Here is a 72,089-nt window from a genome sequence, read left to right as displayed (position 1 = left end):
TATATGGAGTACAAGCATTTTATATTTAATCATTATGACAACCTATGAGATAGGTAGTTATTATCTACACTGTAAGGTAAGGAAACTGATGCTTAGAAAAATCAAAGTAACTTATCCAAGGTCACAGAACTTGGAAATGGCAGAGCTGTCTGAATCCAAACCCTATCCTCTTAACTTTCTCATTCTTTACTGTCTGCGTTTCTCTATTCCACAAGGAAAAATGTTTTTTAACATGTTTTCATGAATCAATATGACTAATGGAAGTTAAAAGAGATTATCTTCAAATAATTTTGGGAAATATGGATTTAAAGAAAATTAAGCTAAGAGACTTCTCAAATCCTTTACTATGGTAATGTATATTGTTTACCACCAGGAAGAAAATATTATGCGTGGTATTCCCAAACTCATTTTGACCATAGAATCTTTTTTTCTGAAAATCACATGGGGCTTGTGTTCTATGAAATGCACTTTATGAATCACTACACTGGAAAATTCCTACAGTTTGGTCTAGCCTTCCATTCTACACTCTGAGTTTCAGTGTTAGTGGGCCAAAGAAGCTGACTCTGTCCCACTTCTCAGATGGCAATTGCATTTTAGTAAGCAAGCAAAAACTAAATATGTATATCAGTAGAAAGAACAAGGCCCAAAAATTCTAGGATGGGTAGGATTTACGATGTTCTTAAAATCATTGTAATTCAGTTCATGAAGTTACTTCATCTGTTTTTTTTTTCCTCAAAGAGAAGTTGCTAGCATTGTATCTAGCTTTTACAATCATCTTCTACAATCATTGTATATTTTGAGTGGCTGTTTTTCTCCCGTTTGGCTATTTTTCTTTCAAATAGAGTAGAGATGATGGCATGCCGGTACTCTTTGCAAAAAGTTCTGTACTTGTGGGTTTTTTTTGTCAGTTCATTCATATAGGTGATAATCATAGAATTCACACATATTGAGTTTACCTAAGCAAGTAAAATGGGTTGTAAGTAATAAATTTATCTTATTTAAGCTCTTTTATTTATTTTTTTTACCCTCCTAAGCTTAAGTTTCATTCACTGTATAGTTGATTGGAATCTTTTTGGAAATTTTCATTTTCTACCAAAAAAAAATCCTGATTAATTACATCATTGGGCTTTTTGGGTCTTTTTCCTCAATGGAGTAAATTTCCAAAGTCTTTATCAAGGACTCATGATTTTCCCTGATTTTTCAACTCCAATCTCCCTCTGTCATCCTCAAATTACTTTCCTCAATTCACTTTCTCATACTGTATGTTTGAGTTAAACTTAGTTATTTGTTCTTTGTCACGCAAAGACAATGACATCTAATCACTCTTAAAAAATAAATTTCCACCTTAAATTATAGCTATTTTGTATAGTGGTCATATATTCTAATAAACTAGGTTCATTTATGGTAGAAACCATACTTATTTATCTATGCAACTTCTATAACTCCTAGTAAGACTATAATAAATGTATTGGATGCTATATAAACATTTTTGCATGTATTATGCATAATATGAAAAGTCAGTAAATTTTGCATGCCTTTGTTAGATGTAGCTATTTAATGGTACCATAAAGACTCAAAGGATTAGAAAATGTTTATTTTTTATTTGTTAGAATTGGTAAATGACTCTAGTAAAACTAGAAATCTTTTAAAATTATCTCGACAACTCTTTACTATGTTGACTGTCTGATAAAAGAAATCACGTTATGCAAAAGTATTCATAATGGTGCTGGGAGGTATTCCTAGCACACAATTAAGCATTTTAATGGGTCCCATCTGCTAACCAAGGTTATTAATGGTTCTCTGATATCTTGTTTTACATTGGTACATTTTAGTTTGTCTATTAGCAATTTCACACCTACTTGAAGTTATATGTACTTGAGCTATCCAAAGCTAGACTTTAATTAAACAGAATGGCAAAAAAGAGATTTCATTGTTGCAATTTGTTAATGTTTTATGAAAAGGACTAGTTTTTTCTAATACATGAAATTCATTTCTTAAAGAATATTCCCTGGGTAGAGAAAAATAAAATGTAAACTTATGTCTTTTGAATACTTGCCAGGTAACATTCAGCCTACAATATATGCCTTTCAGAACTAATTAAGGAGCTACATTATTATCTACACAAACAGAATAAAAGCTTTGTGTAAGCATACATTCAATGTGTGGAAATTGTCTGGACCAGCTGTCAATTTCTGGACTCCCTTTTTTCCCTTGAAGACTGTTCGTAAAATGGAGATAAACATATTCCCTGCCAGCAGTATAAGTGTACCTGCAAGTGTTTAATGCATCAGAGCATTCAGGAGATTATTTTAATGGATTTTTACCAAATCATGTCTTAACAGTCAGTTGAAATACATTTAAGTTACCATTTTCACCTATGTTGAAATCCAATGGGAGACAGGACAGTTCTCTTATGAAATGATGGAGGAAGCTGATGATGAAAGGCCCCATTCAAAATAGAAAACTCATTAAAAGAAATATGAATTAAGCAAATTGCCATGGTTGCAAAAATATCCTTTCCCATACAAGTACCCTAGTCTAAGTCATGTAGATAGAAGGAAGCTGCTCCTATAAAACTCATATTTATTTCTCTTGATAACTGGTGAATTTTTGAACCACTGTACTATAATTGTGCATACAAATAGTAAATAGAAAATATTTCTTCTTTTTAAGTAGTGAAATAAAACTGCTGTTTTTTTTTTTTTTTTTTTTGGCGGTACGCAGGCCTCTCACTGTTGTGGCCTCTCCCGTTGCAGAGCACAGGCTCCGGACGCGCAGGCTCAGCAGCTCTGGCTCACGGGCCTAGCCGCTCCATGGCATATGGGATCTTCCTGGACCGGGGCACGAAACCGTGTCCTCTGCATCGACAGGTGGACTCTCAACCACTGTGCCACCAGGGAAGCCCCAAAACTGCTGGTTTTTAAACAAAGTTATTCTTAGCTTCAGGAATAATATTCTTGATTTTCCTATTTATACACCTAAAGTAAAAGTCATAGGACTTTTCAGGATACTTCCATTCATTATATCATCATATCCTTCATGCTAAAGCTCAAGTATATGTCTATTTGTCTCTGTATTATGAACAGTGACTAATTGTTCGGAGGAAGGTGCTGACACTTTAAAGAACAAAAGCAGTTACTGTAAAATGCTACTTCCTTGGCAGGCTGACTCTGGAAAAAAAAATTGAGAATAAAGTGAAATGCTATGAAGAAATGTAAGAAATGAAAGCCAATCCTCTTTAGGATTGTAAGGCTTTCAAAAATGTTTCAGAAGGTCTTGCAAATATTAACTAATGATTCTTTACTCTTTGCACAAAATAACATCATTAACATTATAATTAGTAAGATGAAGAAGTTAAGGAAGTGCTGAAATAATTGCACATGGGAGAATATCCAGGCTGCTGGCCCAGTTATAAATCAGGGCATGAAATCATCCTGCTCTTTATTGCCAACTTTGGAATTGTATATGTACATGAGTGTGTGTGTGTGTGTGTGTGTGTACTTACTAATTTTTCTTGACCAGTATAGGTAGGCAAAGGTATAATCAGAATGTACAACACCGAAATGCTTCTCAGCTAAAATGACTTAGTAGTCCTCTATCATACTGATAAATATCTATACATAGAACTTGTTCATATTTAGTTGCTTAAGAAGGAAAATATGAAGAAAATAATGGAATTATGTATACTCATTGAATCCTCAATATGTACCAGCCTCTATGCTAAATGCTTTAGGTATATTACTTCATTTAATTTATTCAGTAGTCTAGGAGGTTTTCATAATTATTTTCATTTTACACAACAGAAAATAGAGACTTGAGTCTATAATTTGTCCAAGGCCCCAGTGTCAGTGTGTAAGACACCTGAGATTCAGGCTCAGGATTGCTAGCTTCAGAGCCTCTGCCCGTTACCATAATACCTACCTGTGCTTTGCTGAAATAGGCTCCTGGTTTGTTACTTTCTTTCTTTTTAGAAATTATGCTACTTGTTAGTAAAAATTTCATTATTTCTCTCTTATCTTTAAGGTTCTAATCTGTAATATTTCCTTAATCGTAAAACAGAAAGACATAGACATTGATCTTATTCTTGCTGTCCTTATTGGGTATATTTTTTAGTTCATTTCTCCCATGCTTATTCACTTTAGGGTAGAGTTTATAGCTATTAAACTTAAATAGCACTGCACATATATTTCCTCATTTCTTTCCAAATGTGGATAAAAATGGATCTGCAGTAACTAAATTTGTTTGCTGTGTCTAGGCCCTTCTTCCATGTCAGGGTGCTTTCAGAACCTTCCAGTGGCTGACCTCACTAGCAGTTATTCACAATTCACACCAGTCATCTTTCTGGCAGGACCCAGATTTTGTTCAGGTTATTTTGTTTAGAATATTTCCTTGAATGTTCATGATCAAATTCTTAGGCTACCACATGGCCTTTGGTGGTTTCCCCTTTTCCTGTTGTGGGCTCCATTTATAGTTTCAGCTCCTGAGGCCTGTGCTGCCCGTGGAGCCACAGGGACTAGACCCCATCCCCAAAGTTTTTATGTAGGTCTCCTCCTCCAGCAGCTCTGTGCTTCCCCCACAAGGATACAAGCATGGGCTGATTATCACCATGTTGTTATTTTGCAGCCTGCAAGGTGCCAAAACTGTGCTGTCAGCTATGTTGAAATAAAAAGAATGTTTTTCTCCTAAACAGAGATACACTCTATTCTGTGAATTGTCTTATTTCTCAAAATCTTGGAATACATTTCAAAGAAAGGAGCCATGTAACCCATTCATCCTTAGCAGTCTTTCTCTAAGAGTTTGGATGTGACTCCATGGGGAACTGGAGTAAATGTGAGTAAAAACCACTATTTGGTCATCAGAGTCTGATGTCTTGTGGAAGGAGAGAGGCATTGATATTGGGAACATTTGAGTGCTTAGCTCTATTCCAGTGCTTCAACTTTCAACAGAAAGTTGTTTGTTTTCCTACAGAGAAACACCTGGTAGGCAGACTTTCCATGTCCACTACTCATATTCAGATGTGTTTGAATTTCAGTGGTGAATACCCAATAAAGATCCAGCTGAGACCCCTGTGACATCTATTGTGATCATTCATTTTGTGTCAATTTGACTCAATCATGGGATGCCCAGATAGCTGGTTAAACAATTTTTCTGGGTGTGTCTTTGAGGATGATTTTAGAAGAGATTCGTGAATTGATAGACTGAGTAAAGCAGATTGCCCTCCCCAATGTGGATGGGCATCATACAATCCATTGAGGGACTGAATAGACCACAGAAGTTGGAGGAAGAGAGGATTTGCTATCTTTGCCTGACTGTTCAAGCTGCCCTTGGGGCTCCTAATTCTCAGGTCTTCACACTCAGACTCAAATCTATACTGTCTGCTCTCCAGCTGTCAGGCCTTCGAACTACACCACCAACTTTCCAGGGCCTCCAATTTGTACACAGCACACTGAGGGACTTCTAGGCTTCTGTAATCAAGTGCTTATATATATATGTGTGTGTGTGTCTGTGTGTTTATGTGTATGTATATGTATATATATATATGTGTATGTGTATATGTGTACACAAAAGAACATACACATATATATGTATTTCATATACAGGCATTTCATTTGGCAAAAATATTACACATGTATAAATAGTAGTAAAATCTCTAATTTTCTCACTTTCTTTGATCTAGAATTCCCCACTGTATGCAATTTATTTTTTGTAGAGCAAATGAGATTTAGAAAAATATTTTGGTAACAGATGGCCTTTATCATTTTGCCTTCCATGGATAATTATATCTCTTGCTTCCAAGTTCTTAAGAGGAAACTTTACTGTGAACCCCTTCACTGCAAACAGAGAGAACTGCAAAAGGAGAAATAAAGTATTGTTATGTCTCATGGAATGTTTAGGGGAGGAGGAATAATTTGGGGTCAATGAACTTGGGGTGATAGCTTGATTTCATTCACCGGTCAGCATGTAGGGTGTGTGTACTACATTCCCTGTTACTATTTGTTTACATAATTACTTTTGTCTAGAGTCATTAATCATCTATAAATGTCCTACATTTGAAGATATGTTTTTCTATTAGTCGTTTCTTTGATTCAACCCTACTGTTTCTATTTTGTAATCATGTGACATGATGAAACAACATATGTGAAAATATATAATATGTGAAAGTACAGGATAAACAGAGTTCTAAGGAGGATATTAGCAGTGAAGTGTTTGCTACTTGCTAGGTTCTGTGTTAGGTGTTCTTCATGTGAGATCAGTCATTTCACAGAAAGCATGAGAATTAGATGGGGGTATTTTAAGAGAATGATAAGAACAAATGAACAATGAGCATTCCTAGAGTCTCCATCTCCTCTTTCCCCTCAAGGAATATTCTCTACTTCTCCCAAGTGTCATTTTAAGAGGGTTTCTGCTTAACCTACTTCTTTCTTAGTAGGTTAGAATAGTGAAAGTGAGGAGAAACTAGAAAACTCTGAGGCCAGTTAGATTTCCATTGGAAAAGGCAGAGAAATATAGTAGGCAGGAAGAAATATTAGATATTCATGATGGAGAGTGCATGTAAGACAGGCAGAGAGGGGTGCAATTTTATAAAGTTGTGTGGGTTATGAATGTAATGTCAAAATGCCATTTTGCCAGTTGCCACAGAAAAGATTAATTACTAACACAGAGATAGAAAAGACACACATGCCCTCAAGTACCCATTACTCAGCTAAAACAATCTTCAGTGTACCTACTACCTTCCCTTTCCTTAGTTATTGTGACAAAAATCTCGGATTTTTATCTCTACATGTTTCAGTATGTACATCTAAAGACTCTTTAAAAATATATTCACAATTCTCATTCTTTTTCTCTCTATATATGTGCATATATATATTCTCTCTATATCAGTACTCAGATTTTTAAATGAGATTTGTTATATATAATTTCCCATATATGTCAATTAATACTTCCTCACTTCCTAAGTACACACAAAACCTTTCCCATAGTCTCTTCCATTTGCACCATTCTGTCCCTTCTTTGTCTTATATATTATATTTTAGTTTTATGTGTGTTAAATCAATGTCATTTTTATTGTTCTTTTAGCCAGTCAATATCCCTTTTCATTTACTCAGTTGTTTACCCTGTCTAGCACTCTTCATTCCTTCTTGTTTCCTTTGGAATAATTGTACCTCACATCAAAGAACTCTAACATTTTTTGCAGGTATTATGACAATAAATTCTTTCAGGTTTTCTTTAACTAAAATATTTTAATTTTTGACTCTATTTTTTGGTAGGACAATTGTGCTAGGTATACAATCCCATGGTTTTTTTTTTTGTTTTTTTTTTTGTTTTTTTTTTTTGATGTGCTGGTGTCTAATTCTCTGCATATTTATTTTTCTTGGTTTTGCTAACTGTATTAAATCTGAGGTTTTTTAACCTGTCACAAGATTTAAAATTCTCAGTCTTTATTTCCTCAAATAGAGTTTCTTTTTTACTTTCTCTCTCTCGTCACTTTCTTGAATTCCAGGTTGGAACACATTAGACCTTTGAGCATGTCCTGCATGTTTCTTATGCACTTCTTTATTGTTTTCCTTTGAATTTCAAGTTGGTTATTTTTAACTGAAATATAGTACTACCATCTTCTGCCGTATCCAGTTTGATGTTAAACTCATTGAATGAGATCTTATTTTTAGATTCTTTATCTTACTGTTTTAGAATGACCATTCATTTCCTGTACAGTAAAAAGAAAATATATTTTCTTTAACATAGTAATTGTCTTAGTCTGTTTGATCTGCTATGATACAATGCCGTGGATTGGGTAGCTTATAAACAACAGAAATTTCTCATATTTCTGAAAACTGGAAGCCCAAGATTAGAGTGCCAGCATGGTCAGGTTCTGGTGAAAGCCCTTTTCTGAGTGGCAGACTGCTGACTTAGTGTGTTCTCACATGTGAAAGGGCTTGGGAGCTCTGTGAGGTCTCTTTTATAAGAGTACTAAAACCATCATGAGTACTCCACCCTCAAGACCTACTCACCTCCCAAAGTTCCCCCCTCTAACACTGTCACATTGGGTGTTAGGATTCTAACATGTGACTCTTGGGGGCACACAAACATTCAGACCATAGCAATAATCATATATATTATTTTGACATTGCTGTCTCCTGTTAACATCAATAACTGGATCACTCATGTTCTATTGCTATTATCTATTTTATTTATTGATTATCAATCACTTTTTCCTTCATCTATCTAGTAATTTGATTGCATATAGGATTAATATATACATTGTGATATACATTATATATCACAATATATATACATTGTGATATACATTATATATCACAATAATACATTGTGATTAATATAAAGAATCTTGATTATGTTATTATCCTTTAAACAGTGTTAAGCTATTTTTGGTAAACAGATAAATTACTAATGGATCTCCTTGATACTAATGAGGCATACTTTTAGATTTTATTAAGGTAAGCTACTCTATTTTTTCCCTTATTTTTAGGGACTAGCCCTCACACCTAGTATGCAGTTTTTATTCCTATGGTGTGTTACTCTTATGGTTTCTGAGGGTATCAACAGAAAGGCCAAGTTGTCAATTATGCCCTTTTGTCTCAGACCTAAATCCTAATGTCTCTCCAGTACAGGATTGCCTTTCAAATCTCTGCTAAGCTGGCAAACTTCACAGTGGCTCTTGTTTATTAGGACTCTCCAAGTCTCACTTAGTACTTAGGAGTTTGCCAAGCACCAAAGGTAAATTTTTTCACATATTTTTGGGGGTATTTATTCTGTGACTCCTTTCCCCCAAATCTTAGTCAGCTGGACAGCCGTGAGCTCTGATTTGTGTCCCCTGAGACTACTTGCTTTATGCTTGGGCTCTATTTTCCTTGCCATGATTTAGAAATGCCATCAGGGATAAAGCCAGCCTGAATATAGAGCTCATTTTGTAGACTTCTCTTTTCACAAAGATTGTAGCCTTGCTTTGATTGTTGTGTAATGCGTGTAAAAGTTATTTTATGTATTTTTTTCTAGCTTTTTAGTTATTCTTACTGGAGTGGTAAATCTGATACCTCTTATCTTTCATGATCAGAATCAAAAGACTCCAACTCCTTGATTTTAACATAGATTATGTGTTTAAATCCATTACAGTTATTCTTTTTGTTGCTTCTATTATTTCATCTTTGACTGGGGGACTTTAAGATGCTTTAAAATTATTTTTCTAGGTGGATTAATATTGCTTTGACTATGAGAGTCTTTTGGGTTTTTTTTTTTTACAACTTTATTAGAGTATATTTGCTTCACAATGGTGTGTTAGTTTCTGCTTTATAACAAAGTGAATCAGTTATACATATACATCTGTTCCCATATCCCTTCCCTCTTGCGAGGTTTGTTTTTAAGTCAGGCTTTACAACAGGTATAATCTCATACTAAGATGAGGAAACTAAGGTTCATAGCAGATAATTGTCTACCACAACAGAGTATATAATGGTAAAGGTAAGAATCAAATATCTGTATTCATTTTATTACAGCATCCTGTTATTATTTTACATCTAACATGCAGTTAGATGGTTGCCAGTATATTTTGAGTGTCTGCAAGTTAATTTGGAAGTGCGTAAGGAAAGTGGAGTTTCATGACTTAACATTTAAAATGAATTAATTTTTAACTAAATTGGCCATTCTATAATTCTGTAGTTACGCTAAGGTGACCAAACTGATATCTGTTTTCATTATTTTTTTTATGAGTTAATGCATTTGACCTGCTGTCTGATGAGCTTGTAGGTGGAACTTATTAATGGATATGTTAGTGGGAAGGTCATGATAATCATATGAGTCATCTTTTGGTAAACAGAGTGTAAGTTAGTGTATTTTTTCCAAGAAAGGAAGAAAAATAATAATTATTTGTTGCCAGCTTTGTATTAGAGTAGGGTCTTCATGTACACTGCTTTATATTTTAATGATTATTTGAGTGATAAATAATAACCCAACTGCTGTAGTTGAAGAAATTGATATATATATATATATATTATATATATATATAACTATATATATATTATATAATATATATAATATATATATGCAGTGGAAAATATACAAGAAAACATAAAGTATAAGGTATGCTAATGGTAATTTTCCCCAAATTATGGTATTCTTGGTGATTTTTGAATGTTATTCTTCATACTCTTCTGTATATGCTAAATTTTCGAAGCACATATTCCTTTAGTAATCAAATAGAAAGAGCCATTATATACACTTACTATACATGCATTGATTTCTGAGATTGAGATTGGCTACTGGAACCAAAACCACTATCTCTTCTTTGTATGAACACAAAAGACCACATTGCCCAGGCTTCTTTGCAGGATGGAAGTGTGGCGAAGTTCCAGTCAGTGTATTGTGAGCACAAATGCTGTTCCTCTTCTAAGCAGAGCCAGTAAAAACCTCTTCCTTTGATCTTCTATTCTCTTTTCCGTTCTGTGTACTTCATGTAGATGAGTCATCAAATTTTGATTATGCAGAACGCAGGTTCTCTGAATCTTGACTTGAGGAGAGCCATAAAGGAAGTAGATTTTTGTGAATGATAAACTATCTTATTTTAGCCATTATGCATTTTGTTGTTTTATTACAGCAGCTAGTATTACTTTAAAAACTATCTTTGCCTCAGTTTTCTCACTATAATATGGAGATGATGTTGATGATGATAACAACACAACCTCATAGGATTATTGTGAAGTAAATGTACATAATCAGTCCTCCATAAATCTTAACTACAATTATAAACATTATGTATTAATTTATATTGGCATTTGTCATCAGTATGTGTTGGGATAGTGTCTGATCTATTACTTGAAAAAAGTAGCTAGCTCCATAGAGATGAAATTTTGATGTTAACTATAACTTGTTTATTGAGGAGCTTGCAAACCTAAAACAAAGTAGTTGATTTCCTAAAATAAGGAACAATATAATGTTCACACAACTTGATTCTTCTGTACTTTTATTAAGATCTCTCTATTTTGATAAGGAATTTATTCAATAAAAATATCTAAAGTTATTGATTTAAATTCTAATTTATAATATTAAAGACATGTTTTTGTACATTTCCAAAATTATATTTTAATATCTCTCTTGTAGGAATTTTTCAGTTTTTTGTTTGTTTGGTTTTTTTTTTGTTTGTTTTTTTTAATGCGGTACGCGGGCCTCTCACTGTTGTGGTCTCTTCCGTTGCGGAGTACAGGTTCCGGACGCACAGGCTCAGCGGCCATGGCTCACGTGCCTTGCCACTCCGTGGCATGTGGGATCTTCCCAGACTGGGGCACGAACCCGTGTCCCCTGCATCGGCAGGCGGACTCTCAACCACTGCGCCACCAGGGAAGCCCTCAGAGGCTTTATTTTAGGCAGAGTAGTTTATATAAGAGAGCAGATAAAATTAATGAGCATTGTATTTGTTATTTTCCTTACCAGATTCAGATGCACAAGAGGAAACCTTGTGATTTACCAGGTGCAAATCATGAAAAGAAAGATGTCAAAACAAAAGTGAGTTCATGGAAGCAAATCTATTAATTTCTTAAAAGGTGAACTTCTAGGTTACACAATTGTGTCTCTACCATCTCTCTGTCAAATCTTCTGGAGCCATTGGCATATACTAATCATTGAGACTGGTCATATGGAGGCAAAGTTGGGGCATTTTTCTCAAAGAAGTAATAAACATTGAGCCAGTGTTTTAAAATACTTCTTCACTGGAATGAGTTTTGGAAATTTTTCTAAGAAAATGTATTTCAATATACATAGGAAAGACTATCATGTCTTTATTATCCCTTTTGACTAGGCGAAAATGTACAGAAAATAAGGTGCAAGATGGGAATTCCCTATATGGTATAACTGAAAAAAAATTCGGAGAAACCTGCTTTTAAATGCAGTTAAATAGGAAATTTGCAGAAATTTTACAGTGGGCTCAACTATAGAGATGTAAGAATGGATTAAATGAAATAGGTCTCTGCTATGTGTTAACCATGAAGCAAGAGACTCCTTGGTGTGTGATTTATTCTTCACTAAAATCTTTGACAGTCCCATGATTATAATTCACCAGAGAAAATGGCAGTGAAGAGATGAGATTTAAGGATTGTTAGAAATGACTCCTCTCTCTCTCTCTCTGTCTCTCTCTGTCTCTCTCTGTCTCTCTCTCTCTCTCTCTCACACACACACACACAGTCTTGTTCATTCATGGGAGGGCTATGGGGTCTGCAATATTTTGGTGAAGAGAATAGTGTAGCTGAATGTCAAGACAGACTTGCGTTTGAATTCTAGGTTGGCCTCTTACTAGATACAACCTTAGACATATTACCTTACCCTTTTGAGACACAATTCTTTATCTGTAGAATTTGATTTACAGCACCTAACTTGTAGTCTATTTTTATGGAGATTAAAGACTATAGTGAACAAAAAGCACTAAAGATCAATGCTGAAAAGTAATTGTCTCTTAACAAATTGAAGAAATTCCTTAAGAGTTCATTATTAGAATGATATTTTTTCCAGCTAACTAGTGATGAGAACTGTGTCCCTCTTGATCTTAATGGAAGACAGTCACCATGAAAGTTACTGTGGGTGATGTGTCTAGAGGAGAAAGAAGAAATACATAAGAAATATATGTACTATATAACTTTTGATAATTTCATAATAATTTTTTACTAATTTTGATTCAGTACTTCCCCCTCTGAAATTCTATCTTGAGGAATAATCGTAATCATAAAGAAGTTATATACAACATATGTCCCTTGCATAGTTTTTATAGTAACATTAATAACAATAACAGTAGCAAATATATATGTTTAAAAACAGGAAAATTTTTAACTATATCACAATACAGCCATTGGATAGAGCATTATGCAATCATTGAAAATGGCTAGAATTATGAGAGAAAGGATATTAATATTTACAAGTCTAGAAAATATGATTGGGAGAAAATAGAGCAAAATATAGACAATATAATTAATGGAGACATCTTTTCCTTACTTTTCTCTCCTCTCAAAAGAGCTTTTATTACTTTTAAAGAAACAAAACAAAATAAAAGATAAAGGATGATTTTTTTACAATAAATGTCCAGAGCTGTCTGTAGTCATCTGTGATGTCATAACAGCCACCAGGCTGTCTGATCTGATAATAGCTTGTATTAGTTTTCAAGCTTCAAGAACTAAAGTTCGTAAGCAGACACTGGTAAAACTAGTAGGACAGTGGCACTTGCTTTTTATGTCTTTTGTGCATTTAGGCATGAAATCATACTACAGCAGAATTCAAGATATTCATAGGTATGAATATTGATCACCTTCAAACAAATGGCCCAATAGATTTGAAAACAAAATGGAAAAGTGTTGAATTAAGGCTCAGGCTATTACTCTCTTTTCCGAACATTATTCCTTTACCATTTGTTGGCTCAGTTGAACTTAATCTTGAATTTCCCTTGAATTTTTTCTTCACATTGCACTTAGCTGATGCCACAGTTACATTCCTTCGGTGCAAGCTTGAAGCAAGCTGATGAACTAAATATTATAATGTTAATTTTCTGTAATATTGGTAAAATATATGTCACAAAATTGTCTTCTATTTGAATCATGAACTCCTTTACTTTTTAATACAATACATCAAAATAGTAAGTTACTAGGGCAAGGTAATAATGGATGTTTCACACACACCACGGTAATATTGTGTTAAGAGTGCAAAATATATGACTGAATTAATTTAGCCCTGATCTACAGATTCTCTAGCTTATGCTGCCTTTTAATTGGTACATTTCTTTTTTAAAATTCTTATTTATTTTTTATTTTTATTGAAGTATAGTTGACTAACAATGTTTCAGGTGTACAGCAAAGTGATTCAGTTACACACACACACACACACACACACACACACACACACATATATATATATATATACATACTTTTTCAGATTCTTTTCCATTATAGGTATTACAAGATATTAAACACAGTTCCTTGTGGTATATAGTAGGTCCTTGTTGTTTACCTCTTTTATATATAGTAGTGTGTATATGTTAATCCCAACCTTAAGTTTGTTTTCTATGTCTGTGAATCTATTTCTGTTTTGTAAATAAGCTAATTTGTATCTTTTTTTTTCAGATTCCTCATATAAGTGATATCATATGATATTTGTCTTTCTCTGTCTGACTTATTTCACTTAGTATGATAATGTGTCCAACCATGTAGCTGCAAATGGCATTATTTCATTATTTTTATGGCTGAGTAATATTTCATTGTAGATATATATACCACATTTCCTTTATCCATTCATCTATTGATGGACATTTAGATTGCTTCCATGCCTTGGCTACTGTAAATAGTGCTGCTATGAACATTGGGGTGCATGTATCTTTTCAAATTAGAGTTTTCATCTTTTCTGGATATATGTCCAGGAGTGATATTGCTGCATCAAATGGTAAATCTATTTTTTGTTTTTTAAGGAATCTCCATATTGTTTTCCATAGTGACTGCAGTATGGTATATTTATTTTTAATTTCATGAGCAGATAAACTCCAGTAGCCAATTTTATAGCTCAGAAGCTCTGGAAATATATAAAAGTCCGTTGGAAAAGATGAGCATATCTGCTTGGTATTTTTTTTTTTAACCAATTCACAATTCAGTTAAGAATCTCACACTCTAATGTGTTTCTCTCATTATCATGTCAAAGAAGCAGCTGAAAGACAATTTTTCATTGGCCTCTCACATTTCTGCACATCTTTGAGCAGAGGTGCTGGCCATCTTTGTTCTAGACTATGCCTTCTAGGATGTTTTTATACCTAACAGTCTTGGTAGAAAGATTGTCTCCTTTGAAGCAGAGGACTGGTTTGTTTGCTGTCCAATATAGAAAATATACCATCTCTCTCTGGGGCAAAAGTCAGGCAGGTCTGCTTGCTCCCTATTATAACACCATGGGAGTTTCTAAACTTGGTGTTCCTCAGCCACGAGCAAACCCACTGCATGTAACTTACCCCAAACATTCACTCTGTGTTGGCCTGTGGGATTTTGGGGGTGAGAGAAGGGGAGCTGATAATAACATGAAGCTTATGCTGCTTACTGTGCTGTGTCTTCTGCCAGTATCCATACAATGTGACAGTCTCACAGAGGAGGGTAAAATCCCAGGCCCATCATACTTCTTGAAAGAATAGACCTAACTTTGCTTACTATCTGTAGCAATATCTCAGAACGTATTTTTATATATCTATGCCAATTCTACATGATTTAAAAAGATCTCATTTTTTAATAGTATGTATGCATTATGTATGTGTAGATGTCTAAATATTTAAATGAAGGTTGAGATTTAGATCTCTTAGGATATACAGATTGATTCTTTGGGATGTGGCTTTTTTATTGAAGAGGAATGGATCTGATACTGAAAAAAGAAAGAGGAGCAATAGGAGACTATAAATACTGGGCCCTAGTTTCCTTACTTCTTCCCTATTCCCTCTCTGCCTCTGATATCTTTGTATTTTTAAGTGGCCTAGTTTCACTCTTCATTCATTCTACGGAGTCATTGTGATAAAGGCTGTGCAGACTCAAGGGAAAATAAAAGAATGACAGAGAGATAGAAAGGGAAAACTGAGAGACAGATTAGAGGTTGAATTTTCTCCCTTCTATCTACTCATGGCTCTTTATTCTGCTTTCTGTATGCTGCCGCTAAATTTCAATTTAAAGGTTAACTTTTTAGTAAGTTGCCATTTAGAGGAAAAGATTAAGTGAATTCTTTCAACCTAGGAACTTTCTACATTTGATGATGCTGATTGTCCTACATACAGTTTATTTCTGGTTTTACTTGGGAACCTCAGTTTGCCTAGATCTGAAATTTTCTTTACCAGTTTAGGAGAAGCAGTTTTGGGAATATAGGCTGGGATCTACATTTGGAGTGTTTTGTTGGACACAAGAAATGAAGAAGGCTTTTCTAAGCATAAAGAATATGGGAAATAAAGCTTAGAATTAGAAAAATTAGAAAAAAATTTAGATTAGAAAAAACTTGGTCAGTGGACCAGAGGAAAGTAGATAACATGACGACGACAGAAATAAAAGATTGGGATATGTACATGGAATGAATAAATGTAATACTTGGAAAATCACAGTTTGATGATTGAATTGATTTGGACAAAGTGTGTAAACAATAGTGGTAGCATAGAAGAGAGAATGCTGTTTTATTCGTAATATTAGAAACTATAGGAAGGGAGGCGACAAATTAAAGCATTAAAATTATAATTGATGACAGCATAGACTAAGAACCTGGAAATAGTTTTCAAGAATGAAATGATACATCTGAAGAGAAAGGATGTTTCTTTCTCTTCCACTGTTCTCCACAGAGTGGAAATTGTTCCAGAGTTGGGTTTATTCATATACTGCCTGTATTCGTTTCCTGTGGCAGATGTAACAAGTCACCACAAACTTAGTGGCTAAAGTAATAGAAATTGTGTCAGCAAGGCTGCACTTACCTGGAGGGCTCTAGGAGGGAATCTGTTCCTTGCCTCTTCTAGCTTCTGCTGGCTGCCAGTGTTCCCTGACTTGTGGCCACAGCACTTCAGTCTCTGCCTCCGTCTTCACACTGTCTTCTGAGTGTGTCTAATCTCCCTCTGCCTGTCTCTTATAAGGATACAGATCATGGCATTAGGACCCACCCAGGTAATCCAGCATAACTTCTTCATCTTAACATCCTTAATCTAATTACATCTGCAAAAACTTTTCCATGTAAGGTAACATTAACAAGTTCCAGGGACTGGGACTTGATATTTTGAAGCCTATCACTGAGCCCACTATCTTACCCAAGGGCGACCAGCCAAGAGGACAGCTGTTGACTGAGAACCCAGTCATTTCTCTTCCTAACAAGCTGGACTACCCAGAGCGCAATGGACCCTTTTATAATTTGCACAATGGGTATTATCAGCACTGAGGGCATTTGGAAGAATATTGCCAAAGTTGATAGACACACCAGCATTTTATAAGGTGAGGTTTAACCTAGAAGGCAATCCCAAAGAAATATTTAGACTATGAAGGGACAATGATTTCCAAGCTCTCTCTATTCATAGAAGAATAAAATGAATAATATTTAGTAAGGAAAGGCTTTTAGACAAGAGGGATTTCTTTATACAAACTATACTATTGATAAAATACTTCCTTTTGAAACATTAACCTCACTGTCTATGTCTTCTCCAAATAAGCACACTTCCTTTATTGATTTTTTTAAAGAAACAATGTTGAGGGAAAGGCCATTATGGTAAGTATCTGAAGCAATTCATCACTTCTATTAAAACAGAAGTCCCAGCTGCTAAAATGACAAGAAACAGGTTTCTACTTTCATAGGAGCTGTTGGTGGCTTCACTCAAAGAGGATTAATTTGGAGTTACCTGGCTATTCCACTAGCTGTGAATTTGCGTATCATTGAACTTCTTCGAGCTTCAGTTTTCTGTACATAATAGAAATTATGATATTGATATCACAAGGAATCTGTCAGTGAAATAGGATCATAAATGAAAACACTGCATGTGGTATCTAAAAACATAAATTTACATCCTATCCCTTTTTTTTTATGGAAATAAGACTTATGCAACAAAATCAGAAATATATGCAGAAAGACCAGTCAAGCAGGAATTCTGCAAGTAATCTAATGTAGCTCTCTTTTGCCATTTATTCAAATGTTAAAAATGCCAATTATTCCAAAGTATATTAATGGGTGTTAATATATTTTTTTTAATATCTATCTAGCAGAACTATGTCAGCTCTGTCCTAATGATTTCCTTTTTGCTTTGGGCACACAGTGTGTGATGTTGCCCTGCTTTGCCTATAGTTAGGTAGCCATCATACTGAATTATGACCAATAGAATATGGGCATAAATGATATATATGCCACTTCTAGGCCTGGCCCCTCATGAAATATTTCATTTACTGTTTATTTCCTTTTCTGGGAGATAGAAAATTCAGTAGAAGTCTTTGAGGTCCTGGAGCAGAGTTTGGCAAACTACAGAAAATGGGCCAAATCCAGTTGGCTACCTTCTTGTGTAAATAATGTTTTATTGGAATAGACCCACACTCATTCATTAATGCTGGTTTCTGGCTACAATGGCTGAGTTGAGTAGTTTGGCTGAGACCATATGACCCACAAAGCCTAAAATATTTACCATCTGGCCCTTTACATAAAAAGTTTGTTGACCCCTTCCTTAGAGGTTAATGGACCTGCAAGATAGAAGGAGCCTTGGTCCCTAAATGATTGCACAGAGTAGAACTGCTTCTATCCATCCCTTCCAGCAGCCCTGTGCTGATCCATGTTGGATTATATTGTGAGTGAGTAATATAACTTTGTCACGTTAAAATTAGGGGATTTCGTAGTTCTGCAGCTAGCATTTACTTTAACACAGAAAGTGGTACTGAAAGTGAGATGATGCTTTTACAAAACTTAAAATATGTGGCATATTTAACTATAGTCTGGTAAACTGCATAGAAACTGATATCAGAGGCTGGCAAAATAGCTATCTGTATTATATGATGGCATGATATTTGGTAAAAGCAATTCCTACAGTAACATGGAAAGTGGACCACATACCTCCTTGTATGTATAGAACCTCAGTAGTTCTATGGGAAGTGGGCAAAAAAAAAAAAGTATAAATGTGTATTGGCTACTATTTCTTGCCATTGACAAGATATTACAAGAACCAAGTGAGCTCTGAATTTGCCAATTTGCAACCAGAGGTGAAAGGAAATGGAGTCTAGAGATTCAGGGTCTTTCACTGTTATAAAGATTTCTAGACCAAAGATAATGAGGGGTATGATTTCCAAAAAGCTCTGAGCTTTGAAGACCCATAGAGTTTATGCAGTTGAACATTGACTTAGCCCTTCAGCAAATATGAGATCAGTGGTGCTACATTCACACCCTAGATAATTATTTCAGATACTTGCAAGATAGCCACCATTAAATCGAGAGAGATGGGCATGTGGGTGTGGCAACGAATCAAAGAAACAAAAGCAGATCTGAGAATGATATTAAGAGCTTTGAATATGGCTACCAGTTCAGAGAGTTGATTGGAGCCAAATAGATCAGGAGACTACTAAATTTTTGAGATAATTGTATTTTCTAGGAAATGCCTAAATATTGATGGAAAGACAAACAAAACCGACAAGAATCACACTGTAAGCTTTAAAACAATCCCCATGGGGGAAGAGAGCTAGAAAAGCCATATGTTAACAAAATATGTAGACCTGCAGGATGGTAGCAGGATAGGCAGGAAAGAACTGGGGTTTCTGAAGGACTGCACAGACCAGGGTCCCTCAAAATTGTGTTGAAATGTGATGTGATTATTTTATTAAGTCACTGAGGTACCCAGATTCATGCTACTCTGGTTAGGGTTTACTCCTACAAATACACCCTCATGAGTTCTCACTCTTGATTTCATTTTTATTTCATACTGTGTTGTGTATAGCTATACAGTAGCTTTTCCCATTTTACTGAACAGTTTGGAGATTTTCACAGACCTCTTTCTTAAAACTTGTACCTTTGGGACTTTCCTGGTGGCGCAGTGGTTAAGAATCCACCTGCCAATGCAGGGGACACGGGTTCGATCCCTGGTATGGGAAGATCCCACATGCCGCGGAGCAACTAAGCCCGCGAGCTGCAACTACTGAGCCCACATGCCACAACTACTGAAGCCCATGCGCGTAGAGCCTGTGCTCCACAACAAGAGAAGCCACCGCAATGAGAAGCCATGCACCGCAACGAAGAGTAGCCCCCGCTCGCCACAACTAGAGAAAGCCCGCGGGCAGCAACAAAGACCCAACGCAGCCAAAAATAATAAATAAATAAAATAAATAAACTTAAAAAACCAAAAAAAACCTTGTCCCTTTGTTGTTTCCTATATCTTACATTCAGTCCCATTTCTAAATACTGTATCCAAAGAACAAAATAGAACAAAACAACATATAGAAAGTTATGTTTCTTTGCATATAGTCTCTTTCAGGTCCCATTTAAAACTATTTGCTTTAGAAACACTTTTTAGACCAATTTTATGGCCTAAGAGATATTGGAACAGGATTATCTCTTTTTAATATTGGTAAATATGAATTTGTTTTAACTTCATTTCAATTGATTCTGCTTTTTCCACATTCTGTTTCCTTTTTCTTTGTCCTTTTGCTTTGTAAACAGTTTTTCTGTTCCTCTGAGCTCCTGCCTTCTTGAGGAGAAAGAGAATAAAATTCCACTAGAGCCATCTCTTATGAACACTCCAAGAATAAATCTTTTTGATAACATAGTACTCAGCCTTTCTCCAACAAATTCGCATCTTTTCATTTTTCCCCATTGTTTCTATAACTTCATAAGAGCTAAATTTTGAAAATGCGATATTTTGGTATGGAGTTTAATAATTACAAAGCATTGCTATTGAAAAACAGATTTCTTTTAACTGGTTCAAGGTGAAATTAAACATTTTATTGGGATGTAATTTTCAATCATTTTTCTCTCTTCAGCCACAAAATGTAATCTTTTGGCTGAGAAGTCTTATGATTTTTTGATCATAAGTTTAACTAGATGTAAACTAAAATGCTTCTCTCTAATACAGTTATCTGACCTCTTTATAACACTTATTACAACAGACATATTGTGAGGCTAAGTAACATGAAGGGCAAAGAGAAAAATGATTGAATTGTTTTTGAATTGTGCCCAGTGGTAGAATAAACAAGGCTGAAGAGAGTGATTTCTGAGAATTAAGCTCTTTTTTAATCCCTTATACTGAATGGATTGTATATAGGAAATGTTCATATAATTTAAGCAAAGTTATTTTGATTTGCTAAAAATAGGACCTGTAAATATTATCAGATACATAGCATATGAATGTAGTAATATTATAATACCTGTATCTAAATGACTTAATACATTTTTGAATGTGTGATTTTTAAAAACTATAATCCCATAAAAAATCTGAAAAGAACATTTGAGGTGTTCTCTCACTAGCCATTTGATGATAGAATTTATTTTGCTCTTGGAATCAATCATACATTGATTATACTGTTTGATATCCTCTGATCTAAAAAAATTTCCTGATTTTATTGTGTGCAGTTTTAAATTCTATACTATAAAATTCTATATGGCATTTTATTTATGGTTTACTTTAAAATAATACATGTTTTTGGTGGGTTGTAAAATATGAATAGATCCTTCTTCTTTGGCATACAAGTTCGTTTGCATCATGGCAGTTTACTGTTTTCTGATATAGTTGAATACACATCTGACCCAGCAATTCTGTACCTAGATACTTACACAAGTGAATTTAACACAAAAGTGCCCAGAAATATTGCATAAGCATGTTTATAACATCTTTATTCATAATAGCAAACCACTGGAAAAAAATCCAAACATCCCTTTAAGAGGAGACTGAGTGAACAAATTGTGGTTTACTCATAAAGTGGGGTACCACTCTGTTATAAAAAAAATTCACGAGAGACTTCCGGGTAAGACGGCGGAAGAGTAAGACGCGGAGATCACCTTCCTCCCCATGGATACACCAGAAATACAGCTACACGTGGAACAACTCCTACAGAACACCTACTGAACGCTGGCAGAAGACCCCAGACCTCCCAAAAGGCAAGAAACTCCCCACGTACCTGGGTAGGGCAAAGCGGAGAGATTCCCGCACAGAGGAGTGGTGCCGAGCGGCACTCACCAGCCCGAGAGGCTTGTCTGCTCGCCCGCCGGGGCGGGCGGCGCTGGAAGCTGAGGCTCGGGCTTCGGTCAGAGCGCAGGGAGAGGACTGGGGCTGGCGGCGAGAACTCAGCCTGAAGGGGGCTAATGTGCCACAGCTAGCCGGGAGGGAGTCCGGGAAAACTCTGGAGCTGCCGAAGAGGCAAGAGACTTTTTCTGCCCTCTTGGGTTCCTGGTGCGCGAGGAGAGGGGATTAAGAGCGCTGCTTAAAGGGGCTCCACAGACGGGCGCGAGTCGAGGCTGAAAGCGCGGAGCCCAGGGACGGGCGTGGGACGCTGGGGCTGCTGCTGCCGCCGCCAAGAAGCCTGTGTGCGAGCGCAAGTCACTGTTCACACCGCCCTTCCGGGAGCCTGTTCAGCCCGCCACTGCCGGGGTCCCGGGATCCAGGGGCGGCTTCCCTGGGAGAACGCACGGCGCGCCTCGGGCTAGTGCAACGTCACGCCGACCTCTGCCACTGCAGGCTCGCCCCACACTCCGTGCCCCTCCCTCCCGCCCGGCCTGAGGGAGCCAGAGTCCCCGAAGAGGCTGCTCCTTTAACCCTGTCCTGTCTGAGCGAAGAACAGACGCCCTCCGGCGACCTACACGCAGAGGCGGGGCCAAATCCAAAGCTGAGACCCAGATGCTGTGAGAACAAAGAAGAGAAAGGGAAACCTCTCCCAGCAGCCTCAGAAGCAGCGGATTAAAGCTCCACAATCAACTTGATGTACTCTGCATCTGTGGAATACATGAATAGACAACAAATCATCCCAAATTGAGGAGCCAGGAGTCAGTGCTGTGCCTCTGAGGTGGGAGAGCCAACTTCAGGACACTGGTCCACAAGAGACCTCCCAGCTCCACATAATATCGAACGGCGAAAATCTTCCAGAGATCTCCATCTCAACACCAGCACCCAGCTTCACTCAACGACCAGCAAGCTACAGTGCTGGACACCCTATGCCAAACAACTAGCAAGACAGGAACACAACGCCACCCATTAGCAGAGAGGTGGCCTAAAATCATAAAAAGTGTGCAGACACCCCAAAACACACCACCAGACGTGGACCTGCCCACCAGAAAGACAAGATCCAGCCTGATCCACCAGAACACAGGCACTAGTCCCCACCACCAGGAAGCCTACACAACCCACTAAACCAAACTTAGCCACTGGGGACAGACACCAAAACCAACGGGAACTACGAACCTGCAGCCTGCGAAAAGGAGACCCCAAACACAGTAACATAAGCAAAATGAGAAGACAGAAAAACACACAGCAGGAGAAGGAGCAAGATAAAAACCCACCAGACCTAACAAATGAAGAGGTAATAGGCAGTCTACCTGAAAAAGAATTCAGAATAATGATGGTAAAGATGATCCAAGATTCTATTTCCCAGATCCAAAATCTTGGAAATAGAATAGACAAAATGCAAGAAACAGTTAACAAGGACCTAGAAGAACTAAAGATGAATCAAGCATCGATTAAAAACACAATAAATGAAATAAAAAATACTCTAGATGGGATCAATAGCAGAATAACTGAGGCAGAAGAACGGATAAGTGAGGTGGAAGATAAAATAGTGGAAATAACTGATGCAGAGCAAAATAAAGAAAAAAGAATGAAAAGAACAGAGGACAGTCTCAGAGACCTCTGGGACAACATTAATCGCACCAACATTTGAATTATAGGGGTTCCAGAAGAAGAAGAGAAAAAGAAAGGGACTGAGAAAATATTTGAAGAGATTATAGTTGAAAACTTCCCTAATATGGGAAAGGAAATAGTTAATCAAGTCCAGGAGGCACAGAGAGTCCCATACAGAATCAATCCAAGGAGAAATACGCCAAGACACATATTAATCAAACTGTCAAAAATTAAACACAAAGAAATCATATTAAAAGCAGCAAGGCAAAAACAACAAATAACACACAAGGGAATCCCCATCAGGATAACAGCTGATCTCTCAGCAGAAACTCTACAAGCCAGAAGGGAGTGGCAGGACATAATTAAAGTGATGAAGGAGAAAAACCTGCAACCAAGATTACTCTACCCAGCAAGGATCTCATTCAGATTTGATGGAGAAATTAAAACCTTTACAGACAAGCAAAAGCTGAGAGAGTTCAGCACCACCAAACCAGCTTTACAACAAATGCTAAAGGAACTTCTCTTGGCAAGAAACACAACAGAAGGAAAAGACCTACAATAACGAACCCAAAACAATTAAGAAAATGGGAATAGGAACATACATATCGATAATTACCTTAAATGTAAATGGACTAAATGCTCCCACCAAAAGATACAGATTGGCTGAATGGATACAAAAACAAGACCCATATATATGTTGTCTACAAGAGACCCACTTCAGACCTAGAGACACATACAGACTGAAAGTAAGGGGATGGAAAAAGATATTCCATGCAAATGGAAACCAAAAGAAAGCTGGAGTAGCAATTCTCATATCGGACAAAACAGACTTTAAAATAAAGACTACTAGAAGAGACAAAGAAGGACACTACATAATGATCAAGGGATCGATCCAAGAAGAAGATATAACAATTGTAAATATTTATGCACCAAATGTGGGAGCACCTCAATACATAAGGCAAATACTAACAGCCATAAAAGGAGAAATCGACAGTAACACACTCATAGTAGGGGACTTTAACACCCCACTTTCACCAATGGACAGATCATCCAAAATGAAAATAAATAAGGAAACACAAGCTTTAAATGATACATTAAACAAGATGGACTTAATTGATATTTATAGGACATTCCATCCAAAAACAACAGAATACACATTTTTCTCAAGTGCTCATGGAACATTCTCCAGGATAGATCATATCTTGGGTCACAAATCAAGCCTTGGTAAATTTAAGAAAATTGAAATTGTATCAAGTATCTTTTCTGACCACAATGCTATGAGACTAGATATCAATTACAGGAAAAGAGCTGTAAAAAATACAAACACATGGAGGCGAAACAATACACTACTTAATAACGAAGTGATCACTGAAGAAATCAAAGAGGAAATTAAAATACCTAGAAACAAATGACAATGGAGACACGACGACCCAAAACCTATGGGATGCAGCAAAAGCAGTTCTAAAGGAGAAGTTTATAGCAATACAATCCCACCTTAAGAAACAGGAAACATCTCGAATAAACAACCTAACCTTGCACCTAAAGCAATTAGAGAAAGAAGAACTAAAACATCCCAAAGTTAGCAGAAGGAAAGAAATCATAAAAATCAGATCAGAAATAAATGAAAAAGAAATGAAGGAAACGATAGCAAAGATCAATAAAACTAAAAGCTCGTTCTTTGAGAAGATAAACAAAATTGATAAAACATTAGCCAGACTCATCAAGAAAAAAAGGGAGAAGACTCAAATCAATAGAATTAGAAATGAAAAAGGAGAAGTAACAATTGACACTGCAGAAATACAAAAGATCATGAGAGATTATTACAAGCAACTCTATGCCAATAAAATGGACAACCTGGAAGAAATGGACAAATTCTTAGAAATGCACCACCTGCCAAGACTGAATCAGGAAGAAATAGAAAATATGAACAGACCAATCACAAGCACTGAAATTGAAACTGTGATAAAAAATCTTCCAACAAACAAAAGCCCAGGACCAGATGGCTTCACAGGCGAATTCTATCAAGCATTTAGAGAAGAGCTAACACCTATCCTTCTCAAACTCTTCCAAAATATAGCAGAGGGAGGAACACTCCCAAACTCATTCTACGAGGCCACCATCACCCTGATACCAAAACCAGACAAGGATGTCACAAAGAAAGAAAACTACAGGCCAATATCACTGATGAACATAGATGCAAAAATCCTCAACAAAATACTAGCAAACAGAATCCAACAGCACATTAAAAGGCTCATACACCATGATCAAGTGGGGTTTATTCCAGGAATGCAAGGATTCTTCAATATACGCAAATCAATCAACGTGATACACCATATTAACAAATTGAAGGAGAAAAAACATATGATCATCTCAATAGATGCAGAGAAAGCTTTCGACAAAATTCAACACCCATTTATGATAAAAACCCTGCAGAAAGTAGGCATAGAGGGAACTTTCCTCAACATAATAAAGGCCATATATGAGAAACCCACAGCCAGCATCGTCCTCAATGGTGAAAAACTGAAACCATTTCCACTGAGATCAGGAACAAGACAAGGTTGCCCACTCTCACCACTCTTATTCAACATAGTTTTGGAGGTTTTAGCCACAGCAATCAGAGAAGAAAAGGAAATAAAAGGAATCCAAATCGGAAAAGAAGAAGTAAAGCTGTCACTGTTTGCAGATGACATGATACTATACATAGAGAATCCTAAAGATGCTACCAGAAAACTACTAGAGGTAATCAATGAATTTGGTAAAGTTGCAGGATACAAAATTAATGCACAGAAATCTGAGGCATTCCTTTATACTAATGATGAAAAATCTGAAAGTGAAATCAAGGAAACACTCCCATTTACCATTGCAACAAAAAGAATAAAATATCTAGGAATAAACCTACCTAAGGAGACAAAAGACCTGTATGCAGAAAATTATAAGACACTGATGAAAGAAATTAAAGATGATACAAATAGATGGAGAGATGTACCATGTTCTTGGATTGGAAGAATCAACATTGTGAAAATGACTCTACTACCCAAAGCAATCTACAGATTCAATGCAATCCCTATCAAACTACCACTGGCATTTTTCACAGAACTAGAACAAAAAAATTTCACAATTTGTATGGAAACACAAAAGACCCCGAATAGCCAAAGCAATCTTGAGAACGAAAAATGGAGCTGGAGGAATCAGGCTCCCTGACTTCAGACTATACTACAAAGCTACAGTAATCAAGACAGTATGGTACTGGCACAAAAACAGAAAGATAGATCAATGGAACAGCATAGAAAGCCCAGAGATAAACCCACGGACATATGGTCACCTTATCTTTGATAAAGGAGGCAGGAATGTACAGTGGAGAAAGGACAGTCTCTTCAATAAGTGGTGCTGGGAAAACTGGACAGGGACATGTAAAAGTATGAGATTAGATCACTCCCTAACACCATACACAAAAATAAGCTCAAAATGGATTAAAGACCTAAATGTAAGGCCAGACACTATCAAACTCTTAGAGGAAAACATAGGCATAACACTCTATGACATAAATCACAGCAAGATCCTTTTTGACCCACCTCCTAGAGAAATGGAAATAAAGACAAAAATAAACACATGGGACCTAATGAAACTTCAAAGCTTTTGCACAGCAAAGGAAACCATAAACAAGACCAAAAGTCAACCCTCAGAATGGGAGAAAATATTTGCAAATGAAGCAACTGACAAAGGATTAATCTCCAAAATTTATAAGCAGCTCATGCAGCTCAATAACAAAAAAACAAACAGCCCAATCCAAAAATGGGCAGAAGACCTAAATAGACATTTCTCCACAGAAGATATACAGACTGCCAACAAACACATGAAAGGATGCTCAACATCTTTACTCATTAGAGAAATGCAAATCAAAACTACAATGAGATATCATCTCACACCAGTCAGAATGGCCATCATCAAAAAATCTAGAAACAATAAATGCTGGAGAGGGTGTGGAAAAAAGGGAACCCTCTTGCACTGCTGGTGGGAATGTGAATTGGTACAGCCACTATGGAGAACGGTATGGAGGTTCCTTAAAAAACTACAAATAGAACTACCATATGACCCAGCAATCCCACTACTGGGCATATACCCTGAGAAAACCATAATTCAAAAAGAGACATGTACCAAAATGTTCATAGCAGCCCTATTTACAATAGCCAGGAGATGGAAACAACCTAAGTGTCCATCATCGGATGAATGGGTAAAGAAGATGTGGCCCATATATACAATGGAATATTACTCAGCCATAAAAAGATATGAAATTGAGCTATTTGTAATGAGGTGGATGGACCTAGAGTCTGTCATACAGAGTGAAGTAAATCAGAAAGAGAAAGACAAATACTGTATGCTGACACATATATATGGAGTTTAAGAAAAAAAATGTCATGAAGAACATAGGGGTAAGACAGAAATAAAGACACAGACCTACTTGAGAACGGACTTGAGGATATGGGGAGGGCGAAGGGTAAGATGTGACAAAGCGAAAGAGAGGCATGGACATATATACACTACCAAACGTAAGGTAGATAGATAGTGGGAAGCAGCCGCAGAGCACAGGGAGATCAGCTGGGTGCTTTGTGACTGCCTGGAGGGGTGGGATGGGGAGGGTGGGAGGGAGGGAGATGCATGAGGGAAGGGATATGGGAACAGATGTATATGTATGACTGATTCACTTTGTTATAAAGCAGAAACTAATAAAAAAAAATTCACTATTGATGCATGTAAAAACTTGGATATATCTCAAAAATATTATGAAATGCCTTCTTGTGAGAGTCAATTATGTACATTTCTTCCCAATTCTGCATATGGAACCTCTTGTTGGTAGCTTGAAATTAAATATTTACACCATAGAAATTAGCAAATTCTACAGATCAGGACCTCCATTCTCCTGTCACCTCCCCAAACCTGCAGGTACTTGTTATTAAGTGTTTACCAGTACACCACTACTAATGAGCAATTTTAGGACCAAGAAGTTAAGATCTAGGATTTAAACAAAAGTCTGGCAAACTTTTTTTTCTGTAAAGGGCCCATAGTGAATATTTTAATCTTTGTGGATCATACAGTCTCTGTTACAACTAGTCAACTCTGCCTTTGTAGGGAGAAAGAAACCATAGACAGTAGTGAAACAAATGTGTATGGCTCTGTTCAATAAACTGTATCTACAAAACAAGAAGCTGGCTAGATTTGGCCTGTGAGCCATGGTTTGCCGAGTCCTGATCTGAACTAAAGTGATCTAATTCTTGAACCTGCTTCCTGAACCACTTCACTAGATTGTTGCATCCTACCTGCAATACTCTAATCACTTAAGGAAGCTTTATGACTATTAATGACCAGTTTCCACCCAGAACAACGAAATCAGATCTCTTTGGGTGAGGCCAGGGCCTCAGGACATTTTTTAACTTCCTGGGTGAGACAAATGTACAGTCAGTGTTAAAGATCACTGTCCTACATTGTATTGCCTCCAAGAATGCAAGAAACTATCTTCATTATTGCTCTGATGGAAAAGTTAGGTGTAGAGCTGATTGGAGCAAAGGTGAGGGCACATTGAGAAGTGCTGCATTAAGAATTATTCACTGAAAAAAATTATGGTGCTCATTTAAATCTCCCCATATAATGCAATAGAAACATTTTATTTTCAAAATGACATAAAACTTACACATATGTTGAAATTAAAATACCAACTGTCTAGACACCTAATTATAAAATTATGGTTAAGTTTCTTAAAACTGCAATTTTCTAAGCTTGTGCTCTAACCTTAGGTTTTCTAATAGGGGAGGAAGAGCTCTTCCTAGGATATGATGTCTCACTTCTAGAGAACTCACAAACCTACCAACAGATAAATATTCGAATTCCCTGTGTGGATACAAAAAGAGCTGGACAGTTGAGTGGTCTTCATCTTCCCTCTTAATGCCTCTAGGTACCCCACACCATGTGTAACCTACAAGGGTAATCTGTCTTCTCTGTTTCTGATTTTTAATTTTAGCCCATTTTGGGGACAGTCTAGTTTTAAATCATAGTTGTGTTTTCAGATCATTATCCTTTGGGTAGTCTCATCTTTAGACTGACCATGGCCAGGACAATTACTGAGTTCCTTGTCAAGGTTCATAATCTGCAGACTTTGGTTGTTTAGATAACAGATTGTGTTGCTTGTTCTAGCAAGATCTGAAAGAGTTTTCAAATACAAAACTAGTAGTATAAGAACTTATTGTTGGTCATCTTGCTTTTCTTGTTATAAATCTAGGCAAATCAGTGCCCATTATGGTCATATGAGTGGGACTACCTCAGATTTGTATTCAGGAGAATGAAAATGTCTATTCTTTTTCAAATTCCTTTCCCATTTAGGTTGTTACATAATATTGAGCAGAATTCCCTGTACTATACAGTAGGTCCTTGTTGGTCCATTTTATTTTATTTTTATTTATTTATTTTTTTAACATCTTTATTGGAGTATAATTACTTTACAGTGTTGTGTTAGTTTCTGCTGTATAACAAAGTGAAGCAGCTATATGTATACATATATCCCCATATCCCTTCCCTCTTACGTCTCCCTCCTACCCTCCCTATCCTACCCCTCTAGGTGGTCACAAAGCACCAAGCTGATCTCCCTGTGCTATGCAACTGCTTCCCATTAACTAGCTATTTCACATTTGGTAGTGTATATATGTCCATATGTTGGTCTATTTTAAATATAGCAGTGTATACATGTCAGTGCTAAACTCCCAATCTGTCCCTTCTCCCCACCCTTCCCAAAGGTAACCACAAGTTCGTTCTCTAAGTCTGTGAGTCTGTTTCTGTGTGGGACTTCCCTGGAGGTCCAGTGGTTAAGACTCCATTGTATTTGTATAACAAATTTTCTTTATCCATTTATCCATCAAGAGGACACTTGTTTCCACCTCTTGGCTATTGTGAATAATACTGTAATGAACATGGGAGAACAAATATCTCTTTGAGATCCTGATTTCATTTCTTCTGGTTAAAGACCCAGAGTGGGATTTCTAGATTATATGCTAGTTCTATTTTTAATTTTTTGAGTAACGCACATACTGTTTTCCATAGAGGTGTATCATTTTACATTTCTACCAACAGTGCACAGGGATTTCAGTTTCTCTGCATCCTCACTAGCACTTGTAATTTTCTCTTATTTTGATAGTGGTCATCCTAACAGCTATGAGGTGATTTCTTATTATGGTTTTGATTTATATTTCCCTGATATTAGTGATGTTGAGCATCTCTTTATATACCTGTTGGCCATTTGTATATCTTCTTTGCAGAAATGTGTATTCAAGTCCTTTGCTCATTTTTAATTGGGTTATTTGATTTTTGCTATTGAGTTGTAGGTGTTTCTTACATATTTTGGGTATTACCACCTATCAGATCATATGATTTACAAATACTTTCTCCCATTGTGTAGGCTGCCTTTTCACTTTGTTGATTGTTTCCTTTGCTGTACAGAAACTTTTAATTTTGATATAGTCCCATTTATGTATTTTTGTTTTTGTTATTTGTACTTTTGGTGTCATATCAGGACATCACTGTCAATGCCAATATTATGAAACATTTCTCCTTTTTCTCAATGAGTTTTATATTTTTGGATATTATGCTCAAGTCTTTAATCAATTTTCAGTGACTTTTGTGTATGATGTAAGATAAAGGTCCTATTTCACTCTTTTGCATGTGGATATCCAGTTTTCCCAGCATCATTTGTTGAAGAAACTATCCTTTCTCCATGGTATAGTCTTGCCACACTTGTTGCAGATCTTTGACCTTAAGTGTTTGGTTTATTTCTGTGCTCTCTATTCTGTTCCATTGATCTATATATCTGTCTTTATGCCAGTCACATACTGTTTTGATTACTGTAGCTTTGAGTTATGTTTTGCAGTCAGGAAGTGTGAGGCTTTCAGCTTTGTTCTCAGAGTCTTATGTAGTTCCTCATGAATTTTAGGATTTTTGTTTTATTTCTGAAAAAATATGTATTGGGATTTTCATAGGGGTTGCACTTCTATTTACAGTTGGCTCTTGAACAACATAGGGGCACTTGACATCCTGCACAGTTGAATATCTGTGTATAACTTTACAATCAGCCCTTCATATCCATGGTTCTGAATCTGCAGATTCAACCAACCATGCATCACGCAGTACTGTAGTACTTATTTATTGAAAACAATTACATATAAGTGGATCTATGTAGATCAAACCCATATTGTTCAAGGGTAAACTATATTTGCCTCATCTTTAGTTTATTTAAGCAATATTTTATAGATGTCAGTGTTCAGATCTTTCCCTTCATTGGATAAGTTTATTCCTAAGTATTTTATTTGTTCTGATGCCATTGTAAATAGGATTGTTTTCTTAATTTTCTTTTTGTAACTTTTCTGAATTTACTAGTTCTAATATTTTCTTGTGTGGAATCTGTAGGGTTGTCTACATATAATATCATGTCATCTGCAAATAGGGAAAGTCTTACTTCTTCATTTCCAATTTTATTGTCTTTTATTTCTTTTTCTTGCCTAAATGCTCTGGATAGGACTTATAGTACTGTGTTGAATAGAAATGGCAATAGTCAGCTTCTTTGTCTTGTTCTTGGTCTTAGGGGAAAAGCTTGCAGTTTTTCACCATTAGGTATAATGTTAACTGTGCACTTATTATATATGGGTTTTATTAGGTTGAGATAATTTCCTCTATTCCTAGTTTGTTGAGTGTTTTTATCATGAAAGTGTGTTGAATTTTTTCAAATGCTTTTATACATCTTTTGAGGTAATAATGTCATTTTTATCCTTTATTCTGTTGATTTGGTGTATCACATTAATTGATATTCATATGTTGTACCATCCTTGAATTCTAAGGATAAATCCTACTAAGTCATAATGTATGATCTTTTTGATGTGCTATTAAATTAGGTTTGTTAGTATTTTGTTGAGAATTTTTCCATTTATATTCATCAGAGATATTTCTTCTTTCTTTCTTGTCTGGCTTTCTTATCCAGATAATATTGGCTTCACAAAATGAGTTTGGTCATGCTCTCTTCAATTTTTTGGATGAGCTTGAGAAGAATAGGCATTTTTCTTTAAATGTTTGGTAGAATTCACTACTGAATCTGTGTGGTCCTGGGCTGTTCTTTGTTGGGCAGCTTTTGATTACTGATTTAACCTCTTTACTAATAATTGGACTCTTCAAATTCTCTATTTCTTCATGATTCGGTCTTGGTAGGTTGTATGTTTCTAGGACTTTATGAATTTCTTCCAGGTTATTCAATTTGTTGGTGTATATTTGTTCATAGTAGTCTCTTATGAACTTTTAAATTTCTGTGGCATCAGTTGTAATATATCCTCTTTCTCTACTGATTTTATTCATTTGAGTCTTCTCTCTATTTTCCTTCACTGAGCTGAGGAATTGCCAATTCTGTTTATCTTTTCAAAAATCAATCTCTGATTTTTATTGATTTTTCAATTGTTTCTCTATTCTCTATTTCAATTACTTTTGCTCTAATCTTTATTATTTCCTTTCTTCTGCTAAATTTGGGATTGATTTATTCTTCTTTTTCTATTTGAGGTATACAGTTAGACTATTTACTTGAGATAGTTTTTCTTTTTTTTTAAATTTATTGCTAAAATATAGGCATTGATTGCTAAAGACTTTCTTCTTAGTACTGCTTTTGCTGATTCCCATAAGTTTGGGTATATTGTGTTTTCATTTTCCTTTGTTTAAATGATTGCTTTATACTTTTATATGCTCTCTTGTTGGAATAATAGTACTCATTAAATGACAAATAACCATCATTTACATAAAATATGATTTATGAAATAAAATATATACTTTGAAAATCCAAAATTTTTTCCATGGAAAAAACTACCATAGAGTCAAAAGACAACAAACTAAAAAAACCTATAATAAATAATAGAATTTAGCACAGTGTTAGATCTAAGATTAATTCACAGCAATCAATAGACTTTCTTACACAAGTGTTAGCAAGTTAGAGGACATAGTTAAGGAAAATACCAAAAGAGATTTAAAAAAATTAAAAATAGAAAATAAGCAAGATCTAAGAAAATTTTAAAAACATACTGAATAGAAGACTTGAAGAAATGGAAAGACATATGACATTTAAAAAAGAAAAAGAAACATTATTATAAAGATGACAACTTTTTTGTCCACTGGTGAATCTAACATTTTAATGGACTCACAATAAAAATGCCACTAGGATTTTAAATTTTACCTGGACAAACTGACTCCAAATTTTCTGTGAAAAATAAACAATCAAGGTTAGCCAGAAAAGCTCTGGAGGGGTAATGAAGGAGAAAAGGCTTACCAGATATTACAACATATCATAACCCGTGACAATACATGCTCTAGAGTTTTGAAATATGGAGGCACACACATCAAACTGAACAGAACATGATGTTCAGAAATAAACCCAAATATATTTAAATAAGGCAAGGCTAGGATATCAAATTAGCTAGAGAAGATGTATTGTTTTATAACTAGTGTTTAGACAAAGGAATAACTCTTTGGGAAAAAAATTGAAATCTACTTCATTTCCTACTAAAAGATTCATAATTAGTTGGTATTAGTGTCTCCAGATTTCATGGATGAAAACTTACTTTTAAATATCTGCTTAAAAGCATATATGTTTTTAAAATGAATAAACATAATTATTTTAAAAAGAAAAGTAGTGAACCAACTCATTAGTTATAAGATACACAACTGAAATTTTTATTAATTAATGATAAAAAGAATTATTATCTCTGTTCCTCCATCTTCTGACACCAATAGAATGGATAAGCTGCATAAAGTTAAGCAATGAATCTCTGTACAGCAATAAAAATAATGAACTAATGCAAGGTGCTGTCAGAAACACGGTGGAAAAGAAACCCCAAATCCTCCTCCCCACCTCAGACACACCAACTCAACAATACATGGACCAATTCACTTTGTAAGAAATCCAGAAAACAGTTAAGAATCTCTTAACCCTGGGGGTGGTGGATGTGCACAAAACCAGGCACGTCAAAGCTGTAGGAAAATTCGTGGCACTCACTTGCAGTTCTCTGTGTGGCACCATTGAGAGAAAAATCCCCACATCCTGGCTTCCCCCTAGAGAGGTAAATCAAAGGCTGAAGCATACATTCAGTGTTCAGAGGTTTTAGAGGGCTGTCTGAGAGACTTGTTTATGTATTGGCTGAATCTAAGTACTGATAAGGGCACCAGGTTAAGGGTTGCTGAGAATGAAGGGGATGATTTGAACTAGGGAACACACACTTGCTTACCATAGCCCTTCCCCCAGTGGAATGAGCAGGATAAAACCCTCAAATCCCAGCTTCACCCTGGGGAAGGGAAATAGTTGAAGCATGCATCCAGTGTTCCAGTTTTAGAGGTGGCTGCCTGATGACTGGTTTCTGTCTTGCCCAATTTGAGTGATGATCGTACCCAGCATATTCTAGAAGCGTGGAGTCGCTGAGAACAAAAAAGTGTTGGGGAGTTTGCATGAAGTCCGAAGAAACTGTAGTGCCACAAACAGACACCAGAGGGCAAGAGAAAAAGTGGCTCATCACATAACAGAACCACATCAGACTATCAGCACTTTTCTAAGCAGAAATATTGCAGGCCAGAACAGAGTTGGATAATATATACAAAGTGCTGAAAGAAGAAACCCTGCGAACCAAGAATATTATATCCAGCAAAAGTGTCATTCATAAAGGAGAAAGAAGGAAACTTTCTCAGATAAATAAAAGCTGGTAGAGTTCATCACCACTAGATCTGCTTTGCAAGAAATGCTAAAGGAAGCATTTATGTAGCACTAATTGTGTGCTAGGTGTCTCATATTTCGACACATGGTATCTCATTAAATCTTCACAAAACTATTTTAGGTAGGTATTTAACCCCCATTTTACAATTGAGGAAACTGAGCACCAGAGAGAATGAATAACTTGATCAAGTTTGTATAATCAGTAAGAGGCAGAATTTGAGTTCAAATCCAGGCAATCTAGCTCTGGAGTCTATACACTGTATCACTATTATGTATCGTAACTCAAATTTATATATCTTGTTCCTCCTAAGTAGAGAAAAATTTATACTTTATATATTACTTTGGCATAAAAATTACGAAGAATTTTTTAAAAATCAAACATTGTGAAGCCTGGATATTTGTAGGAATTAATTATATAATTGATTGTGTGATGGGTTGCATTTGTTCATGATTGAACAGATAAAATTCCTCTTTGAAACCCTAACATGCATTCAAAAGCCTTGAGGAAAGTAGGTGCTAGGGCCTGATTCTAATAGGGAATAAGTTGTGCATCGTTCATGTTCTTTTCCACATTAATTAGTTGTAATCAAATATATGATTTATTGCTATTACAACAAAGAGTTCACCTTCAAAAGAAAAGGAACTCTTTTGAATTGCTGGATCACTATGTTTTTACATTAACAGTGCCATCTTAGCACCAGGGATCACTTAATAAGGAAAATATGAATCACTTCCCAAATACGCCTCACAAGAAGTGATGCTAATGTGAAGTTCCCAGTAAGGGCGTGAAGATGCAGAGTCCGCCGGTGAAAGCCTTTTCCCATGGAGTTCTGTGGCTGATGGTTACTGCTATCACGCCTTTAAATACATATTTGGGGTGACCTTTTAAAGACAAAAATAGTTCTTTGTCATTCTTTCCCCCTTTCTTCTTTATTCTTTTGTCACACTTTCATGTTCAACTGCTTCTGTGCATCCTTTAAATCCCTAAAGAAATTGCCTCTGCACCATAGCCTACAGCAAATGCTGCTAGCAGGGGCTGAGGTAGATGTAAAAGAAAGGCACATTTTCCCCAAAGACTGTGAATGTGTGCAGCTTAAGCAGCTACAAAATTGGCTACATTCTGCATCAGGAGAATTGAAAAGAATAGGAGGAGACTTTGGTCTAAAAATAAAAATTATTTTTAAAATCCTTGAGTATTTTCAGAACAAATTGAGCAAAACTGATACCATAAATTCCTACCTTAAGTGTGTTATGCTTTTCACTATTTTGTGTCATATTCATTTTAAGATTTTTATGCCTTGTGATAAAACTATTACATTTTATCATCCTCTCTTCTCACTGTCGTCTATTTTTGTATTTCCTTTTATTCCTTATACCTTTACATGTCATTTTGTTGAATCCTGAGAACATAGAAATTGACCGAAAGTCTGTCACACAGGATTGGGGTAATACAATTTTTTTTTGCCTTTTGACAGGCAATTGTTTTCAAAGAGAAATTGTAATTTCATAATAAAATGCCTTTCAATTAAAAAAACAATAAAGTCAAATTAACATATAATCTTAATAGTTTTTTATTGCACATTACAGAGATTTAGGAAGAGAACATCTTAAAACATTTTTATTTTAGCAAATATATCTGAACAATGTGATCCAAATTTTAAAAAAAGAGGAAAATTGTTTTGGGGAATTTGTATATATATACAATTGTGACAGAAGTTTTGGGGGCCACTGTTGAGTATTAAAAATATTTTGAAATATTTTCTTGCATCTGAACTATACCTAATAGGGGTTTGAAAAACATTTTCCTCAACCTGTATATTTAAAGAATAAATCTGAGTCACTGAAAATGCAAAAGCAAATGACTTAATTATAAAATATACTTAAAATTAGTGGTAGAATTTTCATAGGAAAACAAAAAGATTAGGAACATATTCACTAGTATTTTAGTAACGTTTATTTCCAAGTAATAGAATTAATAATTCATGGTGGTTGTAATTTCCATTCTTTCTCCTTTTAATCATTTCTTTTTTACAGAGAAATTCTATTGTTTTTGCAGTAGATACATACACACACAAATACTCTCCCCTGACACATAGTCTATAATCACAAAAGTAGAGAGACCTGCAACATAGACTACCATTGCTGAATTTGAATCCCCAAAGGAGCAATTATTTAATAAATATTTACTGAGCACCTATAATGTGCTAGGCACTATTCTAAGTACTGGATATACAGCAGTGAACAAAACAGACACAATCTCTAATCTCACTGATGCAGCATTCAAGTGTGGGCTGGCAGAAAATAATACTTTACATGACAATAAGTGAAAAAAATAAAGCCAGATGAGACAAGAAAAGTGAGAAAAAGGAGATGGAGTGGACAGTGGGTGGTGCAGGATACTGTCTAGGTATGGTGGTCAAGAAGGCCTCTGGCAGAGACCCGAATGAATTAAGAAAGAACTGGGTAGCACTTCATGGGTGAGTGTGTCGATGCATGTGTACATAGGAAAAGTGTGACTAGATTTGATAGAGCAAAGGGGAATGGGAAAAAGATGACTCTGAGAAGTAGCCAAGGTCCAGATTCGATGGTGATACAGTCAGACCTTTTTAGGTTTTGAAAAGTAAGGGAAAAAAATGCTTTGTTGGAAATAGGCAGTCTGTCTTGGTGCAAGAGTAGTTGCAAGTAATAAAGTTTGGAGGCTGCTGCAAAAGCAAGGGGTATTGGTAGCTTGTAGAGGTGGCAATTGTGGAGGTGATGAGAAGTGGTGAGATTTTGGATGGATGATTATAGTGAAGAATATTCCTAGTTTGAAGACCTACAAGTAATTCCTTAGCTTAAAACATTTAAAGTTTTAGATTGCTGTTCTGATTTTCCCAGGCTCCTTGGCCTCTCTGTGGTGTCATTTGAAAGTACAAAGTGTCTGACAGGTCAAGTGGAAGAATTTAGTTGATGTGCACATATAAATACAGCTGGAATCACTCTTATTTGGAGGTATGTTTTGCAGATATAGAAAGATAAATATATACACATTAATTATTAGGGTTATAGTGACAACATTGCTCTATGGAAATATTAAAAATTATATATATGTATGTATAGTTTAAAAATCTCCATATTGCAGTATTGTCATGAAAACCATAATTACCTATATTTCATTTTTTGTTGTGTTTTTTTTAGAAGAATATGAAAGAACAACTCAAAACATTTATGTAATTGAATTTGCATATATATGCATTTTTTCTCTCTTTAGATAATTATTTTTTCTGTGTGATGACTCTGGGTCATTGTCAATAAAATAAAAGTTACCACTAAGGATTGTCTAAGATAAACACCAAGGCAGCGCTGGATTACTTATTTCCTAGTTTAGAACTTAGCTTTAGTGGCATGATGCTATTATAAAAGTTTTCATTTCATTGAAAACAAATGATTGATTGGTGAAATGTGACTGTCTCTTCTTATGGACAAATATTTGCTTGTATTATTATTGAATCATTAAATGTAGTGGATTCTTAAAATAGGGTCAACATGTTCAAAAGATAAGTTTTTAGATGGAATTTTAAAGGATGGCATCTAATTACTGTCTTAAGTGGATGACATTTTCAGTAAAGACAAGTTAATCATAGTGTAGACTAAATGAAGTTTGAAGGTCAGAGGCAATAATGTCTTTCCCATATAAGGTATAAAACATCATCATTTTCCTCCCCACCAATATTTTTAAGATTATTGCTACTTTGAGTGCACATTACTATGATGAATAACGTTATTCTTCTTTACTTCCATTTCAGAAGAAAGTACTTGTGTGACTATTTACAAGCAGAAATTAAGGTGACTCCCATGCTTGTTTGCCTTTTTCTCAAGAGAAAAATTGCCAAGGCTTTGGGTAGTTTTTTTCAGTGTCGACATTTTGCCTCCCATGATGATTATCATAGGAAATGGTGTATGTAATCTACATTCAGATTGTTTGTTCGTGTGGTTCAGAATTTGAGACTGATAATCTGGAATGCAAATCAAAATGAATGATCCTGCATCTGAAAGTTTCTTAGCATAAAAGTAAAAAGGAGTAACAATTCTGTAAGTCAGTTCTATTCTTTCATTATAAAAATGGAATGGCTACACATTTCAGAATTTATTATCTTGCATGTAGGCTAATTAATTTGTACAAATTAGAGGGAGTTTAAAAAGTTATTAAATGACATCCATGGTTAGATAGTTTCAATAGAACAGAATTTTGTTATAATGGAACAGACCTTTAGCGAGAAAGAACAGAGGGAAAGGCAAGATATTTATCAGAAAATAATCATCATGGTGAATAAGAAGACATTCTTTCTCAAACAGGGTGTTTTCACTCTGTCACTATTTTCTGCTCCCTTTTCCTTTGGCTTTTTCTCTGTAGCTATCTGTGATTAATGACTGCAGTTTGCTCTATTGTTTCAATCCTATTCGCTTCAGTTGGCACAGAAAGCTCCTTATGATTCAACCTGATTGGCTCATTTAGCATTTTTTTTCCAACCAGACTTCATTGAATACATATTCAGTCAAATATCAATTAATTAAAAATTCTGTTAAAAACTGTGCTTAGCAATTTATTGACAAGTGGCACCAGTAATTCTCTGATTGGTTCCTGGCTTTGGGGACATTTTCTCTACCAATTTCTAACGTTGGAGGGTTTTAATAGTCATTGGATGTTTTTTGATATTAAAGGGAAAATAAACTCACTTTGCCATCATAATCATTGGAATTTTCCTGGATTGTCTAAGCTTGTGTGTACGAATTACTGTTGCAATGGCAGCATCTATAATGATTTTGTACCTTTGTTTTTCTGTTTGTATCTAGTGCCTGCAATGTGCTAGGTGCCGGGCTGGTGAGAACACGGGGAATGAGTTTGTGACTGTTCACTTTCAACTTCCCTGTTACCTGTGACAGACTGTGAATACTTTTCAACCCTAAACTTCTATAAATATGTTTCTCTACTCTTACTAAAGAGTTATTTTTCCCTTGATTCTCTGGAGTAACTTGGAAGCTTCTAATAATGGATAACCTTTGATCAATATTATTCACTTAGCTTAACAAAGGAAAACAAAGAATATATAATGTGGCTTTTTAGGTGTATGGGGATAAATCACACAATATGGGAGCCTTTTCATAGCCTAATGGCACAAAAGACCACACTCCAACCACTGTTTCTGGAGATAGCCAAATATTTTATATCACTAACAAAAGGATTTATTTAGTGTTTTAGATATCTTTTCATTAGCACTCTTGCATGGATGCACAGATGTTTTTCTTTCTCAGCATTCTTGAGACAATAATGACAGATAAAATAGTTGTTCCAGAACATCATAGAAGAGTACTAAGCCAATAATGATGTAAATACAAATCATAGATAGCTATCATCAAAGAAAATATAGTACAAACAGAAATAGAAACAGAAAACACATTTTTTCAGAAAATGAGGATTGCCAGCTGAGTTTGTTATTTCATTCATTCACAGTATTTCCAGCCAGTCAAGACAGGTCTCAATACTGTAAGTCCATTTACTGTAGTTATAACTAATACCTAGAATCTCAAAATGAGACAATTTTGCAGATAATAGAAAATGATAAAACATCAAAAACAAAAATCAGAAACTTACGGTAAAACAATCTTTTAGCATTTCTAAGTAAGATCAATTGAAGTGCGGGTCCAATTTTGCCAAATTGTGTGCATGGATTAAATGCTCTATAGGCATATTTCCCATTTTATGTTCCATGGTGGCAAAAATCCATGAGAGAACATTAGATAATTTCTGATTTTTTTTTACTGGAGTATAGTTGATTTACAATGTTATGTTAGTTTCTGGTGTACAGCAAAGTGATTTAGTAATATATCTATATATACATATATATGTGTATATATATGTAGATATATATTCTTTTTCATGATAATTTCTGATCTTGGTACTCCAATACCTGGCACAGTGCCTGATATAAAGTAAACTCTTGATGGCTTCCCTGGTGGCGCAGTGGTTGAGAGTCTGCCTGTCGATGCAGGGGACACGGGTTCGTGCCCCGGTCCGGGAAGATCCCACATGCTGAGGAGCGGCTAGGCTCGTGAGCCATGGCCGCTGAACCTGCATGTCTGGAGCCTGTGCTCCGCAATGGGAGAGGCCACAACAGTGAGAGGGCTGCGTACTGCAAAAAAATAAATAAATAAAATAAAGTAAGCTCTTGATACATAGCTGTTGAAGGAATGCCTGGATGAATAAATGACTACATTAAATTAGGATTCTTTTAAAATGACCCAACTCATAGATTCCAGCTTTGTGTATAATTCACGAGTTATAACGCATCACATACCAACACTGTTCCTTTCCCAGGGAGGTTTCTTTTGTCAGTTCATTTCTATTTAACACAGTACTGGTGTTGATTGTCCAATGATGTGTTTCCTACTCCCCACAGGCATATGCTATGTTGACAAATTAAATATGGATCAACATGAAAAACCTCAATCTAGTTTCTCAATAGATAACATTACTTGAGTCAATTCCAAGAACATTTGCTCTGGCTGTATATAAATGTAATTAAAATAATACAAACATCAAATTTAAATTACTTTGAATTACCTACCATTTTGGTTTATCTGTATCTCCATTTGTGTAGATAATTTAGAATTAGTATTTTACATTCATGATTATGGTTTGAGTACATAAGTGAAATTATTTTTAAATGATATTGTTGCTACTGGAAACTGAATTGGATGCTAGATGTTTTTTGTCCACTGTGATGAACAAATTTTAATTCTCCCACTGATTCACAAGTCATTATGTAATTGCAGCATATCTATACTGTTAGAAAGCAAATACAAAAATCATCTATGAAGAACAATGCACAAAATAAATAATGAGTTCCTGGGCTTTTAATCCAGGCTTTCCTTGTTATGCTGTGAATTTCTTCAGCTGGGATTGTATATATTTTAAACAGCTTCCCATTATCTTATTTTTGGAAATGAATATTGCTGATATGTTTATGAAACTATGAATTTACCTTAAAGATACAACAGCTAATTGATAAACTAAAAGTTTTGGTCAGATTCGTCAGGTAATTGATGGCTCAGACATAATGATAAGTCACTCTCTCCTAACACTAAGTGTGCCCATCTGTTACAATTCAAATCCTTCTTGTAAATTTTTTGTCTTTTTCTATCCATTATAAATGCAGGGTAATAAAATAATGGGTTGTACGTTTATGTTGATGAAAATAAGTAGGTTGTACTTTCATCTTTTAGATGCTCTGTGCCTCCATTTCTTGCCTCAAATGAAAAAGAGACAGACAATGGAGGGGTGAGGTATGCCTAGAGATGGGAGTTCTAATTCAGGTTCTCTCAATAACTTCATGTGCAGCCATGAAGAAGCCATGAACCCTCTTTGGGGTTCATTTCTAAAATGAGGATGTTCAACTAGATTTTTAAGGAGTTTTTGTTCAGTAATGAGATAAAGGTTTTCTTTCACAAAAGGGTTAAAACTCTCTAGTCTTTTGTCATGCTTGGACCCCATATTATTTCTTACTTCATCCTCCTCTTCCTCTGCTTCCTCAGCCTCACCTCATGTTGTGTGATGCATTTACCCTGAGAGGAAGTCAGGAGCCCATGCACTCTACTTTCCCTGCTGTCTATCCTTAATCTGCCCAGAAAGGATACATAATACAGGATCCTCTTAAATGTACTTACTTGTCTGTTTGCCCAGAGCATTGAAAGCTTACTGAGGAAAAAAATCGTCTTGTTCTCTAGTGCATTCCAAGAACCCAGCATTTTGCCTGGGAAATAGGTGCTTTAAAATATTTGTTGAATGATTACAATTTGTCCATGTTTCCTGTATCTTTAATCTTCCTTGTGGGATGTTTTATTTTGCCAAGAGTGAAAATCTCTTCTCAGCTGTAATGTTATCCTAGCTTATTAAAGGGAAAGAACAAACTTATTGTAAATGTATTGCTTGGAACTGAAAGCAGCAGCAGCAGCATCAAAGTCTAGGTTATTTGTATGATACTTGTAAACACAAGAGAAAATTCTAGGGAGAAAGGGGTATCTAAGGTAGCTCTTTAGAGACATTGTTTCCTCTTTCAATATACAAGGTAAAAACACTGACTGTTCCTCTGTAAGGGCAGGTGTTTTTTCTCCAATATATCTATAGCAGCTACAAGATATTCTGGAATTATAGGATAGAATTTTGTATATTCTCTGGTTCAGTTGACTTACTGTTATTATTGACATGTGATTGTTGAGTTATTTTTGAAATACATAATTGAGAAAAGGTTCTCATGTAAATAAAAAATATTGGGGGATAAAAAATTTTCAGGAATCACTCACCTTTTACTTTACCTATTGAAAATAGAAGCTCAGATAATTTGAGTTTTACCCAGAGGCACATAGCTTATCATAGAGCCTTTGCCTCTTGACTCCATTTCCATCCTGTTAGTTCCCATCCTGTGATGTAATATACTTTTTGTGATTCTGTGATGTTATGAAGATTTTCTCCTCTGTGGGAATATTTCTGTTGTTGTCACAATGAAAGTCATAGGGGAATGATTTTATTCATAAAATTAAATTTACACACTACTGACACAGACTGACTGTCATTCTGCAAAGTAAAATACATTTGTGTGTACGTGTGTGTGTGTTTACTGAAGTATAGTTGATTTACAATGTTATGTTAGTTTCAGGTATACAGCAGAGTGATTCAGTTTTTGTTTTTTTATCTGTCTATCTATCTATGCATACATATTCTTTTTCAGATTCTTTTCCCTTATAGGTTATTACAAAATTTTGAGTATATTTCCATACAGTGCTATACAGTAGGTCCTTGTTGGTAATCTATTTTATATGTAATAGTATGTATATGTTAATTGCAACATTTGTGTGTTTTTTTATACCTTGAAATGGGTCATCCTATTTGGCTCCTTTTTAAGGAATTGTCACTTATCTTTATGGAGAATATTCAGGAAGGGAGTATCTTCATTTGGTAAGTGGCCCTTGTAGCCACAGTGACACATGGTAAGCATCCTCTGCCACTCTTAACCAATTGTCTGAAGTCAACCAAGTGCAACTCACCCCACAGTGTAACATTCTGCAGTGAGGTCTTTAGCTCTTATGTTGATACAGAAGCTCAGCTGGGCAGAATAGAACTACAAATCAGAGTCATGTTCTTCCTTATACTTGTCACTCAGTGAACCTGTCCATGCCTGTGTTTTTCTAATCCCTTGATAGTCCAGCTTGCCTCTTTTACTTTCATTTTACCCTTCTGAGAATTTTGCTTAATTCAATAATTGACAACAATTATCAGACAAAGGGAAAAATGTATCATGTTGTTACTAATGTATCACCTTCATTTTCTAATTGGAGTATGTGTGTGATTTCAAGGCAGGAATGCAAATTACAGACATATTTTTGGAGTAAATGAACATTAAAATATTTTATTGTATGACATTAAAAAAATACTTTAGAAATTATTTTAGCTTGAGGATTGAAATAAGAAAGCTCACACAGGTGTCTGCATGTATTTGAAGACTTTTTTTCCCATATTTATTACCCTTTATTAATCCAGTTTTTTTCATATTTATTACCCTTTATTAATCCAGTGTTGTTGTTGTTTTTTTTTAGTTTCTGCTTTATAACAAAGTGACTCAGTTATACATATACATATGTTCCCATATCTCTTCCCTCTTGCATCTTCCTCCCTCCCAGCCTCCCTATCCCACCCCTCTAGGTGGTCACAAAGCACCGAGCTGATCTCCCTGTGCTATGCGGCTGCTTCCCACTAGCTACCTATTTTACGTTTGGTAGTGTATTGCAAGTAAATGAGGTAATCTACCACCATCATCCCTCCTTTGGAAAAACAGAAGCATAAAGTATACCACTCTTTAAAGTTCAGATAATAAGTAAAGTAACTAAAATGAACCAGAGATAATATTGCATTGCAAGATCTAGAATATTCAGACTATTTTTCTTTGTATATCTATATTATTCTTTTATGTGCCAAGCATGGTTCTAAATTCTTACAAATATTAATTTATTTTTCATAATGACCCTGTAAGTTAAATATTATTATTGTCACCCTCATACAAATGAGGGAGTTGAGGCTTAGAGAAGTGGAGTAACTTGCACAAAATTGCCCAGCTAGTCATGGAGGAACTGAACTGAAACCCAAGTGCTGAGCTCAAGGCCATGCTCTGAGCCACTCACTGTGGCCACCTTATTTGCTCAAGGAGACAAAGCAGTTCGTCCAATAACAATCAGAATCTTCTTTGCTTAGAAGGAATTAAACCAATGAGCTTTAATGTCTTTCTCTCATCTCTTCACTCCCACATGTTTTACTTAAGGGAATGGTATTAGTGAAAAACACATCCTACTGTGCTGGACAGAAAGCACAGCAAACAAAGTGAGATCAGGATTTCTGTGTTTGGCACTATAACCATTTAGTTGAGGTGTCATCCTGAGATCCATCTTGATTTCTCTGGCTCTTTCTTAATAGAACAAGAAGGTCGAAGTACACCTGAAACACCGTCCAGAAAATGCACTCTGCTGCTTCTCCTGTTACGAGTGCCTTGTATCAAGAGATTGTGTGCTAACTTCAGATGAAGTAGAATTGGAACAGGCTGCCTGTACATTACTAAATCCAATCCATTAGCCAATCTACATTTGTGTTTGTCCTATATGACACATTCCCTTGATGTGAATTTACACTAAAAGCAGATGGACAGTCTATAGTAATTGTTATCTGATTGGAATTGAGGAAGATAGTTTAGATCAAAGTTTATCCAATTTGGGGGAGCTTAGGAGTCACCCGGAGAGCTTGTTCATACAGATTACTGTGGCCCAGTAGTTCTGGATTTAGTAGATATGGGCTGAAGCTCCAGAATTTGCATTTCTGGTAAGATCTCAGGTGATGTTCATGCTACCTCTCTGTGGACCATTGTTTGAGTAGTCCTGGCCTATATCATTTCCACAAATTGCTAAGATGATGGCAGTTTTTGTTCATTAGTGTTAGAGAATATACATCCTTCCTTATGGTCCATCTGCTCTGTCCTAGAGATCCCCTTGACATTTTTTCACAGGTATCTGTTCTCTGTGATGCTTAGCATTCTTCCTTGGAAAGGAATTTTTCTGAGATTTCATTATTGTGTATTTTCAATCAGCTCTCAAATAGGCTCTGGATTACCATGTAGAGGATTTGACTGCTCACAAGTACACAGGTGCTGCAGAATAAATACTAAAGCACAGGCTGCTAATATTTACTTGCACTAAGAAATTCAGGGGTTTTGTGCTAACAGGCTTCCATTCCTTGTCTGATAGGTTGGCATAGCACCTGGCCTTATCCCTGGTACACAGTAGGTCTTTATATGTATGTATAGCTGAATCAATTTGCTGTACACCTGAAACTAACACAACATTGTAAATCAATTTCAATAGGAATTTTAAAAAAATGAATGAGAGAGGTGAAATGACTAAAACAGTTTTAAGCATCATGACTCAATTGCTTTTAGTTCTCTCCTACACTGATGGGGCCGATAAGAAAATCCTTTCAAAACAAAAAAAGAAAGCCCTTTCGCGTCTACTAATATTAATACAAATTTTGTGTGCTTGTGGGGCTAAGTGGTGCTATATTGTTGATTTGGTGAAGCTGAATATGGCTTGAGAAGTTCCCTCTGGTCAGGGAGTACACTTAAGACATATGCTCAGGAGCAAATTCTGTTTAGCAAAGTGTTAAAAATCCCTTTGTCTATTGCTTAACCTTGTCAAAGAATCGGATTAGAACATTTTTCACATTTAAGAATGCATTGTACTTTCATTTTACGTTTCTTTTGAACTCTCTGAAAATGCATTAGGACCATTATTTTGTTTCTTCTTACAACACCATTTAGAAGCGTGCGACCAAGTAGCGTTATCCTCATTGTACAGGCGCGTAGAAGTTAATTGTCATTCTTCAGGTCGTGGAGAAGTAGGCAGAGCCAGCAATAAAAGAAACATTAGCCTGCTTTTATAGTGTGTGAACACAGTGGCCACCACAGAACTTCTAACCCTGTCCTTCCACCACCTAACACAAAATATCCTCTGCCATGAGATGACCTGCAGGAAATGAGGCTTCTTCAAAGATGATTGCATGGATTACAGTTGTTCCAATTTAGGGTCAAATAAAAGCATCCTGCCACTTGTGATTTCATAAAATATTAAAAAACATCTTTTTCAGTGAGAAAGAGGTTCGGGTCATTTTCAAACCACAAGAAATTGCTTTTAGGCACTTAGGCTCACACACAAAACCCATTTCTTTTATAATATACCCTGAATATTGCTGGGAGGCAGACTTCTCTGGGCTTCTTATGCTCCTACAAGTCTTGTTAAGCATGCCAAAACCCCCAGACCATTCTTTCACCCTGGCCACTTAGCTGGATTGTTTCTGCAGCTGGCAATTTTGAAGAGTGATATAATGCCTCACAGGAATGCATCACATAGTCCTACACAGCACTCAGTCTCTCTCTGGACAAAGATCTCTACTTGTTGCAAAAGTGACAGACTTTTTTTTTTTCCATTATGGTTTATTACACAATATTGAATATAGTCCTTGTGCTATACAGTAGAATCTTGTTGCTTATCCATTCTATATATAATAGTTTGTATCTGCTAACCCCAAACTCCCAATCCATCCCTCCCCTCCACTTGGCAACCACAAGTCTGTTCTCTATGTCTGTGAGTGTGTTTCTATTTTGTAGATAAGTTCATTTGTGTCATATTTTATATTCCACATAAAAGTGATATTATATGGTATTTGTCTTTCTCTTTCTGATTTATTCACTTAGTATGATAATCTCTTGGTCCATCCACGTTGCTGCAAATAGCATTCATTCTTTTTTTATGACTGAGTTGTATTCCATGGTACATATGTACCACATCTTCTTTATCCATTCATCTTCCGATGGACGTTTAGGTTGCTTCCATGTCCTGGCTATTGTAAATATTGCTACAGTGAAGATAGGGATGCATGTATCTTTTCAAATTATAGTTTTCTCAGGATATATGCCCAGGAGTGGGATTGCTGGATCACATGGTGACTCTATTTTTAGTTTTTTGAGGAACTTCCATACTGTTCTCCATAGTGGCTTCACCAATTTACTTTCCCACCAACAGTGTAAGAGTGTTCCCTTTTCTCCACACCTTCTTCAGCCTTTGTTATTTGTAGACATTTTGATGATAGCCATTCTGACTGGCATGAGGTGAAACCTCATTATAGTTTTGGTTTGCATTTCTGTAATAATTAGTGACATTGAGCATCTTTTCATGTGTCTCTTGGTCATCTGTATGTCTTCTTTGGGGAAATGTCTATTTAGATCTTCAAAAGGTGCAGATTTTTTTAAGCTCAGAGTTCCTTAGCAGCAGCACATCTTTCTGCTTGTGTAGACATCCATCTGAGCCCTTTGTGTCACCTCATGGACCACAGGACAAGGGGAACCAGCAGAAATATGCTGATATGTCTGCTACTGTTTTTTTTTGTGTGTGTGATTGATTAAGACCTTTGTATCTGATCCAGGAGTCTCATGTCTTTTGTCAGCAACCCTGGATCTGTGACAGACTAACCAATGAGCTTGTGTTTGAGGGGAAGTTCTACTACTACTAGCTTCCCTCCATACTGTAAAACATATTTAAGTAGGGCAAAATCCTCACAGCTATACTTAGTTTCTTCCCAGTAGATTGTTCCCAAACTTAGGTTATTTCATGGAAAAGTTTTTGTTTCATCCTCATCATGGAGCTCAGTAAATTAAATGAGGCTTTAGCAGGATAAAATCAACATGAAAGGAGAATATCAGAAGTGCAGGAGATCTGGCTTAGATACCAGGAGACATATTTTCTTTGACATTATTATTTGGTGTCCTGTAGCAGAATATCCGTGTTTGTGTGTCTTAGGCAACTGTCACAAATGCAAATGTCTGCTACTGTCCATAGCAGTTGAATATGAACTCAGAGCTGGGCTGAGGTGTAAGGGAGCAGGCTAACAACAGCATTTGTGACAGTAAGACACAATTGTGATGTATTGATCTTCTGATGTCGTTGTGAGCAGTCTGAGAGTAAAAGCTATGTAGTATTTATCCCTGTTCTTCTGTGACACTAGTTATAATAACTTCAACTTAAAGGTGTTTACTGAATGATTGTCAGATAAATGAAATCAAAGGCCTTATTGGAAGAGGCTCTGTGTGTGTGTCTGTGTAGCCTGAAGTCAATCTGGCTGCGTTCGAATCTCTACTCTGCTACTTCTATTTTTTTTTTTTTTTTTTTGGTATGTGGGCCTCTCACTGTTGTGGCCTCTCCCGTTGCGGAGCACAGGCTCCAGATGCACAGGCTCAGCGGCCATGGCTCACGGGCCCAGCTGCTCTGCGGCATGTGGGATTCTCCCGGACCGGGGCACGAATCCGTGTCCCCTGCATCGGCAGGCGGACTCTCAACCACTGCGTCACCAGGGAAGCCCTCTGTTACTTCTTAACTACATTCTTAGTCAGTTTCTTTAATCTTTGCCTCACTGTCCTTATCTATAAAGATGAAATAATAATACCTACCTCACAGAGTTTTGCAACTTAATACTCAGTAACTAATAGCTGTCAGTTAGTACTGGCTAAAAAAGAACCCCATAGAACTCCATCTCTATTTTATTCAAGAAAAAAAGAGAACTATCCTTGTTGATTTGTTGTAAATTGCTTATAGTAATCATTGGTCCAAACTTAGATTTACACTGAAGTAACTGTATTTTAAGTCCTAAATCTAAATTTATCATAGACTGCAAACCTCACCTTATGTTTAATTATTTTAAACATGGTTGCATGCTCTCTTATAGGTGAATGAAATACAAATATTGAGCTAGATTTTCATCTCTCACATTTATTACCCATTCTTTGGCAGCTTGAAAATCTTCCCACTCCTTTGTGTAAACATTTCCCCTGCATGCACCATCTTGCCCAATAGCATAACTAATTCTGAGTCAAAATCAACACAGCCTGTCAATTTGGTATGCACAACATCTGATTGCTTCTATATTTACCATTTGTGGGGGTGAAGGTGGTGCATTTCATTTGAAAAGATGTGTCATTGGGTCCTGCCAATCCTGAACACAGTTCTTCTGGAAGAAGATGTTTCCAAACTCCTCTTATTCTACTTGAATTTTGAGGTCTTCTAAAGAAAACTTTACTCCTAGATTGAGACTGTCCCCGTACCCACTGTCATGGTCCAAACGCATGTTGGAAAAGAATTTCCAGACACAAGGCAGAATGTAAAGAAGATAGAATTTATTAGAGGGAAGGGTCACTGTCAGAACAGCAGGCCGACTTCCTAGTAGTCTAGGAGAGTCGGCCCGAACACGTGCTGTTGATCAGTTTTTACAGCCAGAGAACAAAGGAATGGTTTGAGGTGAAAATTTCGTTTGCTGATTGGTTGAGGCACAAATACCTTTCTTCTAAAGGGTGGGAGTGGGACAGGCCAGATGCCTTTCCTTATTTGGGACATGTTCCATTGCCCAGGTGGGCGTCGCCCAAGTGGGCTCAGTAATTTCATAACCATCGCAACATGGTGGGGAGGGCAATTAAGAGTCTGGTAGGGGGTGTAATGCTGACACTTTTTCAGGCAGGGTCATCCTTTGTCCTTGAAGCACCATTGTCTTTGGGGCACCACACCCATCACATAGTTGTTTCATTTTAAAGCACTCTTAAAAACATAATTATCTTGCTGTCATATCTACAATCAACACAGATAATGTTACATTACCTAGATTGCTGGATATCCATTATGCCCTGTATATGGAGTAAATGAGCAGCGAATCTACACGGCTGCTGCTAATTGCTTCCAATAAGGCCTTTGATTTCATTTATCTGACAATCATTCAATAAACACCTTAAGTTGAAGTTATTGTAACTAGTGTCACAGAAGAACAGCGATAAATACTACATAGCTTTTACTCTCAGACTGCTCACAACGACATCAGAAGATCAATACATCACAATTGTGTCTTACTGTCACAAATGCTGTAGTTAAGTAATGAATCGTTATCACTTCCTGAGTAATTTACTCCTAAATGCATTAAATTGAATGTAAAAGGAAGTTTTTCAAAATGAAGACAAACCAATTCTGGGATTTGGTGATACTCTTAAACCTTCCATAAATGTTCTTCTTCTTTTTTAAATAAGCATGTTTCAGTTTTTGTCCTCTGTTCTGAGCTTTCAATGATATAATCGCATTAAATTTAAGAACATTTAACATAAAAAACAACAACAAATCTATAGTTATTGGTATGAGTATAAAATCTACTGAATATGAATAGGAAAGAAGTTTCTATTATTAGAATAGAAATGAGTTGGACACACTGATTTTGCTTAATTAAATATTTATTTTAACCTGGTATTTATAAAAGATCATCATTGTAAAAAAAAAAAAAGTACAATAAAGAGGAAAAACCCCAACATGATTTGGTAGAATTATTAAAAATAAATAAAGTAATTTCCTTGAATAAGGGGGAGGCCCCCGGCCAAATTTGTATTATCCAAGCTCCTCTCTGCAGCTATTTCCAATGTCATGTCTCCATTTTCGATAGCTCTTTGTTCTCCTATTTCCTAATCATAATGTTTATGTTATTCGAAACTCAGAGGTGGAAGGACCTTGAAAGTTCTCTGGTGATATTCCCTCATTTACTGATTAAGAAAATGAGGCCAAATCAACTCAAATAACATAAACACCCTAGACCAGTTTGCTAGTTAACGGCAGAGCACAAGACTGAAATAAGGTTTTTTAAACCTTAATCCAGTTCCTTAGGAAAAAAAAAAAGTGTTGCTTCATCTAACATAGAGGAGTATCAAATGAAATCCTTTCTAGATAATCCTGGCAGAGTTATTTCCTTGGTACCCAGATCAAGTGTTCTCTGATTGATCTAATACCCATTCCCTTGAGATCTGCTTTCCTCACATGTCATTATAAGTTTCCTGTCCTTTCATCCTCAAAAAGATGAATAACTAATAACATATAATGGACAATAAGTATGTTATCACTCACACTGTCTATATTTATATATTAATGAGGCCTTCTGGAGGGGCAGATATTTAATGAAAAAGGATGTTATCTCTATTGTCGATTGAGTTCATTTGATAAATCCACAAAGAATATTTTTGAGAAGGCTAGTGTGGTGCTCCAAGGACAATGATGCTTCAAGGACAAAGGACAACCCTGCCTGAAAAAGTGTCAGCATTAGACCCCCTACCAGACTCTTAATGGCCCTCCCCACCATGTTACGATGGTTACGAAATTACTGAGCCCACTTGGGCGATGCCCACCTGGGCAACGGGACATATCCCAAATAAGGAAAGGCATCTGGCCTGTCCCACTCCCACCCTTTAGAAGGAAGGTATATGTGCCTCAACCAATCAGTAAATGAAATTTTCACCTCAGACCATTCCTTTGTGTTCTGACTATAAAAACTGATCAATAGCACGTGTTCGGGCCGACTCTCCCAGACTACTAGGAAGTCAGCCTGCTGTTCTGACAGTGACCCTTCCCTCTAATAAATTCTATCTTCTTTACATTCTGCCTTGTGTCTGGAAATTCTTTTCCAACCTGTGTTTGGACCATGACAGCTAGCTATTGAATAACTCCCAATTCATAACTGTTAGGAAGATGACTAAGGCTGCTAAGGTAACCAATGAAGCTATGCATTCATCCAGCTTTACAAAAAAGGATTACAACTGTTTTTCAATAAACAAGGAACAATTATTCACACAGTGCAACTAAAACTGTATGGTTCACCATCCTTAATCACTGCACTCTTTATTCTGTGGTGAAGATTGAGTTACTCTCTTGACAAAAGTTGAGGATTTCTGAGAGTCAAATATTGAGTTGTAAAAGACCTGAGTTAAAAAACAACATGGCAGTATAATTAAATTCTACTTCTGGTTTTAACAGAGAATAGAAATCATCACCCACTGTTGCCTAGACTCTTGTCTATTCCAATTTTTATTTCTATACCATCATTTCAACCATCGAAAAGTGATATTGTACAATGCCCCTATTATGTAATTTATCACACTGTTTTGCAGTTGTCTGATTCCTTAACTGTATTTTCCAAACAACTGTAAGCTTTGTGAAGACTGGCACCAGGATGACTAACTATTTATCTCTCACATCTAGCACACCACTCTGCACAGAGTAGAAGCTGGTGAAAACTTTTTTGTTTAATAAAGTAATTGATAATAATTATTTTAGTAAGAAAAAGTACATCATATAAAATACCTTAATAGTACAGCTTTCCTTCTTTTTAGTGTTCTGATTTTATATTGACTTCGAATTCCTTTTTGACATACATTTTGAAAATAGTGTTTCTACTTAAACCAGAAAATATCCCCATTCCTCATTCAACAGAATAATTTAGTGATTCACTTGTTTGCCATTACCAAAAACAGACATGTCAATTTGTCACATAAAGTGAAAACAATGATTCTGATTTAGTAAATAAGACAGAATATAATTTTGTGTTCTTAAGAACAAAGCAGACAAGATGAATAAACACTGGGCTTTGGATACTTTCCGTTCTTTGACTTTTCAAATCATAGCAATAAGTTGCCCTTTTCCTAACCAAAGTCCTTCTGATGTCAGTGCAAAGAGGACACATGCAAATAGAACTCAGTGGTATCTGTAGATAAGTATTGACACACCATAACTGTCCTGTTGCCCTATGATGAAATGTGTCTTAACCTGTCTTTTTAAAAAGGCATAGAGAAAAGAGATTATATTCACAGGGAAATTTATTTCCTTAAAATAATTTAATTGGCAAGATTCTAACACATACACATACATTCCTGTCATACAGCAAATCATTGGCTAAGCTGGTAATCAAAGGCAAAATTTAATCTTGACATTAGCAGACTTCATTTATTTGTAAGAGGAGGTGAATAATGATTGAATTTAATTACAATAAAAGTTTTGTTAAAAGGAAATCAATAACAATGTGTTTAGTCCAAATTTGCTTGCTCAAAATATAAGTGGAAGGTTTTGAGGGAAAGTCATCAACATTAACAGGCAATTTTCAATCCCTAATTTGAAATCTGTATTTGAATTCATCAAACAATAAGATATTGTAGAGAGTATTAGAGGAATGGGCAGGAAGTCAGGAAATTTAATTCTAGATATATCTTTGCTACTAATTAAGTATGTGGCCTTGAGCAAGTTATTTAATTTTGTGGTCCTTACCAAGTCCTGCTGATTTTTTTTTTGTTGTTGTTAACTATTTCCCAGGCCTGTAAGAATTTTTATTATCTGCATTATTACAGATTGATGACTGCTGTCACTGGCTTTAGTCCACTCTCTGCACAAACTCTGGTCATCATTCCTAGTGCTGTTTTTTATACTTCTGCCAGGATGATTTTTTCATAGAGCAAGTCTCACTCAGTACTTTAAATCCTTCAAAGGCCTGCCATTAGGTGCGGGGTCCATGGAAACCTATTCACTGAGACCCACTAGTTCCTCCATGACCTGGCCCCCTGCCCCGCCTCAATGCTCCAGCCTGTTCTCCCCCATATGCAGCAAGTTACCAGTTCACATGGAATCACTGAAATTACTTACCATTCCTTTTACACCTTGTCACTTGGGTTTCTCGTCCTGGTAATGCCCCTCTGTCATTTCCTTGGCTAAATTGTTTTTCATCCTCAAGACTCATTCTAAAAGCTACTTTGTCTGTGAAGTCTCCGCTGACCCCTTCAGGAAAACCATAATACAGGTAGACTTAAGCTGATCTTACAGCTCTGTTTCCATAGTTTTCTGAATAAGCTGTTCCTGCAGACAATCATTTTATTTTTATTTTCTATTATTATACCCTTAATATTGTTTAATCATATGTTTCCCTTAATAGATTGTGGGATTTTTGAATGTGAGATATTTATCTGTTTATTTTTCTCTGTCCTCAATCTCTTGGAATAATACCATATGGGAGAATATGTAGGCATAAAATATATGTTACTAGAAGGAATGAATGGAATCTGTTGTCCATTTTGGTAACATGGGGGTGTTGTGAGAACATGATTTGTGGTCTGTGACTGTGTATCCTAAAGTCTTTAAATAACCTAAAATTTTGTGAATGGATTTGCATATATACTTAGGTCCTCAGGAAAACACCCAGAGTTTCATCAAGTTTCCACACAGATCCATTTCCCAAAGACTGCATCCAGTTCTAATGCTGGATGAGACAAAATTCACTAGAACACCAAAAATATACAATAATAAAATGTCCTCTAATCCAGACCCTGCCTCTCCAACAGTCAGGAGGCCCTTCAAGTCAGCCCTGGCTCCCTATTCTCCTGTAGAATATTTTCCTTGCCACTTTGTGAGCCTAGGGAGGTAACAGGAGCAGTGATATCCTTTGTACTCTTTTTGAGCCTTTGAAGACTGGTATAATCAGATTTGTGCTACAAGATTTAAGCTGAGAAATGGATTGAGAAATTTCAGCATGAGAATCTGAAGAGTCAGAATTTATCTTATGTCGGTCAGTTTGCTTAAAAGCATCTAACTCTGTGTCCATAATTTCCTATTGTCCTCAGACAATTCAAATAATTCAACTAATATCCTCAACTGACTTTTAGCATTTAAGAAGCTAGTTTTCAGCTTAAGACTACATTGGTCTACATACAAGTACTATCCTACTTGGAAAAGTTACTGGTTTCTGTTTGTTAAAAGAAAGTTTTCCTTCTCTAATTCGAACTGAATGTTTTCTTTGATTCTCTTGTCTTAAATATATTAACAAATATAGTAACAAATGCATCAATTTATGTATTCAATAAATATATGTTTAAAAAGTCTACTTCTGCACGCAATTAAAAATCTGTTTTAGATCTCATTTTTTCCTAATTCAGTCAATAAATTATACATGCATAATGAGTTTGTGTCATGATCCTCTTTTATTTGAACTTCTTTAGTCTTATGACAGCTTAATCACACATGAATGTAGACTCAGTTATAGAATATAAATTAAAACATACTAATCAAAATCTTTGTGTAAAAACACAATTTATCATGCAATGGCAGCCATAGAATTTGTCTGTAAAGTGGCTTGAAATATGATGGTTTGTTGGAAACTGAAATAATAGAAAAAATACTGGTATCTACCCCAGGTTCCTGCCACAGAGATCCTGAAACACTTGTAGTTTCCTTAGCACTAGGAACAGTTCTGGTATTTGGTCTTTGACCATGGTTCCTAACAGGGCTCCTGAAATCCTGGTAATTTCCTGAGTGATAGGAGTGTCTTTTGTGTTTTGTTTGTTTGTTTATTTGTTTTTGTTTTGTTTTCTTTTGCGGTACACGGGCCTCTCACTGTTGTGGCCTCTCCCATTGCGCAGCACAGGCTCCCGACGCGCAGGCTCAGTGGCCATGGCTCACACGCCCAGCCGCTCCGCGGCATGTGGGATCTTCCCGGACCAGGGCACGAACCCGTGTCCCCTGTATCGGCAGGCAGACTCTCAATTACTGCGTCACCAGGGAAGCCCTGTTTATTTGTTTTTGTATTTTATTTTATTAATATAGCAGGTTCTTATTAGTTATCTATTTTATACATATTAGTGTATCTATGTCAATCCGAATCTCTCAATTCATCCCACTAACACCACCATCCACCCAGGTTCCCCCTTAGTGTTCATACATTTGTTCTCTACATCTGTGTCCCTATTTTGGCCTTGCAAGCCAGTTCATCTGTACCAATTTTCTAGATTCCACATATATGCATTAATATACAATATTTGTTTTTCTCCTTCTGACTTACTTCACTCTGTTCCATCCACGTCTCTACAAATAACCCAGTTTCATTCCTTTTTGACTGAGTAATATTCCATTGTATATATGTACCACATCTTCTTTATCCATTTGTCTGTTGATGGACATTTAGGGTGCTTCCATGACCTAGCTATTGTATATAGTGCTGCAGTGAATATTAGGGTGCATGTGTCTTTTTGAATTATGGTTTCCTCTGGGTATATGCCCAGTAGTGAGAATGCTGGGTCATATAGTAATTCTATTTTTAGTTTTTTAAGGAACCTCCATACTGTTCTCCATAGTGGCTGTATCAATTTACATTCCCACCAACAGTGCAAGAGGGTTCATTTTTCTCCACACCCTCTCCAGCATTTGTTGTTTGTAGATTTTCTGATGATGCCCATTCTAACTGGTGTGAGGTGATACCTCATTGTAGTTTTGATTTGCATTTCTCTAATAATTAGTGATGTTGAGCAGCTTTTCATGTGCCTCTTGGCCATCTGTATGTCTTCTTTGGAGAAATATCTATATAGGTCTTCTGCCCATTTTTGATTGGGTTGTTTATTGTTTTATCATTGAGCTACATGAGCTGTTTATATATTTTGGAGATTAATCCTTTGTCCATTTATTCATTTGAAAATATTTTCTCCCATTCTGAGGGTTGTCTTTTCATCTTCTTTATAGTTTCCTTTGCTGTGCAAAATATTTTAAGTTTCATTAGGTCCCATTTGTTTATTTTTGTTTTTATTTCCATTACTCTGGGAGGTGGGTCAAAAAAGATCTTACTGTGATTTATGTCAAAGAGTGTTCTTCTGGGCTTCCCTGGTGGTGCAGTGGTTGAGAGTCCGTCTGCCAATGCAAGGGACACGGGTTCGTGACTCGGTCCGAGAAGATCCCACATGCCATGGAGCAGCTGGGCCTGTGAGCCATGGCCACTGAGCCAGCGCATCTGGAGCCTGTGCTCCACAACAAGAGAGGCCACAACAGTGAGAGGCCCGCGTACTGGAAAAAAAAAAAAAAAAAGAATTGTTCTTCCTATGTTTTCCTCTAAGAGTTTTATAGTGGCTCGTACATTTAGGTCTTTAATCCATTTTGAGCTTATTTTTTGTGTATGGTGTTAGGGAGTGTTCTAATTTCATTCTTTTACATGCAGCTGTCCAGTTTTCCCAGCACCACTTATTGAAGAGACTGTCTTTTCTCCAATGTATATTCTTGCTTCCTTTGTCATAGATTGGTTGACCATAAGGGTGTGGCTTTATCTCTGGGCTTTCTATCCTGTTCCATTGATCTATATTTCTGTTTTTGTGCCAGTACCGTACTGTCTTGATTACTGTAGCTTTCTCATATAGTCTGAAATCAGGGAGTCTGATTCCTCCAGCTCCAGTTTTTTCCCTCAAAATTGCTTTGGCCATCTGGGGTCTTCTGTGTCTCCATACAATTTTTTTGTTCTAGTTCTGTAAAAAATGAAGTGATTGCATTGAATCTGTAGATTGCTTTGGGTAGTATAGTCATTTTCACAATGTTGATCCTTCCAATCCAAGAACATGGTATATCCATATGATTGTGTCATCTTTGATTTCTTTCATCAGTGTCTTACAGTTTTTTGAGTACAGGTCTTTTACCTCCTTCGGTAGGTTTATTCCTAGGTATTTTACTCTTTTTTTTGCAATGATGGATGGGATTGTTTCCTTAATTTCTCTTTCTGATATTTTGTTGTTAATGTATAGAAATGCAAGAGATTTCTGTGCATTAATTTTTTATCATGCAACTTTACCACATACATTGATTAGCTCTAGTAGTTTTCTGGTGGCACCTTTAGGATTCTCTATGTATAGTATCATGTCATCTGCAAACAGTGACAGCTTTACTTCTTCTTTCCTGATTTGGATTCCTTTTATTTCTTTTTCTCCTCTGACTGCTGTGGCTAAGACTTCCAAAACTATGTTGAATAATAGTGGTGAGAGTGGGCATCCTTGTCTTGTTCCAGATTTTAGAGGAAATGGTTTCAATTTTTCACCATTGAGAATGATGTTGGCTGTGGGTGTGTCATATATGGCCTTTATTACATTGAAGTAAGTTCCTTCTGTGCCTACTTTCTGGAGAGTTTTTATCATAAATGGGTGTTGAATTTTGTTGAAAACTTTTTTTGCATCATTGAGATTATCATATTGTTTTTATCTTTCAGTTTGTTAATATGATGTATCACATTGATTGATTTGCCTATATTGAAGTATCCTTGCATTCATGAGATAAACCCCACTTGATCATGGTGTATGATCCTTTTAATGTGCTTCTGGATTCTGTTTGCTAGTATTTTGTTGAGGATTTTTGCATCTGTATTCATCAGTGATATTGGTCTGTAATTTTCTTTTTTTGTAGTGTCTTTGTCTGGTTTTGGTATCAGGGTGATGGTGGCCTTGTAGAATGAGTTTTAGAGTTTTCTTTCCTCTGAAATTTTTGGAAGAGTTTGAGAAGGATGGGTTTTAACTTGTCTCTAAATGTTTGATAGAATTCACCTGTGAAGCCATCTCGTCCTGGAGTTTTGTTTGTTGGAAGATTTTTAATCACAGTTTCAATTTCATTACTTGTGATTGGTCTGTTCATATTTTCTGTTTCTTCCTGGTTCTGTCTTGGAAGCTTATACCTTTCTAAGAATTTATCCATTTCTTCCAGGTTTTCCATTTTATTGACATAGAGGTGCTTATAGTAGTCTCTCATGATGCTTTGTATTGCTGCAGTGTCTGCTGTAACTTCTCATTTTTCATTTCTAATTTTATTGATTTGAGTCCTCTCCCTCTTTTTCTTGATGAGTCTGGCTAAAGTTTTATCAATTTTGTTTATCTTGTCAAAGAACCAGCTGTTAGTTTTGTTGATCTTTGCTATTATTTTCTTTGCTTCTTTTTCATTTATTTCTGCTCTGATCTTTATGATTTCTTTCCTTCTGCTAACTTTGGGTTTTGTTTGTTTGCCTTTCTCTAGTTGCTTTAGGTGTAAAGTTAGATTGTTTATTTGAGATGTTTCTTGTTTCTTGAGGTAGGCTTGCATTGCTGTAAACTTCCCTCTTAGAACTGCTTTTTGCTGCATCCCATAGATTTGGATCATTGTGTTTTCATTGTCATTTGTCTCTAGGTATTTTTTGATTTCCTCTGAATTCTTCATTGATCCATTGGTTATGTAGTAATGTATTGTTTATCCTCCATGTGTTTGTGCTTTTTACAATTTTTTCCCTGTAATTAATTTCTAATCTCATAGCGTTGTGGTCTGAAAAGATGCTTGTTATGATTTCAACTTTCTTAAATTTATGGAGGCTTGATTTGTGGCCCAAGATATCATTTATCTTGGAGAATGTTCCATGTGCACTTGAGAAGAAAGTGTAATCTTCTTTTATCGGATGGAATGTCCTATAAATATCAATTAAATCTGTCTGGTCTATTTTGTCATTTAAAGCTTGTGGTTCCTTATTAATTTTCTGTCTGGATGATCTGTCCATTGGTGTAAATGAGGTGTTAAATTCCCCCACTATTATTGTGTTACTGTAAATTTCCTCTTTTATGGCTGTTAACATTTTCCTTATGTAATGAGATTATCCTATGTTTGGTGCATATATATTTATAATTGTTATATCTTCTTCTTAGATTGATCCCTTGATCATTTTGCAGTGTTCTTCCATGTCTATTGTAACATTCTTTATTTTAAAGTCTGTTTTATCTGATATGAGTATTGTTACTCCAGCATTCTTTTTTTTTTAAAATCTTTATTGGAGTATAATTGCTTTACATTGTTGTGTTACTTGCTGTAAAACAAACTGAATCAACATACGTGTACATATATCCCCATATCCCCTCCCTCTTGTGTCTCTCTCCCACTCTCCATATCCCACTCCTCTAGGTGGTCACAAAACACCGAGCTGATCTCCCTGTGCTATGTGGCTGCTTCCCACTAGCTATCTATTTTACATTTGGTAGTGTATATATGTCAATGCCACTCTCACTTTGTCTCAGCTTACCCTTCCCCCTCCCTCCCCATGTCCTCAAGTCCATTCTCTATATCTGCATCTTTATTACTGTCCTGCCCCTAGGTCCTTCAGGACCTTTTTTTTTTTTTTTTTTTTGAGATTCCATAAATTGATACAGCCACTATGGAGAACAGTATGGAGGTTCCTTAGAAAACTAAAAATAGAATTACCATATGACACAGCAATCCCATTACTGGGCATATACCCTGAGAAAACCATAATTCAAAAAGAATCATGTACCAAAATGTTCATTGCAGCTCTATTTACAATAGCCAGGACATGGAAGCAACCTAAGTGTCCATTGACAGATGAATGGATAAATAAGATGGAGCACATATATACAATGGAATATTACTCAGCCATAAAAAGAAATGAAATTGAGTTATTTGTAGTGCGGTGGATGGACCTAGAGTCTCTCACAGAGAGTAAAGTAAGTCAGAAAGAGAAAAACAAATACCATATCCAGCATTCTTTTGATTTTCATTTGCATGGAATATCTTTTTCCATTCCCTCATTTTCAGTCTGTATCTCTCCCTAGGTTTGAAGTGGGTCTCTTGTAGACAGCTTATGTATGGGTCTTGTTTCTGTATCCATTAAGCAAGTCTGTGTCTTTTGGTTGGAGCATTTAATACTTTCACATTTAAGGTAATTATCAATATACATGTTCCTGTTACCATTTTCTTAATTGTTTTGGATTTGTTTTTGTAGGTCCTTTTCTTCTCTTGTGTTTCCCACTTAGAGAAGTTCCTTTAGCATTTGTTGTAGAGCTGGTTTGGTGGTGCTGAATTCTCTTAGCTTTTGCTTGTCTGTAAAACTTTTGATTTTTCTGTCGTATCTGAATGAGATCATTTCCAGGTAGAGTAATCTTTGTTGTAGATTCTTCCCTTGCAGCACTTTAAATATATCCTGACACTCCCTTCTGGCTTGTACAGTTTGTGTTGAGAAATCAGCTCTTAACCTTATAGGAGTTCCCTTGTATGTTATTTGTCGTTTTTCTCTTGTTGCTTTTAATAATTTTTCTTTTTTCTTTTTGTCAATTTAATTACTATGTGTCTCGGCAGGTTTCTCCTTGAGTTTATCCTGCCTGGGACTCTCTGCATTTCCTGGACTTGGATGGTTATTTCCTTTCCCATGTTAGGGATGTTTTCAACTATAATCTCTTCAAATATTCCTTGGCATCCTTTCTCTCTCTCTTCTCCTTCTGGGACCCCCTGTAATGTGAATGTTGGTGCATTTAATGTTGTCCCAGAGGTCTCTTAAGTTGTCTTTGTTTCTTTTCATTCTTTTATCTTTATTCCGTTCCTTGGCAGTGAATTCCACCACTCTGTCTTCCAGGTCAGTTATCTGTTCCTCTGCATCAGTTATTCTGCTATTGATTCCTTCTAGTGTATTTTTCATTTCAGTTTTTGTATTGTTCATCTCTGTTTCTTTGTTCTTTAATTCTTCTGGGTGTTTGTTCTTTAATTCTTCTAGGTCTTTTGTTAAACATTTCTTGCATTTCCTCAATCTGTGTCTCCATTCTTTTTCCAAGGTCCTGGGTCATCTTCCCTATCATTATTCTGAATTCTTTTTCTGGAAGTTTGTCTATCTCCACTTCATTTAGTTGTTTTTCTGGGGTTTTATCTTGTTCCTTCATCTGGTATGAAGTCCTCTGCCTTTTCAATTTGTCTATCTTTCTGTGAATATGGTTTTCATTCCACAGGCTGCAGGATTGTAATTCTTGCTTCTGCTGTCTGACCTCTGGTGGATGAGTCTATCTAAGAGGTTTGTGCAAGCTTCCTGATGGGAGGGACTGCTGGTGGGTAGAGCTGATTGTTGCTCTGGTTGGCAGAGCTCAGTAAAACTTTAAAGTGCTTGTCTGATGATGGGTGGGGCTGTGTTCCCTCCTTGTTGGTTGTTTGGCCTGAGGCGACTCAGCACTGGAAACTACAGGCTCTTTGGTGAGGCTAATTGTGCACTCCAGGAAGGCTTATGCCAAATAGTATTTCACAGAACTTCTGCTGCCAGTGTCCTTGTCCCTGTAGTGAGCCACATCCACCCCCTGCCTCTGCAGGAGACCCTCCAACACTAGCAGTTAGGGTTGGTTCAGTCTCCTATGGGGTCTCTGCTCCTTCCACCTGGGTCCTGATCACACACTACTTTGTGTGTGCCCTCCAAGAGTGGAGTCTCTGTTTCCCCCATTCCTGTCAAAGTCCTGCAATCAAATCCCGCTAACCTTCAAAGTCTGAATCTCTGGGAATTCCTCCTCCAATTGCCAGACACCCAGGTTAGGAAGCCTGACGTGGGGTTTAGGTCCTTCACTCCAGTGGGTGGCCTTCTGTAGTATAATTGTTCTCCAGTTTATGAGTCACCCATCCAGTGGTTATGGGATTTTATTTTATTGTGATTGCACCACTCCTACTGTCTCATGGTGGCTTCTCCTTTGTCTTTGGGTGTTGAGTATTGTTTTGGTGAGTTCCAGTGTTTTTCTGTTAATGATTGTTCAGCAGTTAGTTGTGATTCCAGTGCTCTCGCAAGAGATAGTGGACACACATCCTTCTACACTGTCATCTTGAACCAGTCTCCCTCGTCTTTTGTTGTTATGAGGCAGATCTGGGCTGGCTCCTGGATGGGGGCTGGTCACCAGAAAGACTAATCCATGATTAGAAGTTTGGGATTTTTCAGGCCATCCCCATTCTCCACATAGAGGAGAGGGTCTGGAAATGGAGTAACTTGATCTTCCTATGTGATTTTTCATAAAATCTCAATACTGTGGGGTTTAGGGTACTTTCAGGTCAGTGATCTCATCCATGTACAACGAAGGTGATATACCCCAACTCCATGCTGACAGAAACTCCTGTGTTCAGGACACTCCCAGACCTCGCCATTTGTATCTGTCTCTTCATCTGGCTGTCCATCTGTACCTTTTATTATTTCCTTTAATCAGTGGTAAATGTAAGTAAGTTATGTTAGCTGCTCTACCAAATAATTAAACTTAAGGGGCAGACAGTCATGGGAACCTCAAATTTATAGCCAATTTATACAGAGTTGTGAGTAAGCAGGGGACCTGCCACTTGCAGTTGACATCTGAAATGGGTGGTAGTCTTGTGGGGCTGAGCCCTTAACCTGTGGGATTTGACACTATCTCCAGGTAGTGTCAGAATTGAGTTAAACTGTAAGACATCCAGCTGGTGTCATGGAGAATTGCTTCCTTTGGGGGGAAAACTCCTCACACATCTGGTGTCAGAAACGTTGTGAGAGTAAAGGAGAAACACAGGAGGTAGGATGAACTAAGTTTTTCTAAAAAGAGACATAAACATGTGAGAAATTAAAATGCTTTCATTAATTGATATCCTTATATTAGCTCTCAATTACAAATGTAGGCTACATGATGCTGCTAGGATATTGTAAAGAAAAACATCACATTTGCTCTTAACGATTTTGGAAATGCAAGGTCAAATTCATATATTAAAATCTTATACTCTGTACTAAAAATTGTCTCCTATTTTGAAAGTGGCTCCTAAGACATGGCTTGCCCTTAATTAGTATATGGGCTAAGTTCATAGACTCTCTTTGGTCTCAGAGTAGGAGAAAAAATATTATAGAAAATAACTTTGGAATACTGTTCCCCTAAATTCGTAGCTCTTCTTAAACTAAAAATATTAGTCAATATTGTTCACATATTTTTTGAGTTTTTTTTTCTTTTTGGAAAAATCTCACCCAGAAACCAGCTTGTAGAGCAGATGACATTGGCTGCCCTTGTTGAAGCACCTGACTGAAACATCTAGATTGATGCCCAGAGCCATTTTTCCCTCAAGGCAAGTCCTTTCAATGGGAGGTGAGGTTGTTTGCATTAAAGAACATTTTAAAAAACACTGGTATAGATTGTTGATAACTTCTGACTGGTACCAAGTTTTACAAGTAAAAATACATAACAGCCTTTAAGTAAATTCAAACTTTCAGATATGAGTTAAAATTACACCTTCATAAATTCAACCCTTTGTCACATTAACTTAATTTTCATCTTTCTACTTAAGAATAATATTTACTCTCTCCTGTGATGATTTCAAATGTTGAAAAAAATTGTTCCTAGCAATCTCTGAATCCTAGAAAGCTGTTTGGGGAATTTGTGTTAAAAATTCTGTATTATGTATTGTATGGGGGCATTGTAATCTTTCTATATTATCTATTCCAGAGTTTTTCAGATAAGGGAAAGAAACAGAACAAAATTAAATCTACTTTTCCCAAGTCCCCATAGGGTCTTTGCTAACCCTATGATGTACATTTGGATTGTTTTTCTTATTTACTTATTCAACAAATAGCTGTGGACTGTCTAATATATGCCAAATTCTATTCTAGGTAACAGAATATGACAACAAAATATTCAAAAATTCTTGACTGTATAAATCTTACATTCTAGTAGGAAGAGGTTGTCAATAAACAGGCACAAATTTAGAAACACTGTATATATAATTATATATACATACTATAGCTATGTATAGTATGTATATATACATAGTATGTAGATATATCATATATATATACACGTATGATATAGGCTATGGAGAAAAATATAAATAAAGGATGAAAAGGAGAATATTATAGGAAGTAGAGATTGTGTAATCTTAAAGTAGGCTGGTAATGCCTCACTGTAGTGATGTTTGAACAAAGACTCTAAGGAGGTGAGAGTGAGCTTTGCCAATAATTGTGGGAAGAGGATTCTAGACAGCTAAAACAATAAGTGTAAAGACCCCAAAATGGGAGATACCTCAGCATTGATGTTTCAAATAGATCTGAGAGGTTCTTGTGCTTGAGCACATGAATGAGAGCCAGAGCCTTCGAGTGGAGGCTGGTGAAGCACTGGGAGGATGGTTACACATGCACTGAGTTGAACATCATAAGGACCTTACCTTTTATTGTGAGTGATGTGAGAAAGTGTTAAAGGATTTTGAGCAGAGAAGCATGTTCTCACTCCTGTTTTAAAAGGCTCACTCTGACTTCTGTATTGGAAATTAAGAATAAAAGGGAATCAGGAGAGAAAAAGGGGGACTCGTTAGTAGGCTATTGTAATAATCCAGGCCAAAGGTGTGGATGACATGGGCCAGGGTGACAACAGGAGAGGTAGGTGGTGAGCCAAGGTCAGATTCTGAATCCATTTTGAAAAAAGCCTGTCAGACTTTCTGATGACTTGGGTGTGGGATATGAGACAAAGACAAACTGTAACTCCCTCCTTTCTGTTAAACATTACAAAACATTTGTGTGCAAAACTGTTTGTAAATAAAGTTATAACCATATAGAGCAATTTCCTTATAAACCTGAAGCATGGAAAATCTTGACACAGAAAATACTCATATGACTGTCTGAATGAGAAATGAGCCTGATAATATTAGGAAGAAAAAATATTTTAAAAAATGAAATGTTATTTATAGATAAATATCCTCACACATATGTATACATACATACACACCCAGAGTTCTGTGAGGGCACAAAAATATCAGCTGGCAAGGAGTGAGATTTTTTTTTAATTTTAATTTTAATGTTCTGATTATAGCACAGAGATATATAAATGTTTAATATATTATGCTGTATCATAGTAAATTCAGAAATTTAATATTGTTTTTTATATCCTACTATTTCATATTCAAACAAATTTTGAATTATTAAATCAGGAGAACTTTAAGCACTCTAACTTAGTGTTTAAAATCAAGTGTTGAATACCATTAAGATAAGTTAAAGACAGTAAATGGCTGCTGCGGTTGTAAACCATGTATAGTATCTGTTATAATTCAGATTGCTACACTCTTGCTACATTATTCCTATACAAAGGCAATTTTAAAACTATTTGGGGCTTCCCTGGTGGCACAGTAGTTGAGAGTCCACCTGCCGATGCAGGGGACATGGGTTCATGCCCCAGTCAGGGAAGATCCCACATGACGTGGAGCGGCTGTGCCCATGAGCCATGGCCACTGAGCCTGTGTGTCCAGAGCCTATGCTCCGCAATGGGGAGAGGCCACAACAGTGAGAGGTCCGCGTACTCTTCCCAAAAAGAAAAAGAAAACTATTTGGTAGGGGGTGGAGTCAAGATGGCATACTAGGAGGACACGGAATTCATGTCTCCCCAGACCTAGGGCACCTACCAGACACCGGTAGGGTACCATGGACACCTAAGGGCATGGGAGGAACCCCCAGTGGCCTGTTGTTTCAATTATAGTTTTATTTTTCCTAATATATTTTATCTTTCTAATTTTATTTTGTTTCTTATTCTTTGATATTGTACTGCTCCTTTTTTTCTTTCTTTCTTCTTTTTTTTTTTTTTTTACTGCTTCATGAAGCTTGTGGGATCTTGGTTCCCAGGCCGGAGGTTGAGCCTGAGCTCCTGTGGTGAGGTCTGAGTCCAAACCACTGGACTAACAGAGAACCTCAGACCCCAGGGAATGTCAGTTGAAGTGAGGCCTCCCAGAGGTCCTCATCTCAGCACCAAGACCCATCTTTATCCAACTGCCTACAAACTCCAGGGCTGGACGTCTCAGGCCAAACAACCAGTAATACAGGAATACAGCAACACCAATAAAAAAAAAAAAAAGGAAACAACAAAAAAATTTGTTACAGACAAAAGAACAAGGTAAAAGTCTACAAGACCAAATAAATAAAGATGAAATAGGCAACCTACCTGAAAAAAAATTCTGAGTAATGATAGTAAAGATGATCCAAAATCTCAGAAACAGAATGGATAAAATACAAGAAATATTTAAAAAGGATCTAGAAGAACTAAAGAGCAAACAGTGATTAACAACACAATTACTGAAACTAAAAATACTCTAGAAGGAATCAATAACAGAATAACTGAGGCAGAAGAACGGATAAGTGAGCTGGAAGATAAAAAGGTGGAAATAACTGCCAGGGAGCAGAATAAAGAAAAAAGAATGAAAAGAATTGAGGACAGTCTCAGAGACCTCTGGGACAACATTAAATGCACCAACATTCGAATTACAGGGGTCCCAAAAGAAGAAGAGAAAAACAAGGGTCTGAGAAAGTATTTGAAGAGATTATAGTTTAAAACTTTCCTAATATGGGAAAGGAAATAGTCAATCAAGTCAAGGAAGCACAGAGAGTACCATACAGGGTAAACCCAAAGAGCACAACGCCAAGACATATTAATCAAACAATCAAAAATTAAATACAAAGAAAAAACTTTGAAAGCAGCAAGGGAAAAGCAACAAATAATATACAAGGTAATCCCCATAAGGTTAACAGCTGATTTTTCAGCAGAAACTCTGCAAGCCACAAAGATAGTGGCAGGACATATTTAAAGTGATGACAGGGAGAAACCTACAACCAAGATTACTCTACCTGGCAAGGATCTCATTCAGATTCGACAGAGAAATTTAAACCTTTACAGACAAGCAAAAGTTAAGGGAATTCAGCACCAACAAGACAGCTTTACAACAAATGCTAAAGGAACGTGTCTTGGCAGGAAACACAAGAGAAGGAAAAGACCTTCAATAACAAACCCAAAACAATTAAGAAAATGGTAATATGAGCATACATATCGAAGATTACCTTAAATATAAATGGATTAAATGCTCCAACCAAAAGACACAAACTGGCTGAATGGATACAAAAACAAGACCCATATATATGCTCTCTACAAGAGACCCACTTCAGACCTAGGGACACATACAGACTGAAAGTGAGGGGATGGAAAAAGTTATTCCATGCAAATGGAAATCAAAAGGAAGATGGAGTAGCAATTCTCATATCAGAGAAAATAGACTTTAAAATAAAGACTATTACAAGAGGCAAAGAAGGACACTACATAATGATCAAGGGATAAATTCAAGAGGATATAACAATTGTAAATATTTATGCACCCAACATAGGAGCACCTCAATACATAAGACAAATGCTAACAGCCATAAAAGGGGAAATCGACAGTAACACAGTAATAGTAGGGGACTTTAATACCCCACTTTTACCAATGGACAAATCATCCAAAATGCAAATAAATAAGGAAACACAAGCCTTAAATGACACATTAAACAAGAAGGACTTAATTGGTATTTATAGGACATTCCATCCAAAAACAATAGAACACACTTTTTCTCAACTGCTCATGGAACAAACTCCAGGATACATCATATCTTGGGTCACAAATCAAGCCTTGGTAAATTTAAGAAAATTGAAACCATACCAAGTGTCTTTTCCGACCACAATGTTATGACACTAGATATCAATTACAAAAAAAAAAATAAACAGTATGAAATAAAAACATATGTAGGCTAAACAATACATTACTAAATAACCAAGAGATCACTGAAGAAATCAAAGAGGAAATCAAAAAATATCTAGAAAAAAATGACAATGAAAACACGATGACCCAAAACCTATGGGATGCAGCAAAAGCAATTTTAAGAAGGAAGTTTATAGCAATATTATCCTACCTCAAGAAACAAGAAAACGCTCAAATAAACAACCTAAACTTACACCTATAGCAATTAGAGAAAGAAGAACAAAAATCCCCTCAAAGTTAGCAGAAGGAAAGAAATCATAAAGATCAGATCAGAAATAAATGAAAAAGAAGTGAAAGAAACGATAGCAAAGATCAATAAAACTAAAATCTGGTACTTTGAGAAGATAAACAAATTTGATAAACCATTAGCCAGACTGATCAAGAAGAAAAGGGAAAAGACTCAAATCAACAGAATGAGAAACGGAAAAGGAGAAGTAACAACTGACGTTGCAGAAATACAAAGGATCATTAGAGATTACTACAAGAAACCATATGCCAATAAAATGGACAAGCTGGAAGAAATGAACAAATTCTTAGAAAAGCACAACCTTCCAAGACTGAACCAGGAAGAAATAGAAAATATAAACAGACATATCACAAGCTCTGAAATTGAAACAGTGATTAAAAATCTTCCAACAGGGCTTCACTGGTGGCGCAGTGGTTGAGAATCTGCCTGCCAATGCAGGGGACATGGTTTCGGGCCCTGGTCTGGGAAGATCCCACATGCTGTGGAGCAACTGGGCCTGTGAGGCACAATTACTGAGCCTGCGCGTCTGGAGCCTGTGCTCCACAAGAGAGGCCATGATAGTGAGAGGCCCGTGCACCGCAATGAAGAGTGGGCCCCGCTTGCCACAAATAGAGAAAGCCTTTGCACAGAAATGAATACCCAACACAGCTAAAAAAAAAAAAAAAAAAAAAAAAAAAAATCTTCCAACAAACCAAAGTGCAGGACCAGATGGCTTCACAGGTGAATTCTATCAAACATTTAGAGACGAGCTAACATCTATCCTTCTCAAACTCTTCCAAAATATAGCAGAGGAGGATCACTCCTAAACTCATTCTATGAGGCCACCATCACCCTGATACAGAAACCAGACAAAGATATCACAAAAAAAGAAAACTACAGGCCAATATCTCTGATGAACATAGATGCAAAAATCCTCAACAAAATACTAGCAGACAGAATCCAACAGCACATTAAAAGGATCATACACCATGATCAAGTGGGGTTTATCCCAGGAATGCAAGGATTCTTCAATATATGCAAATAAATCAATGTGATATACCATATTAACAAATTGAAGGCTAAAAACAATCTGATAATCTCAATAGACGCAGAAAAAGCTTTTGACAAAATTCAACACCCATTTATGATAAAACCTCTCTAGAATGTAGGCATAGAGGGAACCTACTTCAACATAATAAAGGCCATATATGACAAACCCACAGCCAAAATCGTTCACAATGGTGAAAAACTGAAACCATTTCCTCTAAGATCAGGAACAAGACAAGGTTGCTCACTCTCACCAGTATTATTTAACATAGTTTTGGAAGTTTTAGCCACAGGAATCAGAGAAGAAAAAGAAATAAAAGGAATCTAAATCAGAAAAGAAGAAGTAAAGCTGTCACTGTTTGCAGATGACATGATGCTATAAATAGAGAATCCTAAACATGCTACCAGAAAACTACTAGAGCTAATCAATGAATTTGGTAAAGTAGCAGGATACAGAATTACTGCACTGAAATCTCTTGCATTCCTATACACTAGTGATGAAATATCTGAAAGAGAAATTAAAGAAACACTCCCATTTACCATTGCAACAAAAAGAATAAAATACCTAGGAATAAACCTACCAAAGGAGAAAAAAGACCTGTATTCTGAAAGCTATAAGACACTGATCAAAGAAATTAAAGATGGTACAAACAGATGGAGAGATGTACCATGTTCTTGGATTGGAAGAATCAAAATTGTGAAAATGACTATACTACCCAAAGCAATCTACAGATTCAGTGCAATACCTATCAAGCTACCAGTGGCATTTCTTACAGAACTAGGACAAAATTTTTTACAATTTGTATGTAAACACAAAAGACCCCAAATAGCTAAAACAATCTTGAGAAAGAAATATGGAGCTGGAGGAATCAAGCTCCCTGACTTCAGAGCATATTACAAAGCTACAGTAATCAAGACAGTATGGTTCTGGCACAAAAACAGAAATATAGATCAATGGAACAGGATAGAAAGCCCAGAGACAAACCCATGCACCTATGGTCACCTTATCTTTGATAAAGGAGGCAGGAATGTACAAGGGAGAAAAGAGAGTCTCTTCAATAAGTGGTGCTGGGAAAACTGGACAGCTACATGTAAAAGAATGAAATTAGAACACTTCCTAATACCATACACAAAAATAAGCCCAAAATGGATTAAAGACTTAAATGTAAGGCCAGACACTGTCAAACTCTTAGAGGAAAACATAGGCAGAACACTCTATGACATAAATCACAGCAAGATCCTTTTGGACCCACCTCCTAGAGAAATGGAAATAAAACCAAAAATAAACAAATGGGACCTAATGAAACTAAAAAGATTTTGCACAGCAGAGGAAACCAAAAACAAGATGAAAAGACAACTCTCAGAGTGGGAGATAATATTTGCAAGTGAAGCAACTGACAAAGGTTTACTCTCCAAAATATACAAGCAGCTCATGCAGCTCAGTATCATAAAAACAAACAACCCAATCCAAAAATGGGCAGAAGACCTAAATAGACATTTCTCCAAAGAAGATATACAGATTGCCAGCAAACACATGAAAAGATGCTCAATGTCACTAATCATTAGAGAAATGCAAATCAAAACTAAAATGAGGTATCACCCCACACTGGTCAGAATGGCCATCATCAAAAAATCTACAAGCAATAAATGCTGGAGAGG

Source organism: Hyperoodon ampullatus, assembly GCF_949752795.1.
Source record: "Hyperoodon ampullatus genome assembly, chromosome: 5".
Lineage (NCBI taxonomy): Eukaryota > Metazoa > Chordata > Mammalia > Artiodactyla > Ziphiidae > Hyperoodon > Hyperoodon ampullatus.
This window is presented reverse-complemented; position numbering follows the sequence as displayed.